The sequence below is a fragment of the Vitis vinifera genome, chromosome 10 (assembly GCF_030704535.1).
Source record: "Vitis vinifera cultivar Pinot Noir 40024 chromosome 10, ASM3070453v1".
NCBI lineage: Eukaryota > Viridiplantae > Streptophyta > Magnoliopsida > Vitales > Vitaceae > Vitis > Vitis vinifera.
The window spans coordinates 14,530,334-14,602,422 of record NC_081814.1 but is presented as its reverse complement, the minus strand read 5'-3'; the positions used below and the strand labels follow the sequence as shown (position 1 = coordinate 14,602,422).

The 72,089-nt window shown below is 32.1% G+C and overlaps 2 protein-coding genes and 1 pseudogene across 2 annotated transcripts; all 3 read right to left on the bottom strand.

The window, feature by feature from the left end:
* Nucleotides 1-24,297: 24,297 nt before the first annotated feature.
* Nucleotides 24,298-26,090, bottom strand: LOC100254257 (wall-associated receptor kinase-like 22). The gene is made up of 3 exons (XM_059740443.1): nucleotides 26,082-26,090; nucleotides 25,761-25,896; nucleotides 24,298-25,685 (listed from the first exon to the last, which is right to left on the bottom strand). The coding sequence occupies exons 1-3, from the start codon at nucleotides 26,088-26,090 to the stop codon at nucleotides 24,490-24,492; spliced, it is 1,341 nt and encodes a 446-aa protein (XP_059596426.1). The 3' UTR covers nucleotides 24,298-24,489.
* Nucleotides 26,091-27,928: 1,838 nt separating this feature from the next.
* Nucleotides 27,929-28,848, bottom strand: LOC104880572 (wall-associated receptor kinase 3-like). The gene has a single exon (XM_010657535.3). The coding sequence runs from the start codon at nucleotides 28,727-28,729 to the stop codon at nucleotides 27,929-27,931; it is 801 nt and encodes a 266-aa protein (XP_010655837.2). The 5' UTR covers nucleotides 28,730-28,848.
* A 21,874-nt stretch (nucleotides 28,849-50,722) lies between these two features.
* On the bottom strand, nucleotides 50,723-52,963 carry LOC100259375 (putative wall-associated receptor kinase-like 13; annotated as a pseudogene).
* Between the last annotated feature and the right edge of the window lie 19,126 nt (nucleotides 52,964-72,089).

Below are 72,089 nucleotides of genomic sequence, written 5' to 3'. Positions count from 1 at the left end.
CCTATATGAATTAAAAACGCAATTGTCCCTAATTATAAAGTAGTAGTATCTTAAAGACTTAATAAACACAACGGTAAATTTGTTGTTGAGCTATGGTAAATGAATGAAGGTGTTACAAGTGACTTAAAGAGTGAGGATAGAATGGTGGTGGTGGAGCTGTAGCTATAAATGAAGGTTGAAGGTTTATAATTTATGTAGGAGGGTTGCAGAGTGGTTGGAGTTTTGAAATCTGATCGATTTACCCAACGTGGCATTATTGCTTGTATCATTTGTGGTTGTGCTTCTGTCGCAAATGTCATTCCTGTCAGGCGATACGCAAGCTCAACAACAAGGCTACAGAGAAGGTAATTGGCTTCGGGATATATTCGTCTCAATTTCATATATATGGATTCCTCATTTTGGGCCCGACTGTCTATTGTGAGATGAGATGGGGTCCCTCCTCACTGGAGTTTACTGCTTATGATGGCTGGCAGGATAGGAACGAAGTTAAAGGACTTCACTATTCTGTAAATGGAACCGGAATTTATAAGAATTTGGATGGTCACATGTCTAAGTTTATCGAGTGGGTTTTCCTTTCTTCCCAGCCTATTCATAGTCTCAAATAAAGATATCTAATTATTTTAGTAATTGTCAAACTTAGTATCCGTTTGGATACATTTTTTTTATTCTTAAAAATAGAAAATAATGTTAATTTATATATAAGATACAAGAACTTTTAAACAATTACACTAAAATTATAATGAATTTTAGAAATTATTTTAAAAAATAGGTATCAAAAAATTTACCACCTCAAATTTAAAATTAAAAAAATCAAAAAATAATTGTTTATAATATAAGGTAAGTTTATTCTTATTTGTATAAGAATTTTTTATTTTTATATATAATTAAGTTATATATTACTATTTTATATTTTTTTTAAAAATAAAAAGTGTGTTTAAAGGTGTATGAACCATTTGATAAACCACATAAATTCTTTATTCTTTTATATGAACCAAACTCAACCCAAAAGGATACAAGAAGTGATGAGAAACTCACCATAGATCTCACCATGTTCCTTAATATTTCATTTATTTTTCCACTACTCAATTTTATTGTGGTGTTCTAGATGCTCTCAACATGTTCCTTAAGGAAAGAATTGAACTGAGTAGACATATATTCATCACCTAGATTAGATCGAAGTGTCTTGATATGTTTACCTTAAATTCAATGAATTCATCATCAAAGGCATTGGATTTCCTATGCATCATATAAATATATCCAAGATTAGAGTAATCATTTGTAAAGGTGATGAAGTACACGATTTACAGACTAGAAGATCCTCTAGAATCAATAATTGCGATATTCCAGACTTAATTAGTCTTTGTATCTTGTTTAGATTAATATGACCTAGGTGTAATGCCAAAACTGTGTTTGATTAATGTTAGGTTCCTTTCTTTTAAGTGGGATATGATTATTCTCATTACTTGGTAAAAGAGATAGTGGAGATAGACAATAAAGATTATCAAGCAGTGATTTGGAGCATATAAACAAATCATTCATCTTACTAAAAACTTGTTTATTATTAAGAACCATTGAGTAATTCAATCTACATAAATTAGAAACAAAAATCAATTTTTTTCTGGACTTAGGGACAAAGACAATCTTTGATTTCTAGAAGACAACTATTATCTAAGATAAAGGTAACATCGCCCACTTCCTACACAACAATCCTAGCTTGAAAAGCCAGATCCAGATTCATCTCCCCATCATTCAATCTTCTTCTTAGTTGGAACCCCAATAAAGAATTATAGATATCATTACTAGCCCTAAAATCTATCCACCATGACTTGGTGGAATCCACCACTAAATATGATTCAACTAAAAGCAAACGATGCATTCCTTTCTTTTTTCTTTAGGAATTTTAGGTACTCATTTTTCCATTTGCTTTTCTTTCCATAAAGCAAGCTCAACAACAAGGCTATAGAGAGGATAATTGGCTTCAGGATATACTTTCATCCCAAAGTTAAAATCTTGATTGAAACAAGTTAGACATCCCGTTAGCGATTTTGTGCCATTCCAAAGACAAGAATCCTAGGAATCACGTTATACAACTTAGTTAGACTTATTTTTCTTTTTTTCACATACATGGATTCCTCATTTTGGGTCCAACTGTCTATTATGACATGAGATGGGCCCCTCTTCACTAGAGTTTACTACTTGTGATGGCTAGAGGGATAGGATGGAAGAAAGTAAAGGAATTCACTATATTGTAAACGAAACTGGAATTTTTAAGAATTCGAATGGTGACTTATCTAGGTTTATCATACGGGATTAGGGAAACTAGACTAAAGTTTAAATGATTGTAATAACCAACCAGACAACTGATCAATTGCTTCGGTGAATATATATAAACATATATATATATATATATTACTTTTTATTTATGAAATTTTATGGTACTAATTTTCCCTTTCTTCCCAACCTATTCATAGTGTCAAATAAATATATCTAATTATTTCAGTTATAAAACTTAGCATCCATTCAAATACATTTTTTTAAATTCTTAAAAATAGAAAATAATGTTAATTTTTATATCTTATATAAAAACTTTTAAAGAATTTCACTAAAATGGTAATGGATTTTGGAAATTATTTTTAAAAAATAGGTGTCAAAAAAATTTACCACCTCAAATTTAAAAAAACAAAATTGGAAAATAATTTTTAATAATATGAGGTAAGTTTATTCTATTTGCATTAGAATTTTTCCTTTTTTATATATAACCAATTTATATATTATTATTTTATATTTTTAAAAATAAAAACTAAAAAGTGTGTCTAAAGGTGTATGAACCATTTGATAAACCATGCAAATCTTTATTCTTTTGTATGAACCAAACTCCATCTCCAAAGGATACAAGAAGTGATGAGAAACTCATCATAGATCTCACCATTTCCATCAATGCTTGATTTTTTTTTTTCCGCTACTCCATTTTGGTGTGGAGTTCCAAGTGCACTCAACATACTCCTTAAGGAAAGAATCAATCAAACTGGACATATATTTTTCATCTTGATCAATTTGAAAAGCCTTGATATGTTTACCCAATTGGTTTTCTGATTCTACATTAAGTTCAATGAATTTATCTAAGGCATCAGATTTCCTATGCATCAAATAAATATATCGAAGCATATAGTAATCATTTCTAAAGGTGATGAAGTATCCATACCTCCCCATGCATGGACATTATAAGGTCCACACATGTCAACATGCCTAATAACAAACACTCCTTGGCTCTAATCCTTTAGTAGTAAAGGTCTTCTTGGCCATTTTATCTTCTATACAAGATTCATAGACTAGAAAATCCTCTAGGATCAATACTTGTGATATTCCAGACTTAACTAATCTTTGTTTCCTGTTTAGATTAATATGGCCTAGTTGTAATGCCAAAACTATGTTTGATTAATGCTAATTTCCTTTCTTTTAAGTGGGATATGATTATTCTCATTACTCGGTAAAAGAGATAGTGGAGATACATAATAACGATTATCAAGTAGTGATTCTAAGCATATAAACAAATCATTCATCTTACTACAAACTTGTTTATTATTAAGAACCATTGAGTAATTCAATTTACATAAATTAGAAACCAAAATCAAATTTTTTCTATACTCAAGGACATAAAGACAATCTTTGAGTTCTAGAAGACAACTATTATCTAAGTTAGGAGTAACATCTCTCACTTGCTACACAACAATCCTTGCTTGAAAAGCTAGAGCTAGATTCATCTCCTTATCCTTCAGTCTTCTCCTTAGTTGAAACCCTTGTGAAGAATTATAGATATCATCGCTGGCCTTGGAATCTATCCACCATGACTTGGTGGAATCCACCACTAAACATGATTCAACTAAAAGAAAATGATGCATACCTTGCTTTTTCCAATTGGATTAAGGGCTTCATTTTCCTTTAAAATGAAAATTTCCTCTTTCTACATGTAAGAGAGCAACAACATGCCTTGAGCTCATGGTTTCCTTTCTTTTTGAGGTTGTTTGCTTTACAAGAAAATTTCATTTTTCATACAAGTCTTCAAGCCAATCCTTTAATGATTTTGTTTTTTTAAAAGAAAAATGGGTTGAGTTCATTAAACATTCATTTCTCAATTATTTGGGTTTAAGTGAAAACTCATTTTCTTCTTGATAGAATATCAAGGAAAAGGCTAAGATCAAGCTTGGGAAGGACTCCAAGCATGTTCCTGAAGATGAAGGTGTGATGGTGAGGTGAGAAGGTGCTTGTCATGAAGTAGTCCATGAGAGATTAGAGATCCTGACTTAGGTAAATCTTTGTACACCTTGATTGTTCTTCATAGTAGAATTTTTTATCGGTTGTAGGCTCGTGGGTTTTGACTTCCTTGGAGGTTTTCCACGTAAAATTTGACATTGTCTCTCATTCTCCTCTTCATTTTGTTTTCATCTTCTGGCTTTTTTTTTAAAAAAAAAATTATTTAGGCATCTAATACTTGGTTGAATATTGAGGTGAAATAGATATGAGTTGCCTTTGGATAATTTGAATGTTGTTTCTGCATATTGTTCATAGGCATATTTGAGATATTATACTCTTGCTTTTAATCATAAATTGATTTAAGGAATTGTGTTGGGGAGTGTTGGAGCATGTGCATGTGACTTGCATTTTAATCTTGTTGGTGAGTGTTATTGCATTCATATTTGATTGTGATCTTTACTTTGTATTGGAATGTGTTTGAAAAGAAAATAAAAAATTGTAAAAATCTTTAAGGTTAGATAAATTATGTTGGGAGACCTTTTAAATTGGTTAATAACACCTATCCACCCCCTTTCTAGGTGTGTTCTATATTTGAGATTCACCTTTAATTGGTATCGAAGAAAGTTTTTAAAGGAAAAATCATTTTCGGTCCTTGAATCTCAATCATGGAACCTCATAAAGGGAAAGCTTCCATTGGGAGACCACCATTCTTAACCAGTGAAAATTATTCTCATTGAAAAGCGAGAATGCAATATTTTCTCAAAATGCAAAGTGAAAAAGTTTGGAATGCTGTTGAATTTAGTTGATCTCCACCTAAGGTGTTAGATAGAGAAAGTAGACCAACAAATGTTATAAAGCCTAAGTTAGAATGGGATATAGGTGAAAATGAAGCTAGCGAGAACAATGCTAAAGCCATCTATTCCATCTTTAATGCCATTAGCATGGATGAAGTCCGTAGGATTGCTACATGTACTTTGGCTAAGGAGGCTTAGGATATCCTCCAAGTGACTCATAAAGGAACTAATGTCATGAAAGTGTCCAAACTTCAAATGTTGACCTCTAGGTTTAAGATAATTAGGATGGAAGATCATGAGAACTTTGGAGAGTTTCATGCAAAATTAATGGACATTATTATAGACCCTCCATTTTGTCCCCTTAGCACATGTCTTTGGTGTTCTTTCAATACTCTATAGCAGTTCCTTGATAGCCCATTGCTACTCATGTAACCTACCGTTATGAACCACCTTGAGGATTGGTTGAGGGATTTATTTGGCCTCTTATTGTGACCCTTGGTAGCCTCGAGTTAGATTTAGCATTTTCATTTTTTATTATTTTTTAGGAAAGCTAATTTAGGCACACCTTTAGGATAGCATGCTTAGGCATGTTTAGGTCACTTGGACACTTTCTTGATTACCTTAGTTCACTTAGGCATTGATCACCCTAGGCCACTTAGACACCTTTTAGGTCCACCTAGTCATATTTGGACACCCCTAGGCCCATTTAGGCGCATTAGACCCACCTAGGCATATTCAGCCCATTTAGGATCACCTTGGCCCTTTTAGGTCACCTAAGCCCCTTTAGGCCACTTAGGTCCACTTAGGCACATTTGGCCCATCTAGGCTTACCTAGCTCACCTAGGCCCATTTGGGCCCACCTAGGCTCATCTAGGTTCATCTAGGCACACTTAGGTTCACCTAGAGCCACCTTAAGCACACTTAAGTCAACATTTAGGCATTCTTTGTGTGACTTGTATGACTTGCATGGTTGCAAGGCTCATTTTATTTATTTATTTATATTTATATTTTTATTATTATCAATCACTTGTTTATTTTTATTTGTTATCATTCTGTTTTATTTTATTTTTTATTTTTTAATTAACTTATTTATTTATTCATTCATTCAATTATTTAATTTAATAAATTTGATGCTTTTGCAAGGAAACTTACCAATAGAAAAAAAAAGGTTGACATCAGAATATTAAAAAAAAAAAAAGATTTAGTTTATTTATTAGTGAGAAAATAAAGGCTAATCTTAAAAGAGAAAAACACCCAAGAGGGGGGTGAATTAGGTTTTTAAAAAATCTTTTTAAATACAAAAAATTTAAGCACAATAAAAGCAAATACAAAGAGATAGAGTTAGAGAAATCAAACTCAGATTTTATAGTGGTTTGACACTTCCTTGCCTACGTCCACTCTCCTCAAGCTCCTAATTGAGTGAGCGTTCCACTAATTTGAAGCTTCAACCAAGCTTCTAATCACCTTTACACTTATATTCCGACTTGAATGGGCTCTTATACAATCTCTTCAAGTTTCACCTCACTTGAAGGCTTTAACTCTCAATTAATAAGAATGAATCTCTCAACCTAGCTCAACAATAGCTCAAATACAACTTAAGGCTATGATAAATCACAAAGGTGGATTAAAGGATATACAAATGAAAGTTTAATGCTCCAAGAAAGAAATGAGAGCTTTTAAGGCAATAACAAGTGGGTAGACAAATAAATGCAAGTGTTCTCTTTTTCATAAATGAAGTGGAGCTCTCTATTTATAGGTTTCTAACCTCGGGAGCCAAGAGAACAAAAAAGCTGCCTCAACTGGTCGAGCTGGGGGTTAATCAGTTCACTAGTCGTTGGAACATTTAATGCTTGACAAGTGATCGTTACCCTCGACCGAACCTCGATCGGAGGTTGACCAGGAAGGCATATACCTCGACCAAGAAGGAAAGACTACTGGAAGAGAGAGTGTGTTTTTTCTCATCTCTACCGAACCTCAACTGGGAAAAGGGAACCGGTCGACCGATACCCTAGTCGGTTGAGCTGGTTTGGACAGTGCCTAGATCGGTTCACCATTTTTGACCCGAAAATCTATCTTTTTATGTTATTTTCTCTACTAACACTTAGGCAAGGTCTTTAGGTAAATTAATATGCCAATTTAGGAGTGATTTGCCTAAGGTTCATTTGATAAAACTCAAGTTTTGATGAAACTATAACTTTAAAGAATAAATCGAGTTTTTCAAAGATGCATGAAATGATATGTAAAACCTAAGTGCACCCATGCATTCATCTTACATATGTTACCTATGATTAAAGGTCTTCCAAAGGTCTTGATCTTGCATCCATTAGGTCATTTGATGAATTTTGCAAATTAACACTTAAAATTCTTTATAATTCAAACCAATTAGTAACTTAACCATGGTTTGTTATCATCAAAACATGATAAGGAGAACCTTTGGGCTAATAATTAGAAAATCGGATATATATATATATATATATATATATTAAATTGAGAGATTAAGTTTTAAATTGGAAAATCAAAATATTTTTGAAATGAAAGGGTTGACACTTGAATATTCTTTAAAAATGAGAGATTAAGTTTTTAAATTGGAAAATCAAAATGTTTATTTGAAAAGAGAGGATAAGTTTTAAGTTGAAGAATCAGATTTTTCTTTTTTTCTTGAAAAGGAAATTTAGTTTTTTTTTTTAATTGGAATCCAATTAGATTGTTTATCTAAAATGAGGGGATAAGTTTGAAATTAAGTTTTGAAATTAGCATCAAAATATTCTTTTAAAAAAAGAAGATTTAGTTTGTTTATTTTTATTATTATTTATTAGAAAATCGGAATTATTTTTTGAAAATGGAGAGATTAAGTTTTAGATTGGAAAATCAGAAGTTTATTTATTTATTTTTGTGGAAATAGAGAGGATAAGTTTTAAATTTTGAAAAAGAGGAGATTATGGTTTAGGAGAGTAAAAAGAACGGTGGGCACTAGGAGATAAGAGCACAATGGAAGACTACACAGTGGGGGAATCAAAGGGGATTATGAGGTTTTGTTTTTTTGTTTGTTTGTTTGTTTGTTTGTTTGTTTCTTTGTTTTTTTCAAGAACACCACCTAGATTTTTTTTGGAGGAAAAAAGTCAGTTAAACCTCAGCATTGGAAATTACACACAACCCATTTTTGTAGCACCACGCACAGGCTTGCACTTCGAAAAATCCCTTCACAGCCCCACACTCATTTTTAGCAAAGGTAAGTTAATTTTCTTTTAGTTTAATTTTTAATTCATATTTAATTTAAAAAGTTTTTTTTAGCCCTATTTTGATTCATATTAAATTGAGGAAACTTAAATCTTGGTTTGGTTCTTTTTTAATTCATGTGAAATATTGAAAACTTAAATTTTGGTTTAGTTTTTATTTTTTATTTTTAATTCTTGCAGAGATATTGAAAGTTTAAATTTTAGTTTTGGTCTTTTTAAAAAAAATAAAAATTGACACGTTGAAAGTTTAAATTTTAGTTTAGTTCTATTTTTAATTCATGTGATCAAGTCCATAACTTTATTTTTCTTGACTTTAGTTTTAGTCTATATGTTTAGTTTAGGTGTTTTTATTATTTTAGTTTGTTAATCTAATGATTTCCAAGTGTTAAAGTTCATGTTTTTAATTCCTAGTTAGTTTTTTATTTTAATTTATCTATTAGTTTAAATATGTTTGTGATTTTAATTCAATAGTTTACTTAATCCTAATAGATAAAGTTTATATTTTTTAATTCCAAATTAGTTTAGTTTTAATCTATCTTTTAGTTTGGATGTTTAGTGATTTTAATCCAATAGTTTAGTTAATCATGTTAAATAAAGTTTACATTTTTAATTATGATTTAGTTCAATTTTAATTTATTTTCTAGTCTAGATGTGTTTGTGTGTTTAGGTGATCTTAAACTTGTTCTTGATTTGTTATTCTCAATTTAGGTGCATGTTTTTCAAGTCCTAGTTGTTAATTCTTGATGAATATTTTCGTTAGTTTGTATGATTTACGTATTTGTTATTTGTTATGCATATGTCATATATATTAGTGTTTTGCATCATAGTTATTTGTTTCATGAATTGTTCTAACTTTATTTCATTACACGTAAGCATGCTGTAAGTTATGCGTGCTATCCAGGAACATCTCTCACACTTTTTATCCCTTTAATTATGCATATATGCAAACTTTCAGTGTGGAAATTATGATATATGCTATTTGTTCGTATGCTTTGATTATTATTGATTATTTAAATGAGATGTAATGCATGTTGTGTGCCATATTCCATAACTAACTTTGATGTCTTGTGATAATGCTTAAGAAGCGATCCAGGTACGCACTCTAACTCCTCTTTATGATTACAATTTGGCTTTCTTGTTTGGCATGCTAGTTTTAAAATCACCTTATCCAATCTAAGTATCTATAATCAATTTATTAAGTGTGTTATTTCCTTCAACTTAGCCAGTAGAGACTTCTTTAGTCTTAGAGGGGTGCTACCTCTTTGAGGTACCTTCCCAATAGGTAACTTGATTCCTGGACTTAGACTCAGGCTTTTCGAAGACATGTTTTTCCAAAACTTTAGAGTCACTATTTTAGGGTTTTCTTTTTTATTTTATTTCCCATTTTTCAAATAAAATAAAATAAGAGGTGACTCCAAATTTTCCAAAACTAATTTTTCACCAACCAAAAGCAAGTCTCACCAATGAGAGGGGATGCACATGAAAAATGCAGGCCCACAATTGTGAATTCTATCTTTAATCTAGTTGAACCCATCATTCACTTGAAAATGGTTAGAAAGATTCTAAGATCTCTTCTAGAGATATTTAGAGAAAAGATCACCACCATTGAAAAGTCCAAGGATGTGGATTCCTTGAAAGTAGATGAACTTGTAGATTCCCTCCAAACCTTTGAATGACTCTTGGATCACCTACGAAATCAATGGGCATTTCCTTGAATGCCATTAAAGAGAAGTCCTTAGGTTTCGAAGGTGAGAGTGATAAAAAAAATGTTGGATGGAGAAGTCACTAGATTTGCTATGAAATTTAAGAAGTATATGAAGTTTAGGAGATATAAGAATAAGTCTAAATAAAAAAAATGGAACAATCCAATGGGAAAATCAAGTGGAAAAAGACAAAAAGGAAATATAGACATGTCAAAAAGGAGTTTGAGATTGAGTGCTTCAAATGTAGGGGAAAGGGGCACTATGCCACCGAATGTCCCTCAAAGAAAAAAAGAAAGAAGGTCATGCAAGTCACTTAAAGTGACATGGAATTATGTTAATCAAGTGAAAACAAATCCAATGGCAGCAAGGAATGCCCTAACTTTACAACCTTTCTGGCAAGTGTCATTGAGAAACTACTTAAGAAAGAGGTTCTAAGTGACTTTTGCAAGTCAAGTGACTTCGATGATGATGAAATGAGTTTTGACCTTGTATATGAGACTTTATACAAGGAGTGCTTGAGTTTCAAATAGAAACAAGTTGAGTTGAAGGCTTCTAAAAAGAGTTTAATTAATGAAGTTAAGACTCTAAAGGGAGAAAAAAAAAAGTCTTTGCCTAATAAAATTGCCTTTCTTGAGAGTGAACAATTTGACATGAAGAAAATGTGTGATGAATTGAAGAGTGAAAATTAAGTGTTTAAAAATGAGTTGAGTCTTAGGAAAGAAGAGTCACATCCTAGCTCTAAAAGACTTAGTGATTTGATCAATTCAATGAGGAAATCATTTGATAAAAGAGGCTTAGGTTTTGTTGATAAAGCTACCACTCAAAGTAGTGATAAAAAAAACTTTGTCAAGCCTTGTGAAGGAGTGCTCCCTAAGAAAACTCTTTCTAAACTGAAACTTCATTGCACTCATTACACTAAAATAGGACACACAGTTGATAGATGTTATGCTAGAATGTTTAAGAGTTTTCAACGAAAGTTGACGAACCTTATAAATGAATCATTTACCTTGAGAAATCAGTTGTTGCAAGGTGGCAAGAGAGTGTTCAAGAGGGATTCAAATGTCCCATATCATAGTGGTTTTCAAGGAAGCACTTCTAATGGAATGACCAAAATCATAAGTGTCAAACAAATATATATGAAAAAGAATGAACTTAATTGCCTTGTTGTTCACACTACACTTAGAGCTAGTGAGTCACACTCATGGTACTTTAATAGTAGTTGTTCACATCATATGATAGATAATAGATCATTCTTCACTAATTTCACTGAATTTGATAGATGAAATGTGACATTTGGTGATAGTAATGTTGCTTGTGTGAAAGAGAAAGGCACAATTTCTGCTCTCGGCATCCCTAACATTGAAGGGGACTTGTATGTGGAATGATTGAAAGCTAACTTGATTAGAATTAGTCAAATATGTGACAAGAAGTTCAATGTTCAATTTTCACAAAATTTACGTAACACGTTTGATTTTAATGGAAATTGTGCGATCATTGGATTGAGAACTTTAGATAATCGCTATGTTGTTAGTCAAGAATCTTTTTCATCCTCTTCTCTTGTGTGTCGTAGCTCAAAAATTGAATTGATTGATTTGTGGCATCGTAAGTTGGGTGATTTGAACTATTGTGACTTGATAAAGGTTGCTAACAATGAAGTCATGAAAAAGATTCCTAAGTTTAGAAAATTCTCCAATCCTATTTGTGGTACTTGTCAAAAGGAAAAATAAATGAGAAGTACCCATAGGAGAGTTGATGAAATTTTGACCTATAAAACTTTAGAACTCTTACACATGGACCTCATGGCACTAATGAGAACTGAGAGTTTAGGTGGCAAGAAATACATTTTGGTACCTATTTGTGGTACTTGTCAAAAGGGAAAACAAAGGAGAAGTACCCATTGTAGACCCTCTATTTTGTCCTACTAGCACATGTTCTATTACGTGTCCATTTGATACTTTACAATAATTCTCTGATGACCCATTGGGCACCATTTTAGGCCCACTTTTGCACCCTAGGCCCATTTAGATGCACTTGGCCCATTAGGTACACTCCTAGGTCACTTGACACATTTCTAATCACCCTACATCACTTAGGTCACTTAGACACTTTTTGGCCTAGGTCACTTAGATGTTTTTTTTGGGTTTAATTCCCTAAGATTAATTTCTTGATTGCTTGATTTTTTTTAGATTAGGTGAGTATTTGGCTTGAATTTTTTTTGATGACTTCAGACGAATTTTCGATTTATAATTGTGTCAATTTGATATTTTGGTTGTTTGTTTCTTTTTATTTATTTATTTATTTATTTTTATTTTTAAAATTTAATTCCTTATTGTGTTTTAGTTTAATATTTAGATTATTAATTATATGCATTTGGTATTTATTTATTTTTCTTATTTTATTTCTTTATTTATCTATTTAATTTATTTTCAGAGAATTGCATGTGATTGGTGATCTTATTATTATTATTATTTATTTATTATTATTATCATTATTGCATGAATTAATCCTTAGATTTTTCTCGTATATGCATGTATTGATATTTTCTATTTTTGTTTCCAATTAGCATGATTTTTTTATTTATTATTATTATAAGGTTTTTTTTGTAGTTACTTATTTATTTATTTTGCATGGGAGTTTGGTAACTCCCAAAAGATGCAAGACGAGGGATGCCACGTTTCAAAAAAAAAAAAAAAAAAAAAGAACAAAAGGGGGTTGGTGATGTAAAAGGGGTTTTATGGGGAAGAGACAGGTAAGTTGATCTTGGGAAGAGGATAGTTTTTTTTTAAAAGAGTGTCTACAGAGTGGGGAATAGAGTTTTTTTAAAGAAGTTGAGGATTTTGAGAAGGAGATGAAGAGATCGGCAAAGATGAGAGGTTTTTAAGAACGATGTGAGGAGTCTAGAGGAGGAGGAGGTTTTTCTGAGAGTCTGCAGGAAAAGAAGAGGTCTGGAGTAGAGGTTTGGAGAAGAGAAAAAAAAAAAAAAAAAAAAAAAACGAAGAGGTCTTCTAAAAAATGGAGGTAGAGAAATTCTGGTAAAGAGGGCTGGTCATTTTATCAACTGTAGGAGGGAAGCATATTCAGCGCTTTATTACCTGCTACTAAGGTACACTCTCACTCTCACTTCGTTTATCATTTCGTCATCATGACTTATTTTTGAACTATGATCATTTTGGTATCCATTGATCTTCTAGTTAATTTCCATGTCTAGTTCACCTTATTTAGTAGAGACCCATTTTTTTAGGGGCTTAGAGGGGTGCTACAGTCTTTACCGTACCTTCCCAATAAGTAACCTGATCCCCGAACCCAGACTCAGGTTTTTCGCAGACAGCTTTTCCAAAAAATCAGGAGTCCATTTAGGGGTTTTATTCTTACTTGTTTTCCCCTTTAAAAATAAATAAGAGTAAGTGGCGACTCCAAGTCTTTTCTAAGAAACATATTTTTCACCAAATAAACGAAAAGCGAGTCTCGCCGATTGAGTTGGAATGCATCATTAAAAATGCGGGTTCCACAAATTGGCGACTCCACTGGGGATCAAACCCAGAATCTCTGGTTTCATAGAAGATCAAGCTCGAACTTAAGTTGAGGCAAATATGGCGTTTGATTAGTCGATTGATGGATACCTTCTCTTTGTGTTTTTCTATGATCGAGTGTTCATAGCACACTGAGAGTTTGATGTGATGATTTGCTATGCTTGACTATCATATTCATTTGGGACATTAACGTGTTGATGACATTGATTGTTTATCTTGTCTGTCTTAGCATAGTGACTTTGATCTTGCCATGATTGTTCTGTTCACCTCACATGTCTAGACTCATTGTTGTATATATTCTGATTGGATGTGTTGATTATCTCACTTGTATATTATCTTAATCATCTTTGAGCATGCTGTCTTTGTCACTATCCGTCTTGATTTTCTTATTCTCGTTTAGCTTGTATGTAGACATGAATGATGTATTTGCGCTTTGCTTGATTGCTTGTTGCATGACTACTCTTCTCCTGTGTGATTGCATGTTGCTTGTCTGTGTGGGTCGCACATATATCCCCTTACCTCCAACCCTCTGGTTTTGGTCATTTCCTTCCTTTCGGTTCTTACATTTGCAAGTGTGAGACCTTGTGTGTGTTTGTTTCTCTGACCGAGCTAGTGGTTAGGAGTAGGGTCTAGCGATGGGCTATATTGATGTTTGGGAGCATTCTGGAGAAAGCCGACACACTGATACTGATTGAAGTCCGATCTTTGAAGACATGTATAGCCCAGAGCTAGGTTTTATGGATATTTGTGTGACTAGTGTGTTTTTTTTTTTTTTTTTCTATTTTAGATTCATAGGATTTTCAGATGCACCCACACCACTCATTGTGCACTTTAGTTGACTACTGAGTGCTGAGAATTGTGAGAGCTTTCGCCATAGGAAACCCCCTGGGATGTTGAGGTAGTGCATGTGTGGAGGTGATGACCACCTTGCATGGAAGCGCCCCGTCTCTTCGGAGGCGTGCAGAGGGTTGCATACCGCTGGAGGGTATGATCGCTTCTGCTAGGGATCCTTTAACCCACCTTGTTATTTTTAGAGCCACCTTGTCCTTTTAGGTTAAGCTTAGGCCCTATTATGATTCTCTTCCTACACGTGGGTGCATCTGTGGTCCTTCAGAGCTGGGTTAGTAGTAATAGGTTTAGTTACCTTCGTAGTAGTCTCTTCTATATTCACTTAGAATTGGATATTAGTTTGAGTACTTCCAGGTTACCTTCCTGTATAGTTGATAGACATTCCTTGTAGAGTTTTCTTTACACCGTATCTTATCTAGTATTTCCACTATTGTAGGAGTATTGATACGTTCGATCTGGGTTCAGCTTCTTGGATTAGAGTTAGAGGGAGATTGATTAGAGTGTCAAACCAGTCAGATCAGACAGATATGGATTCGCAGGTGGTTATAGTTGATCAGTTTGTTGCTGCTATGGCTTCGATCCAGGAGGCCATAACTAGCCTTGGCTAGAAGATGGATGGGCAGCAGGCCCAACAGGTTCCAGTTCAGGAGAGTGTGTAGTATGATCCCACTATTCCGCTCCCTCTCCCGCCTAGTCAGATAGCTCCACAGGACACTCAGATGCCACCACCTCCCCCACTTGGTCAGACAGTTCCACAGCCTACACCATTTACTTTACAGAGTCAGACTGAGATTACCCCACCGCCTGCCATGGTGGTTGTTTCAACCTCGGAGGATACCCATGCACGCATGGACAGGCTTGAGTAGAAGATGAGACAGATGAGAGTATCAGATGGAGGTATGGGATGGGATGATTTTGATGGACTACCAGTGGCCAGTCTGCCGGCCAAGTTTAGGATGCTAGAGATCGAGTGATACACAGGGATTGGATGTCCGCGCATTCATTTGAGACTATATAGTACTGTTATGAGGGCCCACGGCTTGGATGAGGCTCAGATGATTATGCTATTCCCCATGTCCTTGAGCGGGGCGGCCCAACGTTGGTTTGCTTCTTTAGATGTATCACGTCGTCGTACATGGGATGATTTAGCCTAGGAGTTTCTGCGACAGTTTGCATTTAACATTGTCATAGATGTCTCACGGAGGGAGTTAGAGGCCTTGAGGCAGAGGCCGGATGAGACAATCACATCATTCATCTCCCGTTGGAGAGAGAAGATTTCCTAAATCATTGATAGGTCGTTTGAGAGGGATCGGATCAGCATGATTATGAAGAGCTTGCAGCCTCGATTTGCTAGACATTTGATGGGGTTCCCACACGTGGACTTTGGATCTTTGGTGCAGGCATTATATGGTATTGAGGAGGGTATTGCTAGAGGTTTGTGGCCTAATTCTTCCCATTCAGACTCGAAAGGGAAGAAACCCGCTATTGGACAGAGACCAGGGGACGTCAGCGCCATTAGTGCCGTCAGACCGAGGCCCCCCAGATATTATTAGACAGTTGGACAGACTTCTGGAGTTTATTATCCGCCATCACCCCATGTGCAGTATAGGTCACCTGTTCCTTTTAGACCTATGTCTCCCACATATCTACACTCAGCTCCACAGCCATTTTATGCTACTCAGACCACACAGAGGCCACCTGCTCATTATCCTCAGCCTAGGGCTCCATCTGCACCGAGACCGATGCTGCAGTTTTTCCAGTTGGGAATGCCTTTGAGTAGAGCTTTCCAGATGCTCATGGAGGGAGGATTGTTGACTGCACTAGCACCGAGACCACCACCTCAACCTTTGCCACCTCAGTTCAGGATGGACCTCCACTATGCTTACCATCAGGGTCCAGGACATGACACCGACCGCTGCTCTGCTCTAAGACATGCTATTCAGGACTTGATAGATCAGGGTCTGGTTAACTTGGGACAGCCAAGTGTGACCACGAACCCTTTACCTGCTCACACCACACATTCGGTGCCTCCGCCTACTAGTGGTATTCATCACATGGATTTTGTTCAGGACGATGTCATACACATGCTGAGTTGGGATGATGGATTGCCTGAGATGATTGTTCCAGACGATGGCTATGAGATTGTAGGAGCCACATCAGATTTTTCGATCCCTGCACCATTCAGTTTGATCCTGGATAGAGCACCGTTATAGTTGATTCCTTTTACACCATCATATGTCGGGCATAGGGACATGTTTGCTCTGTTTATTCTATGGCCTGAGGATGTTGATGTATAGGTTATGACCCGTAGTGGGAGGATAGCCCAGGCTGCACCTCCAGTTACCAGACCATTTGGTGGTACGGACTCTCGTGAGGAGGTCAAGAGGGAGGATGATGAGATATTGAGACAGTTGCAGAGTACCCAGGCTCGGATATCCATTTGGAGTTTGTTGGCTACTTCTAGCATCCATAGAGATGCACTTATTCGAGCTTTGAGTCAGATACGTGTTGAGACCTCTACTACTCCAGAGGGATTGATTCATATGATGACAGTTGATAGGGCCACTTGCATTGTGTTTTCTACTGATGATCTACCACCGGAGGGTTCTGATCATACTCGCCCTCTCTATATTACAGTTGTTTGTTCAGGCCATAGAGTCCCATCCGTCTTGTAATGGATATGGTTTTTTGATATAAGAGATGAAGTTTTAGCAAGAGAAGGAGATGTTTGATCTGTTGAATTGGTGGAAGAAACAAAATGTGATGAAAATGGAATTAAAGGTGAAGATTTCAATTGAGTTCTTGCTGCATGAGAACCTGTCGAGAGTTTTGTACCATTTGAAGAACTAGGTTGGGACAAGAATTGACTTGACCGTAATGAAGAATGATTAGTAGACTGAATGGAAATATAAAACAAAGAAACAATGACTACTTGATTTATAGGATGAGACTCATTTGTATGTAGGAAATTAGTTCTAAAAGGAAACTCATTCCCATTAAACTTCACATGTCTTGACAAAAAAATCCTCTCATTTGAATTTAAACATTTATAACCTTTATGTGATTTATTGTATCATAAAAACACACACTTTAATGAATGAAAGTGAAATTTATGGTTTTGATAAGATATCGAGCATGGAAAACAACTACAATCAAAGGTTTTAAGAAAATGGTAATCAGGTTTCTTTTTATAGAGTTTTTACAATGGTGAAAGACTAAGAAGACCCTGTGTAGGCAATCCATTTATTAGAAAAACAACAATGTGAAAAAATTCCCACCAATATTTCAAGGGCATTCCAACTTGAGCTAACAAAGTTAAATCGATTTTTTATCAATACTATGCTGGTGCTTTTTTTCAGCTCTTCCATTTTGTTCATGCATGCGAGGACATGGATGTTGAAAAAGAATGCCAAATAAATTTAGCAGGGGAACAAAAGATCTATATTCTCTTCTTGAATCACTTTGAAATGTTTAAATCTTTGTTTCAAATCTATTTTCTACACAACTTTTGAACTGAATGGAAACATTTTTAGCTTTGGATTTATATTTAAGAGGATAGATCCATGTGAATTGAGTATAATCATCAAGAAAGTGAATGTAATATTTATACCCCAAATATCAAAATAAATCAAATCTAATGGTGCTTTGGAGTGTGTTTCAGCCTACTTGAAAGGAAGAGCATGAGTTTTACCAAATTGACAAGCATCACAAAAATATGGCTTTTCATTCATTGAATATTTTTCATTACAGTTTTTGAGATTTTGATGCAAGACTTTGACAAATGGATGGCCAAGTCTCTTGTGGCAAGCATCTTGAACTAAAGCATTACTTAAGACACCACTACTTGATTGAAAACAAGAAGACACTGAAGTTGAACAAACATTAAGTAAACAAAGTTTGTCAATAAAATGAATTGGGCATGATGCTGGACTATTGAAATTTGAGAGGATATATGATTCAAGGAATGAGTAGGTAGCTCCAAATTGTACAATCCATCTCTAAGCTTCCTTTATAATAAATTATCCATGTTGCCTTGTCCTTAGCATAACAAACATTAGAATGAAATTCAAGACAAACATCATTATCTACTGTTAGTTTTGACACAATAGATTTTTTATAGTTGTTGGAACATGAAATATATTTTTTAGAGACAATGAGGGAATATTATGAACAATGGATGTAAATGAGAGTGTCCAATATGAGTTATATCTAGTTGATCACCATTACCAATATTGAGAGTTTCCTTACCATGATACTCAACCCTTTGATTCAAATTATTGAAGTCTCCTATCACATGATTTGAAGCTCCACTATCATCGTACCAATTTGGATTTGAAACTGTTCAGGGGAAGCAACAAAAGCTCATGGTTATTTAGTAACAAAAGCTGATGGTTGTGCCTTGCTCTGATTCGGAGTTGTTCTTATATAATTTTAATTGAATTGATAGTAACAAATTACGGTTGAGTGGCCATATTTATTGCAAACTTGATAGATTGGTTTTGAGTTGTTGTTGCATCCTCCTCTGCCTCTAAAATGACCTCATCTTCCATGAAGAATCCCTTGTTTTGGTGAATAATTTCCTTCTTATGTTGAGCTTCGACCATGAGGTCTATTGTTACTCTAATTTCTAGAGTTTTTAAAAGAAAAATTTATAGATGGTTGATTTAGACTGGTATTGTTTACCAAGGTATTTAGTTGCTCTAATCTACTATCATAACTCAACAAAATTTCTTGTAACTTTGTCATAAGATAATTTTTTTTGCATTGATTTGAAACACAATGAGTGTATTTAGAATCAAGTTTGGCTAGAACATAAAATATAAGATTTTTCTTAGGAAAAGGTTCTCCTACCATGGCAAGACCATTAGAAAATGAGTTCATCTTATTTAGATATTCTTTAAAGGTCTAATTTACTTTATGAGTGGTTTGATTAGCAGTATGATTTGTTTAGATTTTAGCCTTAGACTATGAGCTAAATAATCTCTTAAGGCTTTTCTACACTTTAACTAAGGTTGTAAAACCCAATAGTTGAGAAGCTATGATTCAATCATGGAGCTATAAAGCTAGACTAAGAATAGTTGGTTGTTTATTATCCACTACTCATATTCTAAGTTAGGTTGAAGCCCAGAGTCAGGAAAGATAGTTGTTGTTGTTGGGAGAGGAATATATTCTAGTGGGCAAGGCTTTATGCCCAAGAGATAATCATTAAGTCTGTGACCTTGAATCATTGGTGTAATCATCATTTTTTAGAGAAGGAAATTGTGTCAATCCGAAAGAGCATGACTGACAATATTTCTGAATGGTATAATTGTGTTTCCAATCCCAATATTGCCTACTCGCTGCAATGTTGGATCTATCATCAATGATGAGGAAGTTGTTATAACAAGAGTGCTAGGATTTTTCATCTCCATCAATATTGAAAGAAGAAAGGCGTTTACCTTTGAGAAGACTCGATACCAAGTTGAGAAAATCACCCTACAATGAAAGTAAAGCAGATAATACATATATAAGAAAATCACCATAAAAATAGTAATTTAAAATGGGCATTTGGACACTTAAAAATTCTAAGATGCAAGGGAGACAAAGAATAATAGAAGACAAGGAATATTCTTGCTATTGCAGAATTTGTTAGTGAGGCTTGTGGATCATGTGAGAGTATTAGAGTGGAGAGAAGAATGAGACTTATGGTTATATTTTAATAGAAATGATGAGCTCCAACAAAATTCATTTTTTATAGCACTTGTATTTTGTGAATAAAATGTTTCAATAAACTTTAGTTTTAGGTTCTTTCTCAAACATTTCAACTTTGGGAATAGTTTGAGTCCTAGAGAGAACTTCTTTCCTAATTTGCCATTTTCTCTTGGATTTTTGTTTAATATCACTTTATGTTGAATGGAGAAATGAAATAAAAGAGAGTTTTCTATGCATTATGTTTGTCACCAGGAGACCAAGTAGACTATAACTCCCTACTAATTTAGTTCTTTAGCAAACTAGTAATTTTTTCTATGCCTCTAATTTTCTTAACAAACAAAGATGTTGAAACAAAGGAGTAAGGCATTTAGTCTTTGTAATAAAACGAAACAACCAATTTGCAACTAAGCCCCCTAATCCAATCATATGGAGTATAAAAATTGAGCTTCTTTTGTCATACCTCTCCATAACTAAATAACTAAATAACTAAATAACTAAATAAAACAATATGACTCACCATGGTCATACCTCTATAAATTAGTTCTCCAACATCTTATTTTGTCAATCTACTCCTCTCAGATTCAACCTCAATTTTTGAAATGGGTTGTGTTGACGGTTCATTTTCTGAATTTGCTAAACCACAAAAATATGGATTATCTAGTTAGTGCTTGTAAAAAAAAAAATGCTAGTATCACGAAACAAACTTACTTGAAATTCATATTAAAAAGATCTCTTATGTAAATGAATATAATATATGATGCTAAACTATAGATGGTTCAACTAAATTAATCTTGTTAGCAGATGAGCAATCTTTAGGATCAAATGCCAGCAAATGTTGCATCAAGCAAACAAACAATGGATTTATATTCAGAATTTTTTGTGAGAAAGGAATTAGTGTTTTTTTTTCGATGTTATTTAGATATCTTTTAGGCTTTTCATTCCCAATCTACAAGTATTGTAAAATCTTTAATAGTTTTCCTAATAGGAAAAATTGACTGATGGAAATTCAAAACAAAACCTTGCAATAAATTGAGGAGAATGGGTGCCAAGCAAATTGGTCATGAGATCCAATTGATAATTTTTAGTTCTAAAAACAATAATTTTTAGTTCTCCTTGATGTTTGTGTTTCTCTTTCAACTCTATTACTTTAAAAAAATTAGTTAGTCTCAGATTCATACCAAAAAGAAAAAAAAAAAAAAAAGACAAGTGAGGCGCCTCGATTTCAAGTTCCTAACTCAATAGAGACAATTATGATAAATAGAGTATCAAGATGAAGTCTTTTCTAATTGGTTCACAAGATGTATGATGAGTTATAGAAAAAGGATGAAAAGTCACAAGATGAAACCACTTAATCCCTAAATTGAAAAGATTTTTTGAAATACATAAAAAAGAGGGACAAAAAAGCTCTTAGCTTCATCATTAAGCAATAGATGAAGGTAACTTTTGAAAAGATTTAAGTGCGACCACCTTAAAGTAGCTTAAAAAATATTATAAAAGCCACAAAAAATAGTTTATATTTATTTTCAAACTCTTAAAAAGAGAATTTGAAAGTTTGAATATGAAAGAATTAAAATCAATCTTTGATTATTTTTCTAGAGTATTGACTATTGTGAACGTATTAAAAAGAAATGATGAAAGTTTGAATAGCATTTGTGTGATTGAAAAAAATACTTGATATTTAGATTTGAAGTTTAATTATATTATTATGTCCATTGAAGAATCTAAATTAAGATTTAAATTCTATGACTATTGATCAACTTATGGAATCATTGCAAGTTCATGAAGAGAGATTAAAAATGAAGAACCATGAAAAATTAGAACAAGTTCTTCAAAGAAAACTTATATTAAAAATATTATGAAGAAAACCTTAATGAAAGGAGTCCTAACAATCATGGACATTGTTAAGGCAATACAGGAAGAGGTGGTTTCAATTTATCAAACAATAAAAAATATAAAAAAAAAAAATTCAAAACTCATATTCCTTAAGAAAGCATGGAATGTGATGCAACTCAACGTAAAACGAAAGGGGAAGGTATGATAAATAACAAATTCAATGTTATAATCCTAAAGACATATGCTTAGGAAACCTATGGTCGTAGTAATTCTTTTATTGGAACTTGACATAAGCTTTAGAGTATGTCAGTTGATCACACAATAGGAGAATCTAAGAATTAAGGATTGTAGCGGTAATTTTAGAAGATTGATAACATTTACTTGTTAGATTATAGACACCAATTCATGAGGAGCCTATATCTAGTGGATAGTAGGTCATGAACCCCAATACACTATAAGATACATAGAATACTATAGTGTAGTTGACACTTTGTAATGGGATGTTGAGTTAACTTTGGAATTAGATTATAAGGGAGCCAATATTTGCCTATAAGTTACAATGGTCCCTACTCAAGCTAGAGTTCCTTGATGACACGATTTATGAGGGTTGTTTGAGTTCATTGTTCACTTGTGTGCGTAAGAGTACTTTGGTAAATATGTAAGGTTTCATAAGTGAATGATACCTTTTTAATAGGCTAATTGATTAATTGGATTCATGAGAAAGAGAAAGAGAAAGAGCTTTAGTCATTAACCTTAGAGAAGATTCTACCCTTTTAGTGTTTAGAGTCAAGGAAGAGTCATTACTACGGAAGATTAGTGGATTCATGATATCTAACACCACTACCATGTCTTTAACACTTCTTTAGACTAACTAGATTAGATATGGGAACATATCTTAGGTAATTCACTAAACTCTACATCTTGAATGTTTTTTTTTTATATCTATTATGCTTCTGTTGATAGGATATAGAGGCCTAGAAAGAATAGCATGCACCATAACTAATCTAAGGACAGAAATGGAGTAATCAATGGGATTCCTTACAAGGTTTCCCATGGTGAGTACACAAGTTTGTATGGTTACACATTAGACAAGACTTATAATGAGTCATGACATTGGTTATCAATAGTCATGACTTCATCAAGTTACTATGTTGCATGCACTCTCAAGTTTAAGAGGATATTGAGATAGCACTAATGTTTTCAGTGACTTTGACCTATAAGTGAGACCCTTAAGTAGTCACATATTCCCTACGGATTACGTTAATTTTGATTAAGGCAAGTGACTATAGATATTCTTAACAAAGGCACAATGATATTTTATAAGATTGAGATGGTGTGTTTTATTTTATGATCCCAAGGAATTGTGATCATGAAATTTGTAGAGTATGTCAATTGATCACAAAATAGAAGCATATGAAGCTTAAGGATTGTAAAGGTAAACTTGAATGATTGATAGTTATTACCTTGCTAGATTATGAATACTAGTTCATGAGAAGCCTTCATATATACTATGGATACTAATTAAAGACCTAATAAAATAATTAAGTTAGATTTAATTAATTTTATCTCAATGTAATATCATAGGTATTATAGTACAATGAGATCTTTTTAGGTAGAATGTTAAGTCAACTTAGAATTGGATTATAAGGGAAATACTATTTTCCTATAGTTCCTAGTGGTCCTTGCTTAAGCTCAAAGCCTTTGTTAGCATAAATATTTTGAGGGAAATTGGGTTTAATTAGTCATGTGTGCATAAGGTTTTTTCTTTTTTTGTAAAACAATGTAAGGTTGCACATGACCTTATGATTTTTTATTTTTGGTTTTTTGGATTATGCTAATTAAGAAATTGAATCCCATTAAGGTGAATAAATTAATTAAGACCTAGCTAGTGGTTAGATTAAGTAACCCAAACCCATGGTGGACATAAGTCACTTTAGCCCATAAGATTATTGATATAAACCCACATAGTTCAAGGTTATTGTGGACCGTATTTTTCAAGTGTCTTCACTTGACGATGAGAATTCCTTTTATTTGTGAAAAACTTATTTCGAAAATAAGTTGGAGTTGTCACTTATTTTTGCTCAAGATACTTTCATTTATATTTTCTAAAAAAAAATCCCTTTGTAGCCTTTTCTATAACTTCCTATGCATCTTTTGAACCAATCATAACCTTCATCTTAATACTCCAATTATTGTCATTGTCTTCGTTGAGATGGAGGACTTGAAATGGATATATTCCAGTTGTCATTTTTTATTTGGGTTCGATACCAATTTGTTAGAGTAAGAGGATTAAAATATAAATAAAAATAATTACATAGAGGAAAACACAAATTGAGGAGAAATTTCTTATTTATATATACTCACTAACAAAATAGAAACTCATAATAACAAAATATAGAAACCTTCTAGAACCTACTCCACAAATATAGAAACTAAAGCAACCCATTAAAAATAAAATATTCTTCTTAACTTTTAGTGACTAAATCTAATTATAATTTTACAACCTTTGTAAATAAAGTTTAACCTTCCAACATCTGACCCATATCAGTTGCAAAAACCACCTAATATTCAACTGAAGCTTCAAGCTGCCATACTGTATTCCTTACGAAAACAAGACCTCAATATCTTGAACGATCTCTTCTGTAGCTGGACCAAATGTGTAGGAATGGGATCTTTCACTTACCGTGCAGTCGTCCTGGCATGTTTGCTGTTGTGAAAAATCCTCTTGAATCATTGACTTCTGACAAGAAAACTGCTCCTGAAATCTGCCCAATTGTTGGAGGTCTATTTCAACTTGTTTCATGGTTGGCCTTTTTTTCCCATTCAACTTTAGGCATCTCTTAGTAAGCTTTGCAACAGCAAAAATATCATCCTTCTGTCCTTCATTTACAACTTGGTTATCAAGAATATCAAACAGATGATTTTGTTTCATTGCTGATCTAAAATGACTTGCTAGACCTTGTTCAAATCTATCAAAGGAAATCGCTTTTTCTCCTGTCAGAAGTTCAGCAAGGACTACACCAAAGGCATAAACATCACTTTTATCAGTCAATTGACCTGAATGAAAATAATCAGGATCCAAGTAACCAAATGTCCCTTGTACCAATGCAGTTAAATGAGTTTTGTCAAGGGGTATTGACCTTGAGAGTCCAAAGTCAGAAAGTACAGCCCGGAGGTTTTCATCCAACAATATGTTGCTAGACTTGATATCTCTATGACAGATGGCTGTAGAAGCATGCGAGTGCAAATAAGCAAGGGCTCCAGCAATTTCACTTGCAATTCGCAGCCGATTTTTCCAAGATATTCTATGTACATGACCCTCATCATGAAGATGGTGGGAGAGGGGGCCATTAGAGACATATTCATAAACCAGCAAAGGTACTTCAGTCTCCAGACAACAACCTAATAGTTTTACTATGTGCCTATGGTTGATCTGTGAAAGAATCAAAACTTCATTAATGAACTGGTCTAACTGCTTCTCATCAACCGTATTGGATTTCTTAATGGCTACAATGCTTCCATCTGATAACATACCTTTGTATACTGTGCCGAGGCCTCCCTTACCAATGATTCGACTTAAATTGAAACCATCTGTTGCTTTCTCCAACTCTTCTACCGAATAGAGTTTTGTTTTTTCTACACTTTCCTTGCTAGAAGAAATTTGCTGTTGCAATAGCAGACCTCCATTCTTCTTGAAGAACTTCTGTTTTATTTTCTTTTTCTCTCTTTTCTCAAGTCCTCGGTATAACCTTAAGCTTGTAGCAATTAGGATAAAGGGAACAACAGTAATCCCCACACCTACATCAGACACAAAAGTTAGTGTAGAGAAGGGGATTCGAGTGCTAGGTGTTGGAGAATGGTAAAGTTTTATACCTAGAGAAAGTACCAATGATAGCAAATGTGGATGCTTGCCACGTATGCACCCAGTTCCATCTTTCTTGCCATCTCCATGATAATCAGTTGGGCAAGTGCACGAGTAACTGCCAGGGACATTAGTGCAAAGAGCTATCTTGAGACAAAAAGTTTCGTCTGGGTCGTTGCACTCATTAATATCTTTTGAGAACACAAAAGAAAAAAAATATATATTAGTGAGAATTTAGGAAATTCATAAGCTAAAATTCTAACTCTTAATTTATCCTGAGGGGTTGCTTAGTCCTAAAATTCCTTAGGACACATCATTTTATAATAAATTACAGTTGCCATGGCCTTATGACTTTTAGGTCTGATATGTAAAAAACTGATCAAAGGATAAGTCCTTTATTCATAACCAAAGAGCCATGGATAATTTTTAATTCCTTCTTTGCAGAGAACACAGAAGTATTTCCATGAAGCAAAAATTATCAACTGATTTTCTTATATATCACAGAAGCAAAGATTCAGAAGAAAAGAAAAGAAGGATCGCGATGTTCCCTCGTGGCAAGAAAAATAAATATAAAAAATGTTGAAAAGGAGATGAAACTGTACCTTGGCAGCCGTTTGCAAGGTAGGGGTTCCCTTGATAGCCTTTAGAGCAGTGACACTTATACCCCTGGCCCTGGATGGAGTTATGGCAGTACGTATTGATTACTACCCAAAAAGTGCTATTTTACACCTTTAATGCATTATGTTTTAAGCACTTTTGTGTAGTAGTTCTCCATCTTTAGTCCAATTGGCATGTTAAGGACCTAGAAATGTCTCCTAATCATATTTGTGGCTAGTTTTAATGTTTTGACAGCTTTTTGGATCGTTAAAACAAGTCAAGCAAAGGAGAAAACCAAAGAGAAGCAAAGTGAAGAAAAATCAAAATGTAGCAGCTGCAGTCTTCTTTCGCACTTTTGGAGCACTTCGCGAAGTCCAATTTTTACATGCTATATACCATTTTAAAGCTCTTGAAGTCAAGAATCCAACGCTTCAAACCGTGCACGATTTGGAGCTGAAATGAGGAAGATATGGCCTTCGGAAGCCAACTGCTCCAGCATATGCGAAAATTTCGCATTCCATAAGAGCATATGCGAAATTCGCATAACATTCGCATTTGGTTCGCATAACCCATGCGTGTTGCGAATTTTGCTCTGCCCTTTGCCGACTCCACTTTAGATATTTTCCTTTGTATTTTGTGATGTAATTTCCTTTATTATCCTTGTAACTAACGAATCATAAGCTTTGGCTTTTGTAAAGACTTTATAAGGGGTGGAAATCACCTCTTGAAAGATATAGAATACGTATTACGTTTTGACACTTAGAATTTTACAGAGCTCTCTCGTTCTCTTTTCTCTTTATTATTTTCTTTTTCTTGGAAGCCAAACAACCTCTAAGGATGTTTGCCCGGAGGATGAGAGGCTAAACTTTCGGTTTCTTGGAGTAGAGGAAGCTAGGTGAAAAGTCCAGATGAAATGGTGGAAAGCTCCCGTGCATTAAATTCAGGTAGTTGGAATTCATAAATGGCTTCTAAATCCAAAGTTTTGCTTTAAACCCCTTAGAATCACTTTGAATGACCAATACATGGTAAGCTTCAGGTCTTTATGGATGCTTATTGCTAGATTCATATTAGTCCATTAGTTATCATGTACGAGTCATTGGAAAGTGATTCAAGGTGAAGACCCATAGTGTCTTAAGCCATTAATGGACCTTGACTACCATTTCTATTGATCTTTTATGGATTAAATCTTCATTGTCAAACCTATACCGGTTCGAGAAATAACTATAGGTTAAATCCCCAATGCGAGGAGAAAAATCCGGAATTTTCCACTTTCTATTCTGAACTTGATCCTAGCAACCCTTAGCTCCGGGAGACTTTCTTTCTTCCATTTTTAATTAGTTTATGTTAGTTTAGTTTCAAACACTTTCAAAACAAATTTTATTTTCTTTTAAACTTTAAGTTTTTGATTAAGGAAATCATTAAATACAATTTCTAATTTTGAATACATCACTGGTAGAATGAAAACCCATCCCAGAGTTCGACCCTAGAGCCACTATACTATAGTAGCTTTACTACATTAGTATGAGGTCATAAGTTTTATAAATGTTTTTGATTAAATGACCCATTTGGAGTTACACGCGAATCACGTATTCTGGCCACACGCATAGTTTTTTCTTCTGATAGCCTCAGGGCAAGAGACGTCCCCAACTGACCAGTCAAGTACTGCTGGAACAAAATACAAATTCCTCTCTAAAAATTTACTAGAGAGGTTAAAATATTGACGTATGGAGAAGTTCCTCTCAGAAATGAAAGCAAGGCCACATGGTTGAGAGGTCCAGATTGGTGTGATCATGTTGATGCTACGCATCTTCAGATAAAACCGTGAAATATCTGTTTGGAGATAAGTCCTGCAGCAACCAATGCCAGAGCAAGCAGAAGAGGAAAAATCAGTAGCGATGTCTTCATCAGTATTACAAAGCGATGCACACCCAGTTGCGTTTGTTTTACTGTTGTCCTCAGTGATATAAGCAAATATGTCACACCCGATGGCTATGAACTCATTCTGGGTGTGTGAGTAACTGAAATGATGAGTTCTGTTATATGGTACATGTGATGAATTAGTCTTCCCTGATTGCTTATTAAAACAGCTATGGTGAACAATATCGTTGATGCGCAGATAGTCTTCTGATATCTGCAAAAGTTGAACTTCTTGGAGGAGAAGAGGACGAGGGGGATTGGAGGACATGTTGCATGTGATCTCAAAATTTCTATTCAGGTAACAACCTTTCCCCATGCCAAATGGATATGGAATGGTAATATTCCCACATTTCTCTGGGCACCCAGGCTTGGTCATAGATGCGCCTGCTTCCTGTGCTATAAATACGAAAGAGATGATGATTGTGATGAGATGAACTGATACTAGCACTTGCAGAAGCATCCTCATATCTGTTATATTGTAAATTGCACTTCTGAATTGCAGAGTTCTATTAATGAGTCTCTGATATGTGTCAAAAAAGGGAGTTGGATCCGACAAGCAAGGGCATCTCTTTATTAAAGAAGAAAGTGGGTCTGCAAAAAAGTTGATCAGTCACAAAGGGATGGTTTGGAGAGTATATATCACTGAATTTTAATAACTCAAAAATAAAATCCACTCAGCTCCAGATATATTTAGCACACCAACCTTAGTTTCAGCCAAAGAACTTCTCGAGATAGATTAGGAATTCAATAAGCTGACTCCTAAGAAAAATTTGTAAGATAATAAGTGTTATGCACTATAAAAACTGCAACTAGCTGCTCATTCTCAAGTTTTTTTAATTTCCCTGACTAAAATTCCTAGCAATGCCATTGACAAAGTCATTTAATCTGAGTTTAATTAATATCTATAACTTCAAAAAGTACATCCAAAAATCTTGAACAGTGTCATCATGCTAGCAATCACTGAAAATGGGCCAGTTTGGAGGAGTCCTAGAAAAGAAATTTTTGTATTTCAAACAAAATTTTATGTAGTAAGCTCATGGTCCTTTCAAAATTTGGTGCATTATTAATAGCCCTGAATATATTTTTTTTCAAGAACTAACAATTTATATTCCAGAGCATGGTCTGAGCTGCCAAGTCAAATTTGGATTAAACCTACGTTGGTTTTTTGGTTAATGATATGAGTTAGAGCATAGCTTCTCGACTCAAACCCAAGTTCAATTTTGGGGTTTCCATTTTGACCAAGAGCAGCTAGTATGGTCAAACTTTCCCAACTATAAACATGGGTCCAAGGGTCCAAGTGTTAAGCAAGTTGCAACAACAAACACTTTTAGGTATGTATGTGCTCTTTTTTGTTGTCTAAAATACGAAGTCTTTTTAAATAACAACTCTAGTGAAGAAAAACTAAATAGAGAAATCCTAGGCTTTTGTAGTACTTTGGGTATCACCCTCATGAACTAATCTATAAAAATTAGCAAAACTAGGTCAAAGTTGATTTCTTGTTACCTATACTCAAAAATAAAATATTTAGACGATTGGTTTTTGCAACTTGTACATAAATTATTAAAACAAAATTTAAATAAGTTTGCAAAATACTCAGAGGATTAATTGTAGTCTATCAATTCAAGATCAGGGGTTCCACAATCCAACTTTAGGAGTGAAACTTTAGAGTGAACAAGGGCATTACATTTATTAGGATCGTATAGCTTTTAGGATCTTATAGTCTTTAGCCTTTAGAGCAAGATTGACTTAAGTTCTATAACTCAAAGTTGCATCCGAACTCTAATTTACCATTAATTTTGATATCTAACTAGTATTAGATAAATTGAAATTAATTTAGGGTTTATGTTTCAACCTTTCAAACCTTACTACTCCTATAGATTTTTTGAAGATCATGTAACGAAAGAACTAATTGAGATAACTCAAGATCAAAATGTGCCAAGAATCTCTAACTTCTAGTATTGATCTAACATGGAGAGTTTCTAATTTTCACATTAATGTCATTATTAATTTCATTTGCCCATTGTTCCTCTGGTGGTTTCTAACCCTAGGTTTTCAAACTTCACACCTCAAGATGGTGTTAGCCTCTCAAGGAGGTGGTGTTGTTCACACAAACCATCAAGAAAGTTAAAATCAACATTCTTGAATTAAAAGAAACTAAAAATGATTATTATATTGCATAAACAAAGCAAATATTGAAGAGTCTTCAATGTTTTCTCTCTAAAAAATATAAAAACATACTATAGATAGCTCCATTAACCCTAAAGCAAATGAGTTTAGAGCATATCATCCAAAGATTTGAGTTTGATACACTTGGCCTTTTGATCCGCTTTATGCCAACTATGATAGGCATCTCTCTTTTCTTGCACAAATTATTCATTAGAGGTATTTGGAACTATGGCCAAATTTCTTTTCCAATCCACATAGTTTGGTTCAGTTAATTTATTATTAGTAAGAATAAGTTTGATAAGATTATATGACATAATTATTGTAACAAAAAGTAAACTATGCATTGGTTATTGAGCATTCACTATAAGGAAAATATAAATTAATTTAGCAAAATAGTATAGTTCTTAAGACTATATATCCTTTTGTTAGAATGAAGCCTACATTGGGTAGGTCATGATCGTATTACTAGGTAGAGACCTTGTCAAATTGATCTTCTTGCCTTATTTAACCTCAAGGCAAGCTCAACATACCTTTTATGTTTTAGTTTGGACTATGTAAGTGGGACCACGGTGGGTGATTCAATTAGTTCATATCCAAGATAAATATATAACCATTATTCTTGACATCAAATTTATCATGTGAAAAACACCATTGTTGGGGTGGTTGCTTCAACTACTAATAGGTAGCCTTATCCATATGGAAAGTTCATATCCCTTAATTCCTTAAACCTAACCCATCGTTGGAATGGTGATAGACCCAAATTAAGATGGACTTGATAATGGAGGTTGTGGACTTTGCTAAGGTCATCTCTCACTTATTCTTTTTGTAGGGAATTTGGATCACTCTATTCCCAAGCCCTAGATTAGTTAGGTACATTCAAAAACTTCCTAAGGCTATCTAGATCTTAGCAACAGAAGCATTCAAAACAAAAAAAGGATATAGATCTAAAGATTAGAAGTGCTTACCAAGATTTGGATGTTCTCAAATGCAATTCTTGTGGGGAAGAAGGTTGTCAAATGTGCGATAGTTGTCAAAATTTTTCTAAACCCACTTATCTTTCGCCTGATGGCTCCTCCTTAAAGTTAAGCACTCAAATGGTGGAGATCTAAAGGGTAGAATCTAAGATTCTTTCTTTGGAATGTAAAGAAGAATGACAAAAATCTAAAGCCCTAACCCTAAAGGGGTGTTTATAAGCTTCCCATTGAGCTTAAGTAACTTAAGATCACCTTAAGCTTAAGTAGCTTAAGTAGCTTAATTTAACCTAAAAAGGGTTTTAATTGATTAATTAAACCAATAGCGCTCCAATTAATCAATTAACTCAATCCAGATATATTGTTCACTTATTCCTGTGCAACTTTCCGTATTTACAAAAATAATTTTATACACATTAGTGAACCATGAACCAATCCAACCCTCATAAACTATGTCATCAAGGTATATGAGCTTGAGCATGGACCACTAAGACCCATAGAATAATACAACTCCTTTATAATCCAATTCTGAAGCTAACTCAATATCCTATTATAGAGAGTCAACTACAATTCAATACCCTATGTATATTAAAAAAAGACAAAGTGTTTGAACTCATGACCTACTATCCATTGTATACAATCTCTCTATGATATACAAATGTGAAATTTATCGACCTCTCAAGATTATTTCTACTATCCCTGAGTTATAGATTTCCCTATTATATGATCAAATGACATGTCATAACTCATAAGAGCATATGTCAAATTTTGATTAGGGAATTATTCGGGCTGCAGATTTCATGATCACATATTTTTAGGATCACCTAAGGGTACACAGTGTCATGAGATATCACGTGTCCTTATGTTGAGAATAACTATTACTACTAGCTTTCATAAATAGCTACCTAATCCATAAAGAATATGTGAACACTTAAAAATTTAACCCATGAGTTAAAGTCATTGCTAACTTTGGCATAAGCCTAGTATTTTCTCTAGATTGAGAGACAATACATTATAATAGCTTAATGAAGTCATGATTACCTGATGACTTACATCATGATTCACCATAGGTTTTATAAAATCTATAACCCATACAAACTAGTGCATTCATTATGAGGACCTCATCTCAATAACTAAGACCAATCATCCTTCCAATTAGGAGGTAATGCACTACAACCTCAAACGAATTGTCTTAAGTCCATGAACTGGCTGTGAACAAATCATTAACTTGTAAGAAACCCATGACTTGGATTTTCCATATAACTCGTAATGCATCCAAGTCATGTACAATAAGAGATGTCAGGTTAGAATGCTAATAAGGCATAATGCATGGAATAAGGATAGATAAAAGTAAAATTGGAATATTACTAAATGAATAATAAATTCTAAATTTGTTACAACATGTCATGCTTTTAACGACTTTATCTTAACAATATTCTACTAACCTTAAAAGAACATTGCTAACAAAACGAACTAAGTACACATTTGATACCTATGTTATCCCAATGATCATTAAATCCTCTCCACATGAATTTCTTGGTAAAAGGATATATTAGGTTCTCCGTAAAAGGTATCTTCTCAACCATCATATTACTCTTTTAAACTATCTAACATAACAAATAGTACTTTCTCTTAATGTGGTTACCCTTTTGGTAACCACATATACCATGTCACCACCCCCATTGTTTTCATAGAAGTGTTATGGTTTTACAATCAAGGATACTATCCCAACTCCCATGAGGAACTTCTGAAGCTAAATGGCTTCCTTTGTTGCTTTAGAAACTACAACATACTCAACTTCTATAGTGGAGTCATCAATGCAAGATTGTTTCGCACTCCTCCAACTAATAACCACACCATCAAAGGTAAATACAAAACTAAAGGTAGACTAATGAGAATCCTTATCAAACTATAAGATTGAATTCATGTACCCTTTGGGTACTAACTCATCACACATAAGCATATAATTCTTTATTCTCCTAAGATACTTGAGTATATACTTGATAGTTGTCCAATGTTTTGAACCTAGATCTGACTATATCTACTCACCATACCTACTACAAAATAAATGTTTAGTCTAATATGCAACATTGCATACATAAGGTTACCCACTATTAATGCATAAAGTATTGTTTGCATGTGTTTTTTCTTTTTAGGTGTATTAGGACACTAATCTTGGAAAAGAGGAATTTCACACTTGAAGGGTAAGAAACCCTTCTTTGAATCTTGTACCGTATACTTGACCAAGATCTTATCACTATAAGTGGCTTGAGACAATATCAATTCCCTATTTTTGCAATCTTATAAGGCCTTAATCCTAAGAATATACTACGATTATCCTAATACCTTCATGTGGAATTGAGTAGATAACTAGATCTTGATTGATGATAATAGTTATACATCATAACTAAGGAGTACAATGTCATCAACATTCAAGATCATAAAGGCCACCATGTTTCCCTACACCTTCTTGTACACATAAAGTCTACCCTTGTTTTGATCAAAGTTAAAGGTTTTAATTGCCAATCGAAACATTAGTTCCATAAGCAGGATGCTTGCTTTAATCCATAAATGGATTTATGCAACTTCCATACCATATATTCTTAGCCCTTTGCTATGAAACCATCTAGTTGCATCATATAGATGCTCTCATTAAGACTGTTATTTAAGAATAGAGTCTTGATATATATTTGTTGTATCTCATAATCGAGATGTACCATAATGGATAGGAATATCCTGATGGACTTGAGCATGGTTACCGATGAGAAGATTTTATCATAGTCGAAGTTGTGTTTTTTACTATAACCCTTCGCTACAAGCCTAGCCTTATCTTGTTGGAAACCCCATATTATTTTGTTCCAATGCCTTGGATTGTTAGGGTGCATGAATATCTATCCTAGGCTTCTCCAGATCTAAACAAAGCAGAAAACTTGGTCTCAAAAACCAATATAGATACCATAGATCAAGAGAAAATGTCATACCTATGACCTGAATCTTCTCGAATTGATTCTTATCAATGTATAAAGCTCTGAAATTGTAACAAATCTCATAAATGCCATGATATTCTACCCTATGACTCCTCATTAAGTTTAGGCACTGAGATGGTGGAGATTTCAAGGTTGAAGGTTAAGGTTCTCTCTCTGGACTGGAGGAAGAGAATGACAAAAGTTAAAAACCCTAATCCTTAAAAGGGTCTTTATAGGCTTTCTACTGGGCATGAGTGACTTGAGTCCACCACGAGCTTGGTTCACTTAATCTAGGCAAAAAAGGTTGCCAATTGATTGATAAACCTAATAGGGTTCCAATTAATCAATTAGCCTTCCAACGATATCGTTTACTTATCCCTTGTGCAACCTTACTTAGTTACAAAAACACTCTTATGCACATAAGTGAACTAAAAACCCATCCAACCCTTATAAACCATGTCATCAAGGAACATGAGCTCAAACGAAGACCATTTGGACCCATATGACATACTAGCTCCCTCATGATCCAATTCTAAAATTGACTCAACATCTCACTATAAAGAGTCAACTACACTCTCGTACCCTATGTATATTACATTGAGACAACAAGTGCTTTGGTTCGTGACTTACTATCCACTATATATAGTCTCCCTATGAACTAGCCATCCATATTCTAACAAGGTCAAAGATATCAACATTTTAAGACTACCTTTACAATCCTTAAGTTACAAATCCTCTTATTATGTGATCAAATGACATACTCTAGCTCATTAAGAGCATATGTCAAATTCTACTAAAAGAATTATTGTAGGCTTACAGATTTTATGATCACATGTCCTTAGGATCACCCAAGGAGGCATGCTATCTCAAATTCTATGAGATATCATGGCACCTCTATTGAGAATACCTTTTGCTACCAACTTTCATTAATAATGACCTAATCCATAGGGAATATATAATCAACTTATGATCTCACCCATAGACCAAAGCCACTACTAACTTCTATACAAGCTTAACCTTCTCTCAAGGTTAAAAGACTATACAGTATAGCAACTTAGTAAAGTCATGACTACCTGATAACCTTATGTCATAACTCATTGTAGGTCATGTCCAATGTGTAACTATACACACTAGTGCCCTTACCATGGGAACCCCATCTCAACAACCAAGACTAACCATCCCTCTAATTAGGAAGTGGAGCACTACAACCTTAAACAAATTGTTTAGGTCCATGAATTGGTTGTGAACAAACCATCTACTTACGAGGAATCCAAGACTTGGATCTTCCGTACAACTCCTAATGCACCCAAGTCATGTATAATGCAAGAGATTTCAAGCCAAAATACTCATAAATTAAGTGTAATGCATGGAATAAGGATAAATAAAAGTGAACCTCTAAGTGAATAATGTATTCCAAATCTGTTACATCATGTTATGTTTTTAAGGGCTCTATTCTAACATACATGTCTTAACTTTTCTGTCTACTCCTCTCTTCATTTTGTAGACTCACTTGTACTTGTACTTTAGGGGTTTTATATTTTTAGGCACTTCTACAAGGTTTCAGACATAGTTAGAATACATAGATTCTAACTTTACGTTCATAGCCATTTGTCAAGGATTTGCATCCGCATCACTTATTGCTTCTTTATCATCTATGGATCAATTTCATGTTACTCTAAAATAACCTCAACAAACTCTTAAATACATGAATTAAACCGGTTGCATAACAACCCTCTCATTATGATAAGGACCTAGTGCACTAGAATTAGGAATAGTTTGTGTTGTTTCCACTGTATTTTCTACTAATGTCGTAGTCACATCTAGTGCTCTCCAATCAACCTCACTACTAGGCTTATTAGTCATCATATAGTCATTTTCCAAAAATCTGACATTTGTACTAACAAACACCTTCTAGTTGACTTGACTATAAAAGTGATAAACCCTCATTCCTTTTAGACACCCAACAAGCTGACAAACTTCGGACCTAGGTACCAACTTATCTACCTTTGGCCTTAGCATGTGTGGTAGACGCCCCCATATATGAACTTGATGTAAACTAGGTTTAGGATCCATCCACATCTCAATAAGAATCAAAGGTACCAACTTAGATGGGACTAAGTTAAGAAGATATCTAGTAGTGTTCAAGGATATCCCCAAAAGGATGTAAGGAGTGTTGAAAAACTCATCATAGATTTCACCATGTCCATAAGAGTTGAATTTTTTCTTTCCGCTACTTTATTTTACTGTGAAAATCTAAGGGTGCTCAATTGGGATATAATCCCATGCTCTTTCAAAAAAAAAATCAAACTTATCTAACCAAGGCATTGACATAGCTAGTTCTCAGATTCCATATTAAATTCCTTAAATTTATCCAAGGCATTAGATTTCCCATGCATAAGGTAAACATAACCATACCAAAAGTAATCATCCTTGAAGATGATCAAATATTCATACCCTCCACACGATTAGACATTAAAAGGTTCATACACATCAATACGCTCTAACTCCGAAAATTCAAAGGGCTCGTGGTCATTTTATCTTTTATATAAGATTCGTAAACTAAAAGGTCTTTTGGAATTAATGAGTGCAATGCTCCAGATGTCACTAGTCTTTGGATCCTATTTAGATTTACATGACCTAGGCGTAGATGCCATAAGTATGTTTGATTAGTACTAGGTATTTTCCTCTTTAATGGGGTATGATGATTTTCAATAATAGGTAAAATAAAACAAGAGCAATAAGGAAGAGATTGTCAACCAATGAACTTTAGCAAATAAATGAGTCTTCTTTCTAATGAAATCATTTTTATTGAAATAAACTAAGAGTGTGTTTGGTAGTGATTCTAAGAAGCATTTCTAGTCTTTTTAATGCTTGAAAGACAAAAACTTTCAAGTGTTAGAAAAATTAAAAGTGTTTTCTAAAATCACTACCAAACAAACTCTAAATACTTCCATTTATGTAAACTAGAAACTAAAATAAGATTCTTTCTAGATTCAGGTATATAAAGACAATCATTGAGTTCTAGATGACTATTATTTTCTAGTACTAGGGTAACATCTCCCATGACTTGCATAGGTATCCTCGTAGTAGATGCTAAAGTTAGGTACATCACTCCTTCATTCAACCATCTATTTAATTGACACCCTGATAAAGAGTTATAGATATGGTCAGTGGCTTAGAAATCCATCCACCATGAATTAGTAAGATCCACAACTAAACAAGATTCAACTAAAAGTAAATGAATCATACCTTTCTTTTACTTTATGTAGATAGGGCTTTCTTCTTCTAGATGACCACTATTCTCTAGCACTAATGTAACATCTCTCGCAACTTGCACAGGGATCCTTGTAGCAAACCCTAACATTAGGTACATCTCTCCTTTATTCAACCTTATCCTTTGTTAAAACCCCTATAAAGAATTACGAATTACAGATATGGTCAATGGCACTAGAATCTATTCACCATGAGTTGGTGGAATCCACTACTAAACAATATTCAACTAAAAGTGAATGAATCATACATTCCTTTTTCTTCAAGTAAATGAGGCATTCCTTCTTCTAGTGACCCTTCTTGCCACAAAGGAAACATTTCCCCTTTCCTTTGTTCTTGCTTTCCCCAACCTTGGACTTTCTTTGCTTTGTATTCTTGAAAGTCTTCTTCTTCTTCTTCTTATGGTAAAAACCTAAAAACTTCTAAGATCCTTAAGAATCCTCTTAGTCACCTAGAGTTCCCCCATCAGTTCAAGTAAACTCATCATTGACTTATTCATAGTATGATTGGGCATAAACCACCTAAAGAAATCTGACAAAGTCTTTAGGATCGTGTTGAATTGGGTTTCCCCATCGATTTCAACTTGAAGGATTTCCATCTGATAACCCGACTCTTGGTAGCTTGGCATGTAAGGGTATCAACAAAATTTATACCTAACGTCCTTACACTAAAGTAGCAAAGCTACTATAGCATAGTGGCTCTAGGATCGAACACTGGGAAGGGTTTTTACTTTAACTGGTGAAGTTCGGAGGATGGAGTGAACTTTTCTTAATAAAAATTAAGTTAAGATGAAAACATATAAAGATGAAGGTGTGTAAACTAAACTAACATGAAAATAGGTTAAAAGATGGAAAAAGAAGTTTCTCAAAGCTTTGGATAGCCATGCTTAACTCACTATGTAAAAATGGAGATTTTGGAACTCTTCACCTCGAGTTGGGGAAGCAACTAAGGTGATGCTTACTTCCCGAACCGGTATGAGTTTAACAACTGAGTTTTAGTCCTTTAAAACTTACAAAAAGGGTAGTTGAACCTCATAAATGCTCTTTTAATGATATAGGTCATCTCCTCGACTTGCAATACAATGGCTCGTAGAAGATAACTAATGAACATCAGTGGATCTAACAATAAGAATCCACTGAGACCAAAAGGTTATCAAGTATTGGCCATTCAAAGCAAGTCAGAGGGATTAAAAGCTTTACTTTGAATGAAAACATTTATGACGCTCAGCTACTTACATTCATGGCTTGGAAATCTCCATCCTGACACGGGAGCTTCACATGGCATCCATTACTTCAAGAAACTAAAAGGTTTTAGCCTCTCATCCTTGGGGATTTCATCCTCCAAGGGTGTTTGGCTACTAAGAAAATGAGAAAGAAAAGAGAAAAGAAGCTTCTGAACAAAAGTGATCTTATAACTTCTAAAGTTACAGGTTACAAAATTAGATTATTGTCTGAGGCTCTTCACCTCTATTTAAAGACAATAACAAGCTAAATTACAAGAGCTATTACAAAAGCAACCTATTCATTGGTTGATTACAAGGGTAAAATAGGTATTTACAAAGCTAAAAATCAAGCAAAATATCTTGGAGAACCGGTAGTGGAATAACATCAACAACGTCTCAAAACAGGGGATTCAAAGGAATTTCGCAATGTGCCTAAATCCTCCTTGCGAAATTTTCGCAATGTGAAATTCACATTGCGAAATGGCAAAATTTCGCACCATGAAGAAAATCCCCTTGCGAAATTTTCGCAATGTGAAATTCACATTGCGAAATGGCAAAATTTCGCACCATGAAGAAAATCTCCTTGCGAAATTTTCGCAATGTGAAATTCACATTGCGAAATTGGTCATTTGACATGATGCAGTTGCCTTCCAAAGGCCATATCTTCCTCATTTCAGCTCCAAATCATACACGGTTTGAAGCGTTGGATTCTTGACTTCCTAAGCTTTCAAATGGTATATAGCATGCAAAAAATGGACTTCGGGAAGTGCTCCAAAAGTTCAAATGAAGACTGCAGCTGTTTTCTTCACTCTGTTTTCCTCTTCTCCATTGCTTGTGCTCGTGTTTCCACTTGAAATTCAAGCCTATAAATGTACAAAATCCTTGCTTAACTCGCCCAAGTAGCTCCTCCATCAATTGGCATGCTTGAATCGATTCATAAGCTGATAAAAACATGTAAACTTGCCACAAAATGGTTAAAACCAATTACTAAGGACCTTAATGAATTAATTGGGTTAAATGAATATGATTACTACTCAAAGGTGCTTAAAACCATTATTATTAGGTCTACAAAATAGCACTTTTTGGTAGTAATCACCATCTCACTAAAGAGTGCAATCATACAAATCATTTGATCTCTAAAGGAAGTCCCTTCTATCATCTTGGTGTTTAATATGGACCTAAAGGTAACTTACCTATCTAACTTACCTCTATCACCAAACATCTCCTACAAGCTCAAGAAAAACTCATAAGTAGTGGAAATGACCATGTGTTATTGTTGCAACACATATCAATAGACCCGATTATAATACAAGCCTTCGCATCCACTCTTTACATCTTAGATTGAGCATCTTTCACTTCTTATGTGGAAAAATTATTGGGAATATATAGGTGGAACAAACTCTTAAGTTACCCATTTTAGTTATTCTGCTATGGAACACTGTGTTCAAGTTTCTTTTCCAATCAACATAATTAGGACTAGTTAACTTGTTAGTAATGAGAATGGGGGTGATCAGGTTATATGATATGATTCTTTTAACAAATAAAAAATTTCATGCATTAATAAAAGAAGCTAAGCTTTTAAGTAAAGACAATAAAATTTAGCAAATATGTAGTGCTCTCAAACTACATGTAACTATGCAAGGTATCATGGTATCATAAGAATCAAGCCTACCTTAGGCAGGTCATGATTCTTATTACTAGGTAGAGAACCTCTCTAATTAATCAACTTTCCTTAAAGCTTAAAAGGTTATCCTCAGGCTATGCAAGTGGGACCACTTCAAGTGATTCTACCTCTTCACATCTCGGTTATGTGTGTAATCAATATCCTTAACATCAATGATACCCAGTGAAGTATTTAATATTAAGGATAGTCCATATCTCTTAATTCCTTCAGTCATCCCATCTTCATGATGGTTATGTGCCCAAAATCAAGATGGGCATGATCTTAGAGACTATAAGCTTACCTATGGTTTTCTCCTACTCAATACTTTGGAATAAGAGACTTTAAGTAATTTTGGTAACCTTTCTTAAAACAAATTCTCTATCATGAGAATTTTCAAATCCTTTATTTATTTCCTAAATTGGAAAACTTGTGCTAAAAGAATTGTTCTATCATTCCTTCTCCTTGAACTTTCCTTATCCAACATAGTCTTTCCTCTACTAAGGAGAAGAGCCTAAAGAAATTTTGGTGTTATCATCCTTCTCGTTGGAAAAAGAGTCTAAAAGACCACGAGAGATGTTATTCTCCTTCTCATAGGGGAACCTAAAGAGCCAACTATCTAAACTATATTGTTGAAAAGGAATAGAAATCTAAAATAACAACTTCCAATTTTAAATAAATAATTTTTGGAAAGTGAGTACTTCTCATGAAAATTTATTTTTCTTAAGAAAATCCAAAATTACTAATTTTAATTATTTTATCCAAAATTTCCAAACATATGTCATAAAAAAATGCATAAAAAGGAAACAAATAAAAGAGTAAAGCTTTCAATGGCCTTAGAGATCCTATTTCATATTTGGTGATCCCAAATATTTGGATTTCCAAAATAAAAAAATTACCGAATTAACTTACAAAACAAATTAGGGTTAGTAAAAAAAAATACAAAGACCCAAAAAACACTCTAAAACCCCCAATTTTGTTACTAGATGCTCTTGGTCGCTTAAAACAGTGCTGGAAGCAACTCTGGAGCATTGGAAATGCTTCTAGGACTAGATCCAACATTGGAAGGGTGCTTAAACACTTGATAATCACTCAAGCACCAATTTGGCCACTTGAGTGGTACTACAACTACTATAGATTCCAAGACTAGTTTCCTACATCTCCGATCAACTTTTCTTTCAAAAACTCATCTATTTTCATTTGAGGAAGATCAGTTTAACTGCCTCCATCCTCTCCATGCGTTACATAGATCAATAAAAAAAATGAATTTTTACATGAAAAATGAAAAACCTTATACTCCACTTGTGCATTAGTAGGATTATTGTATTGTGACTAGAAAGAAAACTTGTTCATTAGTAGGACGATTGCATTTTGATCTTTGGTTCATCGAGATTGTTGAGTGTAGAGAACACAAAAGCCTCCTCTAATACCATGATGAATTTGAAAGAACTTAGAGAATGATAGGAACAAGAATAAATGATAAATAGAAGCGAAAAATATTTAAACATTTGTTTCATTCATATATTCATAGAATTTAAACAAAGACAACAAGCCCGAAAAAAAAAAGAAAAAAAAAAACCGAGGCATTGATAGTTTACTCGATGGTTGATTTGGAATGAATCAAAAAAGGAAGAATAGATTACACACGGTTTGATTCGGAATGTAAATCTAACAAGGAAGGATAAATATTGTCTCAAGGTCTAATTTGAGATGTGAACCTTGAATAGGAAATGCCCTTGGAAGCTGCAACACATTCAACCATATTTTGTCTCCAATGGTTTGATGTTATATTTGTCATTTAGAGCTGATTGAGGAATATTAGGTGATGATATATAAAACTCAAAATTAAGTACTGAAAAGCTTTAATATTGAATCATAAGTGCTAAATTAACAGAAGTCAAAAGCGTTGAAATGTTCAATGTAACTCGACCATTTGATAATGAAAATCATTGAAATCCGAAAAAATGATTCATTTTGATAAATTTAACCTTATACTTATCATATTACATATTTAAAAACTTAAAGACTTTTACACAATATCTTATTTAAGTGAAGGGATTCAATCTTTATTTAATAATATAATTCCACATTTTAAGGCTGAAACTAATAAGAAATATTGTCATTTTCTACTCTATAGAAATGTAACGACTAATTTTTAACCATCATTTATTTTGAAAGTAAGTTTTATCCCATCTTTTGTTAAATACGACTCGTGCAAATCACGTCCACATGTTTGTCACAAGGACTTGATCAGACTAAAATTCAGGGGATATTTAATTTCTTCTCTGCCTTCATCTTTATTAAAGCTGGAACAAGCTTGGAGAGGCCTCTTTTCTTTTTATTTGTGCAGGCCAGGGCTTCTTTATTTGTATTTCTAAGTTGAATGAACGACATGATTAATAAGAAACCAACTTTGGCACCCAATGTGTGATGGTGAGAAGGTGCATTAAAGTGATATTGTTCAAAGTTAACTTTTGAATCTACTTTATACCTCCATCAAAATGAGCTTTCTAATTTATGTATATCTGTTTTCGCACATTGTAAGTTGGTAACCTGTCAGTCTTTAATAAAAAGCAAGGGAACAGTTAAGGTTGGGTGACCTTTTATTTCTGCTCTCGTCCTTTTTTCTCAATTCATGTTCTTATCATGAGACAAGCCTCCCTTTCGTATGTCATGATCATTATTTCATAAGATTATTTCATTCAAAGTCTATAGGAAGCTGGTCGATATGTATTCTCTATCAAAGCAAACAACCAAGATAGGAATGGACCCCCTTTCTTTCCTTCCTTTTTTTTTTTTTTTTTTTTTGTCGTTTTATGTATTTAACTAAAGATGTTTCTTCCTACATACATTGATCATTTGTTCTTTTCCCAGTTAAGCACCGTGAAAAAAGGACTACTATTATTATTAGTTTTTTCAAGGTCAGGTTTCCTTTTATCTATAATACTATACCAAGTGAAAAGGAGGTCCTTGGTCTCTTATGCTAACCTCTAATAAGAAAAATCTCTGCTACTACACAAAGCTAACCAGAAAGTTCTCGTAAATTCAGTCTAACATCTTAGCTAACTCCCTAATGTGAAAATACTTACAAAGGAGGTTCTTTTCTTTCTCTGTTCATGGAATATTTTCACATCATGGGAAAATCTTCCCCTTATATGCCGTGATCATCTCTATAATTTTTTTTCATCATGAGAATAAAGTTGAAGGTGATAGTACTACTATGGAGTCAATCTCATGTAAAAAAGCACTCAAAGTGATGATAACATTGAATATTTTCCTGTTGCAATACAAGGATGTCATACTAGAATCTACTTTTGCACTATAAAAAGTTAAAGAGGAGATCCAAGTTGACATCAATTTCAAGAAGAAAAAAGTAATATTGGACTCATATATTACAAAGACCTCATAAACAAAGCATACAAATTTATTTGCATATTAGAAAAATTATTCATTTATATATATATATATGTGTGTATTAAATGAATCGTATATGAAGCTATGTAAATTTTTTATAATGTATTCTCTTATAAATTTATTGAATTATTAATTTAGCACATTGACCATAAGTCAAGATGGACAAAAAATACAATCTTAATCAAGGTTAATTATCAATTTTTCGAGTGTTAATTTTTTGAGGTTCCACTATACATTTATCACTTGATTTTCTTTTCCAAGTTACACAAGAAGCACAGTGAGAAAGGACTAATATTATTAATTATTAGTTATTTTTAGGAGATAGATTTTCTTTTATGTACACAACTATGACACTCTTTGAATTGGCTTCTAAGAAGTAAAAAAGTCTTTTTTAAACTTCATAGGAGTATTTATACATGTTTAACTAATTTTACTCAAAGAGTTTATGGCTTAAAAACTTAATCTGAAAGTAAAAAATGTTACTTTTTGTAAAAACTCTATTTCGATGTAAATAAAGAGTTTTTTTTATGTTTCGTTAAATTTTATAATATCAATATTGTTCTTTGAAAATTATGATTTTAACTTCAACTTCAACCTCTAACTAAGGTAATAAATAGGAGAAACTATCCTTAACAAGCTATACGTAAAATGAAAATGAGTTCTTTGGTCTCTTATACTAACTTCCCTCATAGATTTAGTTTGATGCCTTAGCTTACTCCTTAATGCCTCTATCTAAAGTAAAAAAAAAAAAAAGAGAGAGAGAAACTATCCTAAATGAGCTATGCATAAAAGGAAAATGAGTTATTTGGTCTCTTATACTAACTTCTCTCGTAAATTTAGTCTGATGTCTGACTTCTTGATGTGAAAATAATTATAAATGCAAAGCAATCTTTGTTTATCTTCTAAAATTCCTAGTTATTCTTAACATGATATTAGGGAATCTCATTGCTATTACTCAAACAAGCATAAAACGTATGCTTGCATATACATCCTTAGGTCTTGTGTTATTTAGTTTCCATATAGAAAAACCTTGGAAATTTTCAAGTTTCGTAACCATTGTACACCCTCCATTTCCACTATTTGGAGATGCACTTTCATCTTGAAAGTATGCTTACTATGATCTAGAAGGTCAGGACCCTTCATGGAAATCTACAAGTTTTGTGGCAATTGTAGCGCAGCTTTACTGTGTTGTTTGGTTACTAATTACAAACATAAATTTTGTTCTAGTTAATGCAACGCATCCTGCTGATTGTATATTAAAACAACTTTATTGTACATTTTGAATTAGTTAAGTTCTCTTTATTTTGACCAAAAATAAATAAAAATTATTAACGTAAGTTTTGTTCTAATTAATGCAATACATCGATCTTGATTGTGTATTAAAACAACTTCGTTGTATAGTTTGTAAAATATATATTAAAATACCAAAATGGCCTAGTAATATAATATGTTTTTAAAATATATATATTAATCAATAATTTTAAAACCTAGTAATATAATATGTTTTTAAATGCCCAAAATACCAAAATTTATTGTAATAATATACTCACTAGTTTTTGTGTGCTGCATATTTAAATTTGTAAATTTGGGATCCAAACTATGCCGTTCATTAATTTTTGGATTTTTAATTTGGAGAATAGTACCAAATCCTGACTTTTAATTTTTCAATAATTTCATTTTAGTTAATATTTAGATCAATGTAACTTATTTTTTAAGTTCAATTGTAAAAAAAATTATTAGAATTATTGATGATGGTTTATTTTTTTATTTTTTTATTTTGATAAGTAAAGAGATTGTATTAAAAAACCATCAAAGCAATGGCCTAAAGTTACAAGAAAAGAAAACACCCCTCACACCCTAGCTGAACGCCAAGGCCAGAGGAGCAGCTCTACCCACACCCTTACCGGGTTGTCACCCAACCAACAAAATCAACTAAGGTCGAGGGACCATATTTTATAGACAATTTCATCTCTGATCAAAGAAAATAAACAAAAGAAAACTTAAGCCTTTGAATTGACAGCTCTTCTTTCTCAAAAGCAACTTTGTTCCTTACAGTCCAAACCGTCCAAAAGAGGCACAAAGGACTTGCTCGCCAAACACCCTTCCTTTTCTTTCCCACAAAAGTCCCATTCCACCCCAAAAGCAACTCCTTAACAGTGGCTGGCAGCATCCACTACACCCCGAACATAGAGAAAAGCAACACCCAAAGAATCTTTGCCTTTTCTCAGTGGAGGAGAATATGATCTATTGATTCTTCATGCCTTTGACAAAGGTAAGATCTGTTTGTTAGAGCCCATCCTCTCTTTTGAAGCTGATCCAAGGTAAGGGCCTTCCCCCAATTTACTTCCCACCCAAAAAAACTCACTCTAGGTTGCATCGAGACTTTCCAAATAGCCAACAAAGGGAAGGAGTCTGGATGGCCTAATATTAATGATTTATAAAGAGAGTTAACTGATTAATCTCTCTCCAAATCACCCTATCATCCACTGCTTGTTGAATTTGCTTCCCGTTTAAGGCCACAAAAAAATCTACAAACCTCTTCCAACTCCCAATCATGAAATGGTCTAGAAAAAAACGGGTTCCAACTCCCCCCACCGTCATTGCACCTCCACACATCCTTAACCCAAGCACCCTTGAAAACAGCCAGTGCAAATAAGGAGTGATGATTGTTTCTTTTGAATTTGTTGTAATGCAACAAGTTGAATTTTGAAAAATTGTTGTAAAATCATTTCAAATGAAACTTTTATTATTCAAATTTTTTTAAAATAAAAAATCTATAAAAATTTTTGAAATTTAATTTCGTTGAAATAGTCACAAAAATTTTGACAAAAAATTTAAATAAGATGGAAACTGAACAAAATTAATAAAAATATTGAGAAAACTTGAAAAATGATATTAAAACTTCTATAATACAAATATTAAAGTTATTTTATAGAAAAAAACTAATTATATATCATAAAATTTTTCATATTTATTAATAATATCCAAAATTTAAAAGAAATTAATTAAGCACATTTATTGTTAAAATAATGATTTATTTAGTTTGGATGCATTTAAGGATATAAAAGAAACAATATATTGTGTATGCTTATTTTTTAAGTTAAACATCTTTACAATATTATTTATAAATATATATTTTAAATATTTAATTACTATAAAACAAATATAAAAAATATTTATTAAAAATATCATTATAACGATTTCTACAGTTTGGATAATCAGATAAATAAAATTTTAAAATAAGATAATTAATATTCTTTAATTTATTATAACTAATTAATGGACCAAATTTTATTTTAATATTTTTTTTTACACAAAAGTGGTAATTGAAAATGTGCTTAAATAATTTGTTTTATAGTATTCAAGATATAAAAGAAATAATGACATATGTATGTATTTTTAGCTTTAAATTTAAAAATGCCGACAATGTATTTATAATTTATAGTTTTCATATTTAATTGTTAAACAAGGTATCAAAAGAAAGACTCAATAATAAGTTTATCATAATGCCTTTTTATATTAGTAATAATGTCTTAAATAGAATTTGAAAAATAAAATAATTAAAATTAATTTAATTCAAGCTAAAATGTTAGACAGATTATTAAGGTACATGTAATTGTCTCCAAATAGACGCATGACGGGTAGGTAAGTGACCATAATATCACAGTGACATTTTCATCATTGTCTCAATCATATTATTATTATTATTATTTTTTGTGAGAACTTTATTAGTCTATGGTAAATTCATTTCTCGTTTAAACCACAAAAAAAAAATTAGATTGCTTATTTTATTTTTAAGTTAGGAGTTATCAAAAAAAAAAAATTAAAATACTTTTATTTTATATGAGAAATTGGATTTGAATATAGCAATAAAATTAAAATGTTGAAAATATAAAACAAGAAAAATGACTTTATCAAGTATAGGGATGGCAGTGAGACTTGTTATTTCGGGTACCCGACCCATCTCTCTCATAATGGGAAGAGTTTGAAATTTAAGTAAACCAATTAGGGTGTAGGTTTGGGATTTTTTTTTAAACATGGGACGGGTTTAGGACAGGTTCGGGTATTATCTTATCTTATACGTCTCACCCCAATTATATATGAAATTAATTTAATTTAATTTTTATTTTCCTATTTTTAATATATACCTTTTTACTATTTATTTAAGTTTGATAACAAAGTAAAGGAAAATGAAACTAAGAACTTCTAGTTATTTAGCTGGACTCCCATGAAAATAATCACTCCTATTCGTTTAGCTGGAGTCCCTTGGCCATTCTTGCTGTTGCATGGCCATAGAAAGCCCAAGCCCAAGTCGGGCTTCAACTTGCAACCTCCGGAGCAACCACCAACCCCAAACACATGGTTTTTGGCGAAATTCCGGATAATATTCGAATTCCGCATTTTATCGCGATATGCCTATTTTTCAATTATATCACATTTCTTCCCTACATTTCTGCATTTCTCCCTATTTATTGCGCCATGTGAAGGGTCAATGCTGGGTGAAAAGAAGGCCCTCTCAACTACTTGGCAAAGCAGTACCTTAGAATTCATAAGGGATTTACTTGTCTATATATCGATTCATTCGATCTTTTTAGGTTCTAACTTTGCCTCGATGGTTATGCTACGATGCCCTTAACTTTTATTTATTTTTTACTTTTTAATACATCCATACAAAATATGATATATTAAAATAAAACTTTCATAACTAAAGTAATTTTAATTGTGTAAAGTTCTAATTTTGTTCAACAAATTATGCTCTATATATATTGTTTTTTATAAGAAAAACTTTATTATGTTTATTATTATTCATTTTATTATTTCTTGTAATTTTTTTATAATATTTTTTTCATTATTGTCATAAAATCCAATGTTTTCGTAATTTCTGATATTTTAATCCTTATTATAATTAAAAAGAAATTAAAAGCAACTCAACCTCCAACCACTACTAGTATTGGTATTCAAGACCCATGATCCTAGCAATCTTATTTGAAAAGGAAAAAAAAAAATAGTAACATGACCTTTCTTTAAATGTTTAAGAAAAACATTATATTTTTTGTCATAAGTACACTAGTAGTTAAATTGTCATGTTGATATTTTATTTAGAAACATTCATTTTTCCATATGAATATCATAGCCATTTTTTAAGAGTTGATGCAAATTTAATATATTATTTTTAATTTTCAAACAAATTAAGATTTTATCGTTGTCTTTTATTGAAATTTTGAATGCATATCTAAAAGTAACATGACCACTTTTCAATTCATTGAGCTCTAGAAACATATTTTTGAACGTACACATATGATTGTTTGCTCTCATGTCTCGACACTGTGTTCTCTTCACTTTTTCCTTTATAAAGCCAACAATATAGTAGGTTTTGCTTAATCTTTCTTTAAAAAATATATATATCTATATAGTTGACTTGTCCTTTGATATTGTTAGTGACACTTTTACATTTATAAACATAATGGTCATAATTCAACTGTTATAACTTTGAATATGAGATTTATCATATATACCTTCCTTTCTTGTTTTTCCTTGAGTTGTGTCATCTCCCATGTCCTCTTGAGGCATATGAATTTTGGCTTGCTCTTTCATTTTTTTGATCAATTGAAAGTGTCTCTTCCTAAATTGTCCTTGGCCACATCCATGACCATGTCCTTGATCGATTATTTTGGCCTTGGTCACATAGACTTGACCTGCTCCTAGGCAACACAAAGATACAACTTCCTCTATAATAAGATAATTTCTTTCTATTCTTTCTCACCTTAGGGTTAAAGAGCAAATTCTCGTTAGTGTTTTGTTTGAAGAACTTGTTCTAATTTTTCTTGGTTATACATTTTTAATCTCTCTCATGGGCTTGTAATTAATGATCCCATAAGTTGATCAATTGTTATAGAATTTGAATCACTAGTTTCTTCAATAGATACAACAATGTAATTAAACTTCAAATTTAAAATCAAAATATTTTTTATCAATCACATGAGTCATTTAAAATTCCAATGTTTATTTTTAAAAAAATCACAATAACCAATACTCTATAAAAATAATCAAAGATTGATTCCATTTTTTTTATATTCAAGCCTTCAAATTCTCGCTTTGAGTTTGAAGACGATTTTTTCATACCTTATCAACTCTTTCATATGTACTTCATAATATCTCATAGGCTTCCTTGAAGGTGGTTACAATAGAAATCTTCTCAAAAATACCTTCATCCATTGTTGGATAGAGTTTTCTTCCTCTATCTCTCAAAAAATTTATAGCCTTTCTTTGCAATCTCTTATGCATCTTGTGACCCAAGCAAAACCTTCATCCTAATAGTCTAATAACCATCATTGTTTTTGTTGACTAGGGGAACTTGAAACAAATGCATCCTACTTGTCAGTTTTTTCATATGGCTCTAATAGCAACTTGTTGAAGTAATAGGGTTGAAAGACAAACACAACCGATTACATAAATGGAAATAAAAATTGAGAAGAATTTAAAATTTAATGTCTTCCACCACTCTCTTATTCAAATATTACATGATTTCTTATTTACAAATATTTACACTCAGCAAAATATAAACTGCTAATAACAAAATTTAGAAACCTTTATAGAACTTAATTACCCAAAAACAGAAACTAAAGCAACCACTCAAAATAAAATATCCTCCACGACTTTTAGGGACCAAATTTAATTCTAATTATTTGAACCTTTCTAAATGAGTCTAACTTCCCAACATCCTGACACATATGGGTTGAAAAAACCGTTTAGTATTCAACCGAAACTTTAAGCTGCCATACTGTATTCCTTAAGAAAACAAGACCTCATCATCTTGAACTATTTCTTCTGTAACTGGACCAAATGTATAGGAATGGGATCTTTCGCTTACCGAGCAATAGTCATGGCATGTTTGCTGCTGCAATGAATGCTCCTGAATCCTTGTCTTCTGAACAGAAAACGGCTCCTGAAATCTGCCCAATTGTTGGAGGACTATTTCAACTTGTTTCATGGATGGCCTTTTTTTCCCATTCAACTTTAGGCATCTCTTAGTAAGCTTAGCAACAGCAAAAATCTCCTCCTTCTGTCCTTCATTTACAACTTGGTTGTCTTCAAACAGACGATTTTGTTTCATTGCTGTTCGAAAATAATTTGCTAGACCTTGTTCAGATCTATCTAAGGAAATGGCTTGTTCTCCTGTCAGAAGTTCACCAAGAACCACGCCAAAGGCATATACATCACTTTTTTCTGTAAATTGACCTGAATGAAAGTAATCAGGATCCAAGTAACCAAATGTCCCTTGTACCATTGCAGTTAAGTGAGTTTTGTCAAGGGGTATTGACCTTGAAAGTCCAAAGTCAGAAACTACTGCCCGGAGGTTTTCATCCAACAATATGTTGCTAGACTTGATATCTCTATGATAGATGGCTATAGAAGCATATGAGTGCAAATAAGCAAGGGCTCCAGCAATTTCACTCGCAATTCGCAGCCGGTTTTTCCAAGATATTGTAGATACATGGCCCTCATCATGAAGATGATGGGAGAGGGTGCCATTGGAGACATATTCATAAACCAGCAAAGGTACTTCAGTCTCGAGACAACAACCTAACAATCTTACTATGTGCCTATGGTTGATCTGTGATGAAAACTTCATTTACGAACTGGGCCAATTGCTTTTCATCAATGGTATTGGATTTCTTAATGGGTACAATGCTTCCATCTGATAGCATCCCTTTGAACACTCTGCCGAGGCCTCCCTTACCAATGATTCGACTTGAATTGCAACTATCTGTTGCTTTCTCCAGCTCTTCCACCGAATATAGTTTTGTTTTTTCTACACTTTCTTTGCTTGAAGAAATTTGCTGTTGCAATAGCAGACCGCCGTTCTTCTTGAAGAAGTTCTGTTTTTTTTCTTTTTCTCTCTTTTTTCAAGTCCTCGGTATAACCTTAGGCCTGTAGCAATTAGGATCAAGGGAACAACAGTAATCCCCACACCTGCATCGGACACAAAAGTAAGTAGTGCAGAGAAGGGGGTTGGAGTGTTAGGTGTTGGAGAATGGTAAAGTTCCATACCTAAAGAAAATACCAGTGGTAGCAAATGTCCATGCTTGCCACGTATGCACCCAGTTCCATTTTTCTTGCCATCTCCATGGTAACCAGCTGGGCAAGTGCATGAGTAACTGCCAGGGATGTTACTGCAAACAGCCATCTTGTGGCAAAAATTTTTGTTTGGGTCGTTGCACTCATTAATATCTTTTGAGAGCACAAAAGAAAAAAAAAATATTAGTAATAAATTCATAAGCTAAAATTATATCTCATCATTTATGCTGAGAGGCTTGCTTAGTCCTTAAATTCTTTAGGAAACATATCATTCTATAATAATTACAGTTGCCATGGCCTTATGACTCTGAGGTCTGATATGTAGAAATAAGAGGATAAGTCCTTTTTTCATAATCAAAGAACCAGGGTTTCCATAATTCCTTCTTTGCACATAACACAAGCTGATATTTAGTAGTATTTTCATGAAGCAAAAATTATCAATTGATTTTCGTGAAGTTGACATATATTGCAGGAGCAAAGATTGAGAAGAAAAGAAAAGAAAGAGTAAGTTGGCGTGGCAGTAAAGCTTGCAGCATGGCACCAAGGAACTTACCTCGTGGGAGTGGCAAAAAAATAAATATAGAACGTTGAAAAGGAGAAGAAATTGTACCTTGGCAGCCATTTGCAAGGTAGGGGTTCCCTTGGTAGCCTTTAGAGCAGTGACAATTATACCCCTGGCCCTGGATGGAGTTGTTGCAGTCAGTGTTCTGGCCACATGCATAGTTTTTTCTTCTGATAGCTTCATGGCAAGAGACTTCCCCAACTGACCGGTCAAGTGCTGCTGGGACAAAATACAATTTATTTTCAAATTTACTAGAGGTTAAAAGTTTTCGTTATGGAGAAGTTCCTCTCTGCAATGAAAGCAAGGCTACATGGCTCATAGGTCCAGCCTGGTGTGATCATGTTGATGCTGCGAATCCGCAGATTAAACGATGTAATGTCCGTTTGGAGATAAGTCCTGCAGCAACTAATGCCAGAGCAAGCAGAAGAAGGAAAACCACCAGAGATGTTTTTATCATTGAGACAAAGAGATGAACACCCCGTTGTATATGTTGTACTATTATACTCCATGATAAAAGCAAATATGTCACACCCAATGGCTATGAACTTATTCCGAGTGTGGGAGTAACTGAAATGATGAGGTAGTTTATATGTTACATTTAATGAATCAGTCACCCCTGATTGATTGTTAAAACAACTACGGCGAGCAATATCGTTGATGCGCAGAGTCTTCTGATATCTGCAAAAGTTGAACTTCTTGGAGAAGAAGAGGACGAGGGGGATTGGAGGACAAGTTGCATGTAATCTTAAAATCCCTATTGAGGTAACAGTCTTTCCCCATCCCAAACGGATATGGAATGGTAATATTCCCACATTTCTCTGGGCAGCCAAGCTTGGTCGGAGATGCCCCTGCTTCCTATGCTATAAATACTAAGGAGATGATGATTGTGATGAGATGAACTGGCAGTAGCATCCTCATGTCTGTTATTTTGTAAATTAATCTTCTGAATTGCAGACTGGTCTTTATAAGGAGTCTCTGATATGTGTCAAAAAAGGGGGGTTGGATCCAACTAGCAAGGAAATCTCATTATTAAAGAAGAAGGTGGAGCTATGAAAAAAGTTGAACAGTCACAAAGGGACAGTTGGAGAGCATATATATCACTGAATGTCAATAACTCAATCAAATCAGTCAATAGATCTTGACTCAGACTAAGATCAATTTTCGGTTTTTCATTTTGAACAAGAGCAGCTAGTATGGTTAAACTTAGCCAACTATAAATTGGGGTTCAAGGGCCTTTAGTGTTAAGCGAATTGCAATAACAAATGCTTTCAGGTATGTGTTTGCTCTTTTCTATCATCCAAAATATTAAGAGGAAGATTGTTTTTTAAGCTTTTTTATTGAAAGCAATTTGCTGTAAGACTTTTAAGTTGTTTGTTTCTCTACTTTTTTATGACTTATTATAAACTTTTTGTTAAATAAAAAATAAATAAAATATTTAACTTTTTTTAAATGGAAAAAACAATATGTTGATTTTCTTTACTTTTTAATACCTAATAGAAATAAAATATTACAAAAACAAACAACCTAATGCTTAACACTATTAAACATTAAAGTTCTATTTAGATTTAAGTTAAAAAAACAAACACCACTTAAGTCTTTTCACATAGCAACCTTGGTTAAGAAAAATTGGATAGAGTCATGAGACTTTTACAGTACTCTGAGTATCATCCTTAAGAATTGGCTTAAAAAATTACCAAAACTAGGTCAAAATTAATTGATTTATTATTTTTTTTGTTACCTATATTATAAATAAAAAATGATATATATATATATATATGTATGCATTTTTTTTTTTGCAAATTTTAAATTACTAAAAAAATCTAAATAACTTGGCAACATACTTAAAGGTTTGTAGCCTATCAATTGAAGATTAGGGGTTCTACAATCCAACTTTGGGAATAAAACCTTAGGGCAAAGAAGGCTTGTTCATTTATTAGGATATTAGATTTAAGGTTCAATGGTCAAATGGGATTGACCTATGTTTTATAGTTCAAAGTTGCATCCAAACCATAAGTTAACATTAATCCTTATACTTAATTTCCATTAGATAATTAAATTGAAATTAATTTTAGGTTTAGGCTTAGGTTTCAAATTTTCAAACCTTATTAGTGTAGATTTTTCATAGGTTAGGTATAATAGAAGAGATAATCATGATACCTAGGAATCAAGCTGTGCAAAGAATCTCTAACATCCAATAGTGATCTAATATGTCATCTCCTAGTTCAAACTAACTTGAAGAGTATATAATTTTTAACATTTTTACATTAAACCTTCATTATTGTCATTACTAATTCCATTTTCCCATTGTCCTCTTTCTATTTCTAATTGTTAGGTTGTCAAGCTTCACATCACAAGATGACACTAGCTTCTCATGGCAGTGTTGTCACTCACACAAACCATAGAGAAAGTTAAAAACATCATTCTTGAATTTAAGGAAATTAAAACCAAAAATTAAATGGCATAAACAAAGCAAACCTTGAAAGTCTTTGATGTTTTCTCACAAAAATATAAAAGAAGTATTCTAAAGATTTGCATTAACCATGAAACAAAATGAGAACAAACTAGTCATATGGTATAACCATATTGGCAAAAAGTTCCTAATATTACATGAAATTCCAAAAAAGAACATTAAATCTCCAAATCTTGGACCATTCAATCTTTTTCTGGGCTTAGTTGGACTCTTGGGATGCACAAAGATTGAAGTTTCAAAGCTTGAAAGTGCACAAATTGAAGTTGCGGTAGAGTTTGATTTCAAAATGGGAATGCAAAATTTTTTGAACTAAAAAAGGCAAATTTTTTGGGAGTTTAATTGTATTTCAGTTTGAACTTATGATGGATTTTTAACTCCACTTCTATAAAAATTTTGCTTTTCTAGGTCTAGATCAAAATGAGTTTGAAATCACCATGGTTTTCAAACTCAACTCCTGCCAAAAACTCCTATCTTTATCTTGAGTATGGTTTTGAGTTGTCTAGCTTTGAATAAGTTCAAATCGGATTTTTATCCTATGTAACCTTGCTTCAAATAGTCATAACTTCCTTGTTTCAACTTTAATTAATATATCATTTGAAATGTTGCACTTCTTATCAAGCTTCAAAACCCTGCATGACTTACTTCATAAAAAAAACCCGAAAAATAAGCTAGAATTCAACTCAAAATCAACCTTAATTTTCTTCTAACTATTTGAGTTCTAATTCTAATGTGAACATTGAGGTATGATTTATGACCTTTCTTATATTTTCTTGCTCTCTAACTCTCTCTCCATTACCTTCTTTTCTCATGTTTCATACTATGTATTGCTCTAGTTGCTTTTGTTTAAGCTCTCATCATGCTTTATAAGTCTTGAATATCTCCTTTGAGTGATTTACCTCATCTATTGACCTCGATTGAAGTTGGTCTTTAACGCCTTTGAAAATTGAGTATTGCTTTGAATACCACTAATATAACTATCGAAAGTCCAATAGGGAACACCTAGAGGGGGATGAATGGGTAATTTAAAATTTTAAATCAATATTTATAAATTATTACCAATATTTCTAATCCCAAAGGTATTGTAGGGATATTCAAGGTATCCAAAAGGGAGTTCTCCCCAAATCTTAACTCATAAAAACTTCAATTTGATGGTTAATTGACATTTAAAGAATATTCAAGGATAAAATAAATCAACTACTAATATTCAAAAGATATCTCAAGCGATGTTAGGGATAACAATAATTGGTTATAGGAATAACCACCACAACCATAAAGATAACCACCCTAACAACCTCAATAGCAACCCCAACAAATCAATTAAACTAATCAAATAAAATATATGTAAGAATAAATAGATATGAACCTTTTAGGAAAACTCTGCAAGATAATGGGGATCATCATTTTAACCTATTCTAGGCAATTTAAACATAATATCAAATATAACAAATATAAACAATGAGACATACAATTTTTACATGGAAAACCCTCACAAACTATAGAGATAAAAAAAAATCATGAAGTCTAAGACCTACCAATCTAAATCCACTATTCAAAATCAAGTTACATAGATTTACCTAGTCATTTTACCTTAAAGACCTACTGTCTAGAACCTACAACTTGGTCCACGTCAGCAACGTGGTAACTCCTCGTTGCTACCTAGTGGATCATTTGGCTACTTTGAAGGAATTAAGGTCTTCAACCCATGATTCGAATATTCAAATCCTTGAATGAGAGATCAGGAATGATGTGGCAATAACGTTTTCATTACAAGGAGTCCATCTCTAAAGAATGAGAGGTCTCAATGATATATATTCAAAATCTCCAATGAAACTTCAAGATTTCTAACCCTTAAAGGGTTACAAAAGAGGTATTTATAGGCAAAAGTCATAAAAATTTTGGTATCTTAAGTTTTCAAATTAGAGTTTGAGTGAAATTCATTCAAAAACATTTCTAAACTCAACAAGACTACCATAACCGCTTGTGTGGACTTGGAATGCTTGAGCACTCAGCTTGAATAGTCGATACCACTTGAGCAAGTTGATTGCTTGAGTGGGATTAGCCGTTTGAGCAGACTCTGCTTCTTGAAAAATCATTTTAAAAATATTTTAAGTCCAAAAATGATATCGAAACTTTTTACACCTCAAAAAAGCCTTATATGCCACAAGTCAAACCTTTTTAGACATACCTGTGACTTCTTGGTTGGACGAACAACGACCCTTGATTTTCAATGAAGAGCAAGTTGCTATCTAAAAAGACTTCTATGACCAAACATTAATTGGAACAAAAATTGCCAACATAAACACGATTCAATGTCCTAACATTCTCTTCATTTGGGAATTTTGAGATAAAACATCGCTACCTGAACTCTCATAAAAGAGTTTACATAACACACATTAATGCTTAATTAAAATTAAACTAAGGAAATACTTTGCAATGCTTTGTAGTACTTATCATTCAACCCTATAACCTGCTCACATACAAAAGACTATATCAAAGGTAAAGTAGTGTGTGGAATAAAATAATATCGTGAAAGAAAAATAGGATAGTTGGAGGTTTTGCTTGATGCCTTGTGAAAACATGAAAAAGGAACACATTTCTTTAGTGACATCAAAGTAAAAAAGCAAAGCTTAATATATTAACAATGATGCCTAGAGGTTTATCTCCAATTAGAAAATAGGCAGTGAAAAACATGGGAAGAAACTTCTATGATTGAGATTAGTTCTAAAGAGACAGACAGAGATAGACAATTCAAACAATAATATTTTTTAGGAAACATTCGTGTTAGGTATCTCTCTAACATCAAAGTAAAAAAAAGCAAAGCTTAATATATTAACAATGATGCCTAGAGGTTTATCTCCAATTAGAAAATAGGCAGTGAAAAACATGGGGTTCTAAAGAGATAGACAATTCAAACAATAATATTTTTTTAGGAAACATTCGTGTTAGGTATCTCTCTAAACTATCTAATCATGTTTCCTAAGGTTCATATGGTTTACTCCAATGTCTCAGGTTTAGTTTCCTCTAATATTTTAATTAATATACTTAATTAATGAATTAAATAAAGAATTTAAAATTCAAAAATATTACCTTCCCTAAAATTAGGAGTTTCTATGAACACCTTATCCCTCCTTATTTATAACTCCTCTTTTTTAAATGAATTAAATACTCAATGTTCTCCCACTTTTTATTTTTAAGTGGGCTAAATATTCAATATTCTCCCTCTTTTTGTCACAAAAATGGAAAAGTAATTAAAATATAAACACGAGAAAGCACACAAAGACAAAAAGAAAAATGAACAACACATATATGTAACAAAAATTGATTCTAGATACATAAGATAAGCAATGAATACAAGGAATTCAGATCAACAAACTCACATACCAAAATAACTAAGCATCAGGAGGAGGTAGAGGAATGAAGGAGCTCAAACTGCTCTGAGCATGGATCCTTGAAATAATGTAGGTCAACTGACCCTCGATCTCATGGAGTTGAATATCCTATGAGTCCAAGCTCTAAAGCACTGTAGTCATGGGATCCATCTCCTAAGTAGTCGGGTTTGTGAAAGTTGATACTCCATGAGAATCTTTAGATGTACGAGCACGACCGTGACTAGAGTGAGTCTTAAGAGCAATGTCTGGTACAAGTACATCTTACTCTATGGCTCAGATCTTGTCTTTTTTTGCAAGTACCTCTTGAGTAGCTTGTTGTGTTGTGCAATATCTTGGGACCATTGGGAATAGGAGGAGCCATGGGACCATACACATAATTGCAGTGCTTGGCCCAAGAACTCTCATTTAATAAGGCATGAGCAACTTGGACCCTTTGTTTGGTAGCAATCTCAAAGGCAACATACTCTAACAATCTAGAGATGAGGAGCCGGAAAGGAAGTGCACCGCGATGAAGGAAAAATCATGTTAGAGGATGATGATATCAATAATAACTTGCCCAATATCAAATTGTTGGCTTGAAAGGATGACGTAGATGAATCGAGCAGTCAATTGGGGAATCTCAGTATGATGAGAAGAAGAGTAGAAAGAATAAGTAAGGAAAGTAGCAAGAATCCAAGATAGCATAGAGAAACCAACTTGAGGAATATATGTAGGAAGCTCACGAGGAGCACCATATAAATAAATAGGAATCAAAAGGAGATCTCTAGGAGTAAAAGATTGAACCTTTGGAAAGAAGAAAGAAAGACACATCAAGTCTAGGCATGTCAAGTACACGCCTGATTGACAATGAGGTGATTTGAAAGGACTAACCAAATGTGGCTACCCAAAAGGGGCAACTAGAAGAAAAAGTATGCATGTTCGCATAGAACATGTGAACTAAAAAAGGATAATATGAACCTTGCAAAGTAAATAAGGATCCCACCCTCTTTCTCTGAGAATGGTAGGAATAGGAGTATCTTGAAAGGCACAAAGGTTGATAGAATGCTCAACCTCGATATGGCAACTTTAAAAATAAGCATAGAAACGATCATGCGACTCTTGAGAAAAGAAACACTATAAAAGGACCTTGAAGAGCAATGCACTGAATGGGCTCTGGTGACCCAGGAGGAGTCACCTCTCGCTAACACCTACATTTAGACATATCTAGTAAAATTATAGAAAAGTACGAAGAAAATTTAAACCGCTAGAAATGTCCTAAATAAAGTGTGGAACAATACTATAAAGTTGAAAACACGAAAAACAAAGAAAACTAGCTTCAAATGTCAACGAAATGAAGTCTCATAATGCTTGAGAGATTAGAAAAATGTTTGAAATGCAAAAAAGGTGTGCTAGATGGGTTTTTATACCTAGACATACCACTGAATGTAGATTAACACTTAAGTGAGACACTTGATGGATGTGCCGTTGGATGTAACTTAGAGCGTTTGAGCAATAAAACCATTGGATAAGGCTTGAGTGTTAGATGTAGTTCTTGAGTGGTCAGAGCCTAATTTCAATTCTAATAGGGATAGAAAACTCAACTAATTAATTTAGAGACAACAATAGACACCAATTGAAACAAAAAATTTAACGATAAACTAAAAAGAGCAAATAATTAAGTTTATAAACTCTCAACATTAGATTGATCAATAATAACTTAAGTAAGTTATTTCAGATAGTACACATCAATCCATCAAGAATGAGGTTTTAAGTTCACAAGTTAGAGTTAATCATAATCTTAGTTTTGAAAACCTAATGCATAACCATCAATGTATAAGAGAGTCAACATAGAAACATAAGCATTAATGTTTAAAGGAATACGACTTACTATCTAGTTCAAAATTTCAAAATTGATCACTTAGAAGAGAGTCAAACAAGGTATGTGGATAATAATATTTGAGCATAACAACAAATCCTTCCAAAGTAATCAAAATTTACTTTATGAGTTCAACTTAAGAAGTCTCCCTTTTGATCAAGTACATGATGCCACTAATATTGAAATTCTCACATACAAAGACATTTAATTATCAAGAATCTAATACATCAATAGTGATTAACAAGTATCTATTAGTCCATTCACATCAAGTCTTATAGATATAGTATATTTCTCCAACTCACAAACTCGAGGTATTATAGATCATGTTAATATATCAATTAATTAAACAAAAATCATATGCCCAAAGCAGAATAAGGCTAAAGGAAACAACAAGATATCAACACTAAGCTCAACACCTTTGAAGCCTATACCAATGATGATCAATCTATTAGGCATATGCCCATAGATTTCCTAAGGCACTTAAACCTAAGAGAATCCAATAGTTTGGTAAGAACATCTACCAATTGCATATTCTTCAACAAGATCCTTAATGAAATGATAACAAATTTCAATGTGTTTAGTACTGGAATAAATAACAAGATTCTTTGAGATATTTATTGCACTAGAGTTTTCATAGTGTATGTTCATGGTCCTTGCTCAATTCCATAGTCTTTAAGTATTTATTTCATCCATAAGAGTTGTGTAAAATAGCTCTTAGCAGCAATATACTTAGCTTCAGTAGTAGATAAAGATGTAAAGTTTTGTTTCTTACTAGGCCAAGCCACAAGACAATCACCTATAAAAAAGCAAGCACCAAATGTGTTTTTTTTTTATTCTCAACATTTTCGACCCAATCAGCATTAGAATATCCAACAATCACAAGAGAAGAATCATTGGGATACTACAAACCATAATCAAGAGTCCCATTTATATATATAATGAATAATTCTTTTAACATACATTAAGTGTGACTTTTTGGGGTTTACTTGATACCTAGCACAAGGTCCTAACACTAAAAGATATATTAAGATGACTCATAGTGAGGTAAAGTAAGCTACCTATCATACTTCTATAAAGCTTTTGCTTAACATCCTTTCTAGATGCCTCCTTGCTAAGCTCAATGGTAGTGCTCATAGGTGTTCTAGAGTGTTTAGAGGATTCTAAATTGAATTTCTTAACTAATTCCCTACCATACTTGGATTGAGAAAGAAAACTTTTATCTTTTAGTTCCCTAATCTGCAATCTTAGGAAGAAGGTTAATTCACCTACCATGCTCATTTCAAATTTAGTCTTCATTTCGTTGGCAAAACTAAGGTCAAGGTCATTAAAGGTAGCTCTAAAATCTATATCATCCACATAAATCTGAGCTACTAACAACTCATCATTAGACTTATTAATAAACAAGGTTCTATCAACTCTCCCTCTTTCAAACTTTTTCTCCAAAAGATAGGTTGTGAGCCTCTCATACCAAGCTTTAGGAGCTTGCTTTAATCCATAAAGGGATTTCTTTCATCTATAGACATGATTGGGGAATTTTCGGATCCTTAAATCCCTTAGGTTGCTCAACATAAACTTCTTTACTTAGAAGTACCCCATTTTGAAATGCACTATTGACATCCATTTGGTAAATCTTTATCCTCAAGGAGCATGCTATTGCCAAAAGTATCCTAATTGATTCTAATCTGGCTATGGGTGCAAATGTCTCTTCAATCAATCCCCTCAATTTGTGAGTATCCTCGGGCAATTAGTCTTGCTTTGTTTCTCACAATGAACCCATTTTCATCTTGTTTGTTCTTGAATATCTATTTTGTACCTATGACATGTTTATCTTTAGGCCTAGGGATTAAATACCACACATCATTCCTAGTGAATTGATCTAACTCTTCTTGAAGTGCGGTAGTCCAAGGTTCATCTCCTAAACTTCCTCCACATTCTTTGGCTCCAATTGGGAGGTATAACCATACAAGACCCATCTCATTTAATCTTGATTGTCTCCTAGTAAACACTCGTTAATTAACATTTCCTATAACACTTTAGATTGGGTGGTTCTTAGGTATTCTAGATCTATGCTTATCCCTTATTTCTTCAAGAGTGTCATCTAGAGGTAGGACTTAATCATTGTTAGGGTCAATTTTTCTTCTAGGGATAACATTAGGGTTGTCTTTTGTAGTCTCTAAGTCTTTAGTGTTATCCCCATTTGATTCATGAGTTAAAATTTGATTATCAATTATATCTCGATCATTTTGGAGGACTTGTGAATTTTGATTGTACACCTTATAGGCTTTACTAGAACTAGAATAGCCTAAGAAAATTCATAAATTAGATTTAGCATCAAATTTACCAAGGTTCTTCTCATCCCTAAGTATATAGCATTCACTACAAAAAGTTCGAAAATACTCAAGGTTAGGTTTTCTCCTAGTCCATAATTCATAAGATGACTTCTTTGTTCCTAGCCTAAGAAAAATCTTATTGGCAGTATAGTATGTAGTATTCATAGCTTCTGCCTAAAATTGCATAAAGGTATCATGTATATCAATCATTACCCTACCTATCTCTTGTAGCACTCTATTCTTTCTTTCAGCCACTTCATTTTGTTGAGCAGTTCTAGGGGTTGAAAACTCATATTTAATTCCATTAGACTCACAAAAAATATCAACATCCACATTATTGAACTCTCTCCCTCTATCACTCCTAATCCTTATAATTGGATGACCAATTTCCACTTGTATTCTATTAAATAATGACTTCAAATGCTCTATGACCTTTGATTTCTCCCTTAGAAAACTCACAATGGAGAATCTCGAATAATCAACTACAACTACAAGGACATATCTCTTACCACCTCTACTTTTAGTTCGCATTAGACCCATAAAATCCATGTGATGAAAGTCTAAAGGTCTAGTGGTCCTTATCTCCTTGACCTTTTTGTGTGAACTCTTAGTTTGTTTGACTTTCATGCACTCACGACAAATGGGTTTAGGTTTATCACTAAGTCTAGAGATACCTCTAAAATTTTCAATATTCACTAAATGTGCAAGGTTCATATAGTTTATGTGACCTAGCCTTCTATGTTAGAGCTTAGTATAATCAAGCTTGCCCTACTACACATAAGAGGTGTTCTAAAGTTAGGATTTATAGCCTAACAATTATCCATAGTCCTATGTCCTGTGATGACTACCTTTCCCTCTTTATTGACTACTTCGCATAAGTCTTAGTGAAAACTCACCTTATGGTCTTTATCACACATTTGACTAATGCTTAAGAGGTTTGTTTTGAGTCCTTCAACATATAGAACTCTATCTAGTTTGGGACAACCAGGGATAACTATACTACCCTTGCTTTTCACTCAAGCTAGGCTTCCGTCTCCAAAAGTAACAACCCCACCATCATAGTTTTCAAGAGAAGTAAAAGAAGATTTGTCTCATATCATGTGTCTAGAGCAACCACTATCAAGGTACCACTCACTAGAATATTTAGCTTTTAGAGTGTTGAATACAACTTGACAATTAGACCTATCCTTTATTAACCAAATAAGTTTAACCTTAGGTAGTGACTTGGAGGAACTAGCTTGACTTTTAGGTTTCTAATTGGTTTTATTCCATTTCCTATTATTCAAGATGTTATTTTTAAGGGAATTAAAATCATTCATAAGTCTTTTCATTTGAGTTTCAAACCTTTCAAGAAACCTAGTGTAGCATCTAAATTGAGAATATCCTATTTTCTTATAGTCTGTGCATAGTGATGTATTTTTAGGAGATTTTACTTGGTTAGGGGTATCATCCTTACCTTTGACAAACACAATTTCTCCACTAAAGGGACTCTCATCTTTGTTAATGTACCCCAAACCTCTTTTATCACCATGAGTTTTGCATTGGTCAAGAATATCATTAAGCACTTTAGTTCCAAGGTGAAAATTTTCATTCACAAATGAAGAAAGCTTATTATTCTTGATCCCTTAAGTGAAGGCATTATTCTTCTCAAGGAAAGAATCATGCTTAGAAATTTCTCAAGCAAATTAATCTTTTCAGCATTCAGCATATCAATCTTGTTTTTATGAGCTTCAAGAACATCATTATTTTTCATATAGCTCTTAATTAATCTTTCATGCTTAACAACAAGATTATTAAAAAATTCAAGCCTTTGTTCATCAATAAATTCATCATCATTACTATCACTATCATAATCAATATCATTCACAAGTTCCATAGATGCAACAAAAGTTAACATATCATTAGAATCATACATTGTATCTTTAGAAGCTATGAAAAGCCCTTTCTTCAAAGTCTGAATCACTCCATGTTGCCTGCATAGACTTTTTGATATTTTTGGGACTAATACAAACTTGAGCATGGTGTCCTAGACCTCCATAGTTAAAGCATTAAACTTCTTACCTTTGGAGGAACCTTTTCCTTTCTCATTGGATGATTGTTCATTGGGTCTTTTTCCTTTTCTAGATTCTTAGTTCTTGTAGAACCTTTTATTGAATTTCATGACCAAATGCTTTTGGCCATGTGGGCCAATTCATCACTAGTTATATTGTATGGTATTTCAATATCTTTTTCTTTATCCTCATATGCCTTAACGGCAAAGTCTTTAAGATTTTGGGAACTACATAGGGCTATCTCTTATGTTTGAATAGAGCCTATAAGTTCATCAACTCTCATGAAATTGATGTCCTTGCTCTCCTCTATGGCAATTACTTTAGGTCTAAATCTCTCTTGAAGATATCTCAATATTTCCCTAACTACCTTAGAATCTAGACTAGGTTTTCCAAGGTTAAATGAAGAATTTATAATATCACTCAATTCATAATAAAAGGAAGAAAAAGTTTGATTTTCATGCATCTTAATATTCTCAAACCTAGTAGCAAGCATTTGTAATTTAGAAATCTAGACAAACTCTATTAAAAATACTAAATACAGCTCAACATTTTGCTTCATACCTTGATTAACAGCTTTGTCCCATTTATGTTTAGGTTTAAGTTCTCTTGTTGATCTTCCTTGAGCATTAAGGAAAAACACACCCTTTCATATTCAACCGAATTTCATACCCTTTTGCCTTGCATTTTAAGGAAAAACATCATACGTGCTTTCCAATGAGAGTAATTATTCCCATTGAAATAGGGTGGATTGTTCAAAGGAGCACCACTTTTAGATTGTTCCTTATCAGACTTATATGATCAATAAAAATTTGATTTTTATTCTATATGATTAATAAATTTGATTTTTAAACAATGTAAGCAATAAAAATTTGATTTTTAAACAATGTAAGCAATAAAAATTTGATTTTTAATCAATATGACAAAGAATCGATTTTTTATCCTGCTCTGATACCAATTGAAAAATGGGTATTGCTTTGAACACCATTAATATAGCTATTGAAAGTCCAATAAGGAACACCTAGAGGGGGTGAATGGATGATATAAAAATTTAAATCAATATTTATAAATTATAACCAATATTTCAAATCCCAAGATATTGTAGGGATATTTAGGATATCCAAAAGGGAGTTCTTCCCAAATCTTAACAAATAAAAACTTTAATTTTATGGTTAATTGATGTCCAAAGAATATTTAGGGATAAAAAAAATCAACTATTAATATCCAAAAGATATATGAGAGATGTTAAAAATAACAATAATTAGTTATAGAAATAACCACTACAACCACAAAGATAGCCACCCTAACAACCTCAATATCAATTCACAAATCAATTGAACTAATCAAATAAAATATAGGTAGGAATAAATAGATGTGAACCTTTTAGGAAAACCTTGCAAGACTATAGGGATAATCAATTTAACTTATTTTAGGCAATTAAAATATAATATCAAATATAAAAGATATAGACAATGAGACACATGATTTTTACATGGGAAACCCCCACAAATTGGTCTAAATGAACTAATTGATTTAAATGTCTCTATTGAATTAATCAATACCAAAAATTTATGGACACAATTGGTCTATTTTTTTTTTTTTTAACCAAACAAATAAGTTTAAAATTAAACTAGACTTAATATTTTGAATTCATTTATAATTTTAGCAATTTTTAAAAATAATTTGAAACATAAATAACAAACTCATTAATACCATAAATTTATGGATAAAAATTGATTCATAATGGTTCTATTATTATTTTTCTACACATAATTATATTTTTATAAATTTCCTCACTATAAAAATGAATTTCAAATCAAGTGACACTTTGTATTAAATTTATTAATAAGTTTAATCATTTTTTTAAATAATTTGGAACTCAAAAAATGGATCTAATCATTAAAAGAATAATAAATCAAAACTGATATATTATGAGTCATGAGTTTATTATTTCTCCTATGTACAAAAATATATATATTTTTAATTTAGTTAAATAAATTATAAATTAAGTAAGACATGATTAATAATTTTAATTTTTTTAATTTTTAAGAATAATTTTTAATTATAAATTAAATCAAAACATGTTAGAATATTATGTTCGTAATTCAATACTAAATGTATATATAAAATGAAAAACTAGACTCATTTACATGTTAAAAGATTTAAACTTTCTTCATTATTTATTTTAAATAAATTTTTTAAAAATTATTATTATTCATTTTAACCAAAAAATAAAATAAAATTATGAAGTGTTAATATTCTTATGTTTCTAACATATACTAAAATATTTTTTTAATAAAAAAAAAATTTATCATTTTTTTACAGTATTATTATTCATATTTGTTTAAAAACTATTTTTTTTTAATTTATTTGTAATTACAAAACTATTTTCATTTCTTTAATAAGACTTGAATTTTATATTATATAAATTGAATTTGCAATGTTTTTACAAAATCAAAAAATTATTCCAACAAGTTTTTTGTTTTTTAGTTTTAAAAACAACTTGACAAACACTCGGAAATAATTGTTTTTTTATTTATTTATTCTTTAATTTGAAAACGGTTTTTAAAAATAAGTTCTATCATTGTCCAAGAACTTACCCGAATCACAGCATTAAATGCATTGGAGGGGATTTCTTTCTAATTCTTGTACTATCCCAAGATGTCCATGTCATATTCTCTATATCACACTTGTATAGACCCGCTTATGTTACACTTCTTATTTTTAGTTTTTAAAATAAAAATAATTAACAATTTCTATATAAATTTTTTTAAATATATATATATATATTTACTTTAGATCTTTTGAAGATGTAAAATTTTTTAATAGTTCAAAATTTTTTAAATAATTTTTAAAAATTATCTTTTTAATGTAAGTTCAAAAGAGTTCTTTTATATATATATATATTAAGAAAAAATATCGAAACAAATAGTTGGATTCTTGTTTTTTTCAAATACATAATTAGCATCATCCTTATAAACACATTTTTTAAATTTAAGTTGTATTGAAAATAATTTATTTTAAGAAAAAAACACACACACATACAACACAACACCCAAATTGAGAAAATTGAATTAAGAGTTTGTTTTACAATAATTCTGAGTATTTGAAATGCGTTTGTTAATAATTTTAGGAATTGTTTATAACATTTGTAATACTTAAATTATTTTTTTTTATCATTCAAGTATTTTAAAAATACTAAAAACACTTCCTATAATTATTGTCAAATCTACTCTTAATATTTAATTTTTTTTTAAAAAAAAACACTTTTTCATTTATAGTATTTTTTTTTCAAACGCACTTTTAAAAAACACTTTTAAAATCATTTATAATATTAAAAATTCATAGATAATATTTTTATTTAAGTAGAGTTTATTTGGAATTTTAAGTTTATTATATTAAATAACTAAAAATAAAATATTTTTATTTTATAAGAAATTCTATTTTAATGAGATTCAACATCTACATAGTTTTAAGTGAAGAGTTTGATATTATTTTAGATTTAAATACTGAATTTAATTTAATTTAATTTAATTACTTGAGTTAGTTGAATTGTAGAGACCCTCTCTAGTGCTTGTCTCCCCTACATATTTCTAGTAACAAGATTCGTGATTATCTGGTTTTATCTTTATTATTCAAATGTCAGTGAGGTTTGGTTAGGGTCACGTCTATAAGGATCCTATATTATTGAGGTTTGGCGACATTATCAGTGGATATCAAATGGGGTCCAATGTAGATTTGATAAGGATGCACTTCTCTTTGCCACAAGGAAAGCCTTGTTGGTGTTGATTGTCTTGTTCTTAGGAATTTTAAAAAGTTGAAGTTGAAGGCTTAGGATATTGAAAAGTAAATTAATTAGTATATATTAAGTTGGTTTTCGGAAAGTATTAAAGAAAAAAAAAATTAAGAAAAATGATTTTTTCATGTTTGGTTTTACCTGAAAAAATAGAAAAAAAATAAATAAATATAATTAAAATTAGTTAGAAATTTATGTAATTTAAAATTATTTAATAATTAAATAATAAAAAAATTAAATAAAATGATTTTAAAGAAACATATAAAAATAATTTATTGATTTTGAGTTTATTTTCTATTTTTTCTTATTTTATCTTTCATTACACTTTTTCTCTCTATTTTCATTCCCTCAAATTTTCTCTCAAATTTTCCAAAACCAAACACATCCTAACAGAAATATTTTTGGTTCTTTTTTACATTAATCCTCATGTAACTCTTCATTATATTTTGCCAATTAAAGACTCGGGCCTAGAGGGGGTGAATGGATGACATAAAAATTTAAATCAATATTTATAAATTATAACCAATATTTCAAATCCCAAGATATTGTAGGGATATTTAGGATATCCAAAAGGGAGTTCTCGCTAAATCTTAACTAATAAAAACTTTAATTTTATTGTTAATTGATGTCCAAAAAATATTTAGGGATAAAAAAAAAATCAACTATTAATATCCAAAAGATATATGAGAGATGTTAAAAATAACAATAATTAGTTATAGGAATAACCACTACAACCACAAAGATAGCCACCCTAACAACCTTATCAATTCCAACAAATCAATTAAACTAATCAAATAAAATATAGGTAGGAATAAATAGATGTGAACCTTTTAGGAAAACCCTGCAAGACTAAAGGGATAATCAATTTAACTTATTTTAGGCAATTAAAATATAATATCAAATATAAAAGATATAGACAATGAGACACATGATTTTTACATGGGAAACCCCCACAAACTGGTCTAAATGAACTAATTGATTTAAATGTCTATATTGAATTAATCAATACCAAAAATTTATGGACACAATTGGTCTATTTTTTTTTTTTTTTTTTAACCAAACAAATAAGTTTAAAATTAAACTAGATTTAATATGTTGAATTCATTTATAATTTTAGCAATTTTTAAAAATAATTTGAAACATAGATAACAAACTCATTAATATCATAAATTTATGGATAAAAATTGATTCATAATGGCTCTATTATTATTTTTCTACATATAATTATATTTTTATAAATTTCCTCACTATTAAAATGAACTTTAAATCAAGTGACACTTTGTATTAAATTTATTAATAAGTTTAATAATTTTTAAAAATAATTTGGAACTCAAAAAATGGATCTAATCATTAAAAGAATAATACAATCAAAACTGATATATTATGAGTCATGAGTTTATTATTTCTCCTATGTACAAAAATATATATTTTTTGAATTTAGTTAAATAAATTATAAATTAAGTAAGACATGATTAATAATTTAAATTTTTTTAATTTTTAAGAATAATTTTTAATTGTAAATTAAATCAAAACATTTTAGAATATTTTGTTCGTAATTCAATACTAAATGTGTATATAAAATGAAAAACTAGACTCATTTACATGTTAGAAAAGTTAAACTTTCTTCATTATTTATTTTAAATAAAAAAATTTTAAAATTATTATTATTCATTTTAACCAAAAATAAAATAAAATTATGAAGATGTTAATATTCTTATGTTTCTAACATATACTAAAATAGTTTTTCTTTTTTATAAAAAAATAAATTTATCATTTTTTACAGTATTATTATTCATATTTGTTTAAAAACTATTTATTTGTAATTACAAAACTATTTTCATTTCTTTAATAAGACTTGAATTTTATATTATATAAATTGAATTTGGAATGTTTTTACAAAACCAAAAAATTATTTTTTAAAAAAATTATTCAAACAAGTTTTTTGTTTTTTAGTTTTAAAAACAACTTGACAAACACCTTTATTTTTATAAAACACTCGAAAAATTGTTTTTTTTTTATTCTTTAATTTTAAAATGGTTTTTAAAAATAAGTTCTATCATTGTCCAAGAACTTACCCCAATCACAGCATTAAATGCATTGGAGGGGTTTTCTTTCTAATTCTTGTACTATCCCAAGATGTCCATGTCATATTCTCTATATCACACTTGTATAAACCCTCTTATGTTACACTTCTTATATTTAATTTTTAAAATAAAAATAATTAACAATTTCTATATAAAAAAAGATTTTTTTAAAAAAATATATATTTACTTTATATCTTTTAAAGATGTAAAAAAATTTAATAGTTCAATTTTTTTTTTAAATTATCTTTTTAATGTAAGTTCAAAAGAGTTCTCTTTTATATATATATATATATATATATATATTAAGAAAATATATCGAAACAAATAGTTGGATTCTTGTTTTTTTCAAATACATAATTAGCATCATCCTTATAAACACATTTTTTAAATTTAAGTTGTATTGAAAATAATTTATTTAAAAAACACACACACACATACAACACGACACCCAAATTGAGAAAATTGAATTAAGAGTTTGTTTTACAATAATTCTAAACAACGTTTTTGAGTATTTGAAATGCGTTTGTTAGTAATTTTAGGAATTGTTTATAACATTTGTAATACTTAAAATTTTTATATCATTCAAGTATTTTTAAAATACTAAAAACACTTCCTATAATCGCTATCAAATCCACTCTTAATATTTAATTTTTTTTAAAAAAACACTTTTTCATTGATATTATTTTTTTTTTCAAAAGCGCTTTTAAAAAACACTTTTTAAATCATTTATAATATTAAAAATTCATAGATAATATTTTTATTTAATTAGTGTTTATAAGGAATTTTAAGTTTATTATATTAAATAACTAAAAATAAAATATTTTTATTTTAAAAGAAATTTTATTTTAATGAGATTCAACATCTATAAAGTTTTAAGTGGAGAGTTTGATATTATTTTAGATTTAAATACTAAATTTAATTTAATTTAATTACTTAAGTTAGTTGAATTGTAGAGACCCTCTCTAGTGCTTGTCTCCCCTACATATTTCTAGTAACAAGATTTGTGATTATCTGGTCTTATCTTTATTATTCAAATGTCAGTGAGGTTTGGTTAGGGTCACGTCTATAAGGATCCTATATTGTTGAGTTTTGGCTACATTATCAGTGGATATCAAATGGGGTCCAATGTGGATTTGATAAGGATCCACTTCTCTTTGCCACAAGGAAAGCCTTGTTGGTGTTGATTGCCTTGTTCTTCCGAATTTTAAAAAGTTGAAGTTGAAAGCTTACTTGAGGATATTGAAAAGTAAATTAATTAGTATATATTAAGTTGGTTTTTGGAAAGTATTAAAGAAAGAAAAAAAAATTAAGAAAAATGATTTTCTTATGTTTGGTTTTATCTTAAAAAAATAGAAAAAAATAAATAAATAAAATTAAAATTAGTTAGAAATTTATGCAATTTAAAATTATTTAATAATTAAATAATAAAAAAATTAAGTAAAATGATTTTAAAGAAACATATAAAAATAATTTATTGATTTTGAGTTTCTTTTTTATTTTTCCATATTTTATCTTTCATTTCACTTTTCCTTTCTATTTTCTTT

Excerpts from the sequence above, each read along its gene's own strand:
- LOC100254257 (XM_059740443.1), bottom strand. Across the intron at positions 25,686-25,760 it reads ATCATTGGTACTTTCTCTAG|GTGTGGGGATTACTGTTGTT; the intron begins GTATAAAACTTT and ends TGTCTGATGTAG.
- LOC104880572 (XM_010657535.3), bottom strand. The coding sequence starts at position 28,729 with ATGAGGATGCTTCTGCAAGTGCTAGTATCAGTTCATCTCATCACAATC.